At 30.5% G+C, this 71787-nt stretch overlaps 6 protein-coding genes and 1 long non-coding RNA gene across 14 annotated transcripts in view; 4 read left to right on the top strand and 3 right to left on the bottom strand.

Moving 5' to 3' along the window:
- Nucleotides 1-2436: 2436 nt before the first annotated feature.
- Nucleotides 2437-6793, bottom strand: LOC145181622 (ATP-dependent DNA helicase Q1-like). 4 transcript variants are annotated; one of them, XM_090100433.1, is made up of 10 exons: nucleotides 6274-6793; nucleotides 5792-6014; nucleotides 4975-5216; nucleotides 4687-4768; nucleotides 4361-4532; nucleotides 4062-4260; nucleotides 3672-3824; nucleotides 3167-3261; nucleotides 2818-3066; nucleotides 2437-2629 (listed from the first exon to the last, which is right to left on the bottom strand). In XM_090100433.1, the coding sequence occupies exons 5-10, from the start codon at nucleotides 4406-4408 to the stop codon at nucleotides 2501-2503; spliced, it is 873 nt and encodes a 290-aa protein (XP_089956559.1). In that variant the 5' UTR covers nucleotides 4409-4532; nucleotides 4687-4768; nucleotides 4975-5216; nucleotides 5792-6014; nucleotides 6274-6793; the 3' UTR covers nucleotides 2437-2500. The 4 variants fall into 4 exon arrangements, with proteins under 4 accessions (XP_089956559.1, XP_089956560.1, XP_089956556.1 ...); XM_090100434.1 differs by having other exon boundaries at nucleotides 4131-4260; XM_090100430.1 differs by having other exon boundaries at nucleotides 4384-4532; nucleotides 6274-6785.
- An 11578-nt stretch (nucleotides 6794-18371) lies between these two features.
- On the bottom strand, nucleotides 18372-21521 carry LOC149883208 (uncharacterized). Of its 4 annotated transcripts, XR_016444617.1 has the most exons (5): nucleotides 21258-21517; nucleotides 20113-20183; nucleotides 19418-19602; nucleotides 18993-19182; nucleotides 18378-18653 (listed from the first exon to the last, which is right to left on the bottom strand). It is a non-coding gene; the product is annotated as an uncharacterized LOC149883208 (long non-coding RNA). The 4 variants fall into 4 exon arrangements; XR_016444616.1 differs by having other exon boundaries at nucleotides 18372-18653; nucleotides 18993-19602; nucleotides 21258-21521; XR_016444618.1 differs by having other exon boundaries at nucleotides 18372-18653; nucleotides 18993-19602; nucleotides 20113-20169; nucleotides 21258-21521.
- Nucleotides 21522-36000: 14479 nt separating this feature from the next.
- LOC145181531 (NADH dehydrogenase [ubiquinone] 1 beta subcomplex subunit 7-like) lies at nucleotides 36001-36396 on the top strand. Its single transcript, XM_090101152.1, has one exon. The coding sequence runs from the start codon at nucleotides 36001-36003 to the stop codon at nucleotides 36286-36288; it is 288 nt and encodes a 95-aa protein (XP_089957278.1). The 3' UTR covers nucleotides 36289-36396.
- A 45-nt stretch (nucleotides 36397-36441) lies between these two features.
- Nucleotides 36442-38210, top strand: LOC145181530 (acyl-coenzyme A diphosphatase NUDT19-like). Its single transcript, XM_080056635.2, has 5 exons — nucleotides 36442-36611; nucleotides 36759-37108; nucleotides 37187-37438; nucleotides 37528-37630; nucleotides 37733-38210. The coding sequence occupies exons 1-5, from the start codon at nucleotides 36471-36473 to the stop codon at nucleotides 37952-37954; spliced, it is 1068 nt and encodes a 355-aa protein (XP_079912761.2). The 5' UTR covers nucleotides 36442-36470; the 3' UTR covers nucleotides 37955-38210.
- A 9566-nt stretch (nucleotides 38211-47776) lies between these two features.
- Nucleotides 47777-57557, bottom strand: LOC145181815 (uncharacterized). Its single transcript, XM_090100764.1, has 8 exons — nucleotides 57530-57557; nucleotides 57158-57335; nucleotides 56825-57022; nucleotides 55697-55990; nucleotides 55453-55575; nucleotides 54361-55350; nucleotides 49296-49436; nucleotides 47777-49211 (listed from the first exon to the last, which is right to left on the bottom strand). Exons 2-6 carry the CDS (start codon nucleotides 57318-57320, stop codon nucleotides 55172-55174), a joined length of 957 nt encoding a protein of 318 aa, XP_089956890.1. The 5' UTR covers nucleotides 57321-57335; nucleotides 57530-57557; the 3' UTR covers nucleotides 47777-49211; nucleotides 49296-49436; nucleotides 54361-55171.
- A 2176-nt stretch (nucleotides 57558-59733) lies between these two features.
- LOC145181206 (protein CFAP20DC-like) lies at nucleotides 59734-65508 on the top strand. 2 transcript variants are annotated; one of them, XM_090100923.1, is made up of 6 exons: nucleotides 59734-59881; nucleotides 61513-61559; nucleotides 62251-62814; nucleotides 62888-64431; nucleotides 64589-64620; nucleotides 65000-65508. In XM_090100923.1, exons 2-6 carry the CDS (start codon nucleotides 61539-61541, stop codon nucleotides 65098-65100), a joined length of 2262 nt encoding a protein of 753 aa, XP_089957049.1. In that variant the 5' UTR covers nucleotides 59734-59881; nucleotides 61513-61538; the 3' UTR covers nucleotides 65101-65508. The 2 variants fall into 2 exon arrangements, with proteins under 2 accessions (XP_089957049.1, XP_089957050.1); XM_090100924.1 differs by lacking the exon at nucleotides 59734-59881 and adding an exon at nucleotides 60331-60431.
- Nucleotides 65509-70162: 4654 nt separating this feature from the next.
- The window catches only part of LOC149883207 (ral guanine nucleotide dissociation stimulator-like 1), a 17430-nt gene continuing 15805 nt past the window's right edge, over nucleotides 70163-71787 (top strand). Inside the window, exon 1 of the mRNA XM_090100343.1 lies at nucleotides 70163-70446. Coding sequence (XP_089956469.1) covers nucleotides 70276-70446 — 171 coding nt within the window. The 5' untranslated portion in view covers nucleotides 70163-70275. The remainder of the gene's footprint in view (nucleotides 70447-71787) is intronic.

Genomic DNA, 71787 nt, shown 5'->3' with positions numbered 1-71787 from the left:
TTGTTTAAAAAAAACATTCCACCATCGTTAAAAAAACATTCCATCATCTTCCACCATCGATTCCCAGCTTGATAAGGTGATTTGCTGAGTACTTCATTTCAAGTAGCATATTTCTTTCGAATTCTTGCAATAAATTATGTCAGTGTCCTCACAAACTCTTTTTAGAACCTATTGAAGCCCAAGTCCTTTTTCACCAGTTTGTGTACTCTTTCAATCATAAATCTTCTTGGTTCCCGTTCACTTTTTTGTAAACATAAAAAAAAAACACGCTGCTGTGTCAATCTTCATAGTTTTGTGGCATTTTTAATGTTGAAATAAGAAGTACAAAATGAAAGATAGTTGTTTACAACAGATTTGTATTAAAATGCTAGTGGATGATAACTTATGATGGTTTTTGCTTCATTTATATCTTTCATTTATGAAATTGGTGCTAAATGAATAGAAAATTTTATTTAAACTCATCTGTGCATTCACATCCAAATATTAACAATGGAATATCTCTCTCGGACAAAGCTTAAAGGTGTTAATATTTTCGACCAGGGCTGTAGAGTCGGAGTCGGAATCGTGGAGTCGGAGTCGGAGCTCATTTTGGCTGGAGTCGGAGTCGGAGTCGGAGTCGGAAAAATTGTACCGACTCCGACTCCGGTTTAAAAAAAATCTTTCAAAGTTTCATAATTTTCATAAGGATTTTATAGTTGTTACAAAACTACAAGTCACAGAATGCTCTGAAAGCTGTAGGATATCCAGACACAATGGAAATTGTAGTTTGCAACAACTGGAGGACAAGGAGCTTGACATGTTTTTTTTAGGCCTTTAAAACAGTGATAAGCAATAGGGTATTTTGCTGCTTATCACTGAGAATCATATATCACCTCCCTTGCGCTCTCCTCTAGCTTCCGTTAAACTATATAACTTCGTGATCCCCTAACTCCCGACTTAAATTGTCTGGCACTGTGCTACATATTCTTAGTAGAAAGCTAGACGTGCCACCACCAAGCACCAAAGAGTTGCTCCACAAACAGAAAGACTGTAAGTATTCAATTAGCTTTGTTTCTCTGGAGAGAAAGAATGTTAGAAAATTAGTGATAGAAAAAGCTGTTAAACAAAAAGAAGAACTTAATGAATGTCTCAAGGGCGCTTTGTGTTTCTTAACAGAGTGAACTATTTTGCAATAAATGTTTAATTCTTTTTTGAAAAAAATGAAGCAGTTACCAAGACATTGGCAGTAAAAGACGCCAAAACTAATCACACCAGCGAATTTCTCCAGGTCTTAGTAGAAAAGATTCTTAAAGAATATGAACTTAAAGAAGAACAAGTTCTTTCATGTTTGAAATATTGTCCAACTGACAATATTTCAAACATGATTTTGACAAATTCATAATGTTATTAGCGACTGCATAAGAGTTTATTGCATAACCAGAGTTCAGAAAAGTTGTTTATTCAGAAATTGTTTTCTTATAAATATAGTTTAAAGCACTAAGTGGTTGGATTATTTGTATCATAGTGATGAAATAGCCGATGTTAACATTTTACTACAGTTATTTGTTGTTACGAACAAATAACTGTAGTAAAACAAACAACTATTTGTTGTTAGAAATTGGTTACTTATGAAGGAGTCGGAGTCGGTCCATGATAAAATCAAGGAGTCGGAGTCGGAACAGCAGCTTACCGACTCCACAGCCCTGTTTTCGACCGTGCACAAATCTTGATCAATTGATTCAAAATTTGCTGCTGAAAACGCTAAGAACGTTATGAGTACATTTTTATTTTCATTCCACGGAATTTATTGGCGCTTAGACTAGAAAACATGACCGGTTGACGAAAATATAATAAAATAGATTCCAAAACTTCATTCACAAATATGTAGAGAAAGATGCTTGAATAAAAAAGTTTAAACAATAAGTTATCAATGTTTACTTGATAGGACATTTAGTTTACAGAAAAATTTAGCTGAATTACCAAGGGACATAAAAGCTTAACAAAAAATCTTCAAATAATAATTTAATAATAAAAAAAAAAAACATCGTTGCATCATTACCTAGCGAGAAACGTTTCATTAAAAATGTTCCCTTTCTTGTCATTTTACAAAACAACAAAAGATATGAGTATTAATACTGTAATTAGATAATAAACAAGGGATAGTAGCCATCATACATAAATGTATGTGCGTATGTATAAGCACATACATTAAAAGTAAATTTCCCATGTTCAAAATGTTCATCCGCACAATGTTATATATATATATATATATATATATATATATATATATATATATATATATATATATATATATATATATATATATATATATATATATATTGGATGTTACCAGGAAGATTTTGTAAAGAATAATTTACGTATGTGAATAGAAATGGATTATTTTTTCGGTCAAAGGCCTCCCGAAAAATGTAAGAATTCAAGTCACCGCAGTCATACTGGAAAAAAAAATATTTTTTTTTGTTAATGTAAATACAAAAATTTACAACAGAACACAATGTAACTATTGGTCTTCATCTGAATCATTGATTAGTATAAGATCGCTATTAAGTGCATCCTGATTCATGTTAGGTTTCTTTCTTTGAGATTTTGTTGCATTTGTTAAACACTTCCTTTTGCCTTTTGAGTTTTTCTAGAAAATGAAAAAGGGAGCAATATAAAAATATTGAATTTAAAATTATGTAATGCTGCGTAAATTAAATGAATTATGTAAAATTATTAAAAACAAATATGCATTTATAATAGGAGTATTATAGATGCATATTTTGAATAATTATTGTGTAATACATTTTGAAGAAGTTGAATATGATTTTTACTTACATCCGATGGAACATCACATGACACTAATATATCGTGATGAATCAATATCCTATTCTGAATTAGATGACCATAATGAGGACCAGGTACTAAATATGTTATAGTACTGTAAGGTGTGAAATGAAACTCTTCGCGTACTACAAGTTCAAGAAGAAGTTTAGCTAATACAATTTCACATTCCTGACGTGAAAGTATGCAGGTAGACGTTGGTCGTAAAGAAGATTTTCCCTTACCGAGCCAAACTTCTATAAGCTAAATGAAACGTGAAAACGAACTCAGAGCACATTAAATTTAAGAATGAAAGAAAATCAGCTAATGGATTATAGAAATAACAAACATAATGTGAATAAACCTTAAGCGGGGTGAGTCTTTCATCTATAGCAGCTGCTGATTCAAGGATTTTAACTACTGTTAAACCGAATTGCTTCAAGTCACGAACTTCAAACCCTACGGATAACATTTTATTACAGACTATCTTGCAAATCTTTATGTGAAAGGATAAGATTTTTTGACGATCATATTAATACAACTTAGTTAACTATGAACTGTTTTATTGTAATATTCTATTTCTGTGGCTTTTTACACTTATTATTTTATTTAAAAGTTTGTACAAACCATACCATTTTTTTTTTTTTTTAAGGTTTTCTCAAATCACAATCACTTGATGTAAACTTACAAGCACTGCAAAGGATAGCGCGTAATAAGATAGGTTCTAAGGCTTTTATGTAATATTGAAGCATATTATATGTTATATTATTTATAAAATATTGAAGCATAATATATTTAAAATATTTAACATATAATACTTAAAATATGTAAAACTAAAACTAAATAATAATCGTATGTGAGCAAATTACTTGATTTGTCGGATAAGCAATTATCACACATTTTACAAGAATCGATTGAATCCCAATTCTCTTCAAAGTCTTCACCTATAATACTACGACGACATCGCTTTTTTTCAATGCAATATCTTAACATTTGGTGAACCTTTTTTATGTCTGTTTTCTCTAAGAGAAGGAAAATGAAAATAATTATTTATAGAAAAAAATCTTATGAGTTATCATAAACTTTATGATAACTCAGAGATTTCTAATTGCTAATGAGAAACATGTTTTTTTAAGGTGAAAAAAATTAAATCTTTTCTGTGGCCATTTTACATGGGTAAAGGTATTTCACTACAATAAAAAATGTTAAAAAGTTGAATCCAATGAAGTTATAGATTCAGATAAACCATTTTTCCCTACCAGTAAAAACCATAGACATTTGCCGAAAGATATCTTGGAATCTAAAATAAAGGATGCAATGTGCATCACCTCCATCTCTGCCTGCTCTTCCACTCTCTTGGTAGTAATTTTCAATAGATTTACTCAATGAATAATGAATAACAAAACGGACATTTGGTTTATCAATTCCCATTCCAAAAGCAATTGTTGCTACAATCACCTAAAATTGATAAAAATTAGAATTCAATAAATAGTTTTGATAAAATTGGTTGGTAAAAAAAAAAATAAAAAAAAAACATAAACTGTAAATTAAAATTTACATGTAGAGAGCTTTCATTTAAACCTGAATTTTCCCTTTGGTCCACCATTGATGGACTTGAGTTTTGATATCTGAAGAAATGTCTGCATGATAGCAATGTGAACTTATACCATGTTTGCTGAGCAAAGATGCTACTTCTTCTGAGTCTTTTCGTGAAAAACAGTAAACAATCCCTATAAGAAATAAGGAATAGTAGAATAAGAAAGATTTCTAAAAAAGACTAAAAGTTTAAACTTTATGCTAAGTGGCTTTAGATTTCAAAATAAATTCTCTCAAACAGCATTAAAAAAAAACATTCTTGAATAGCAATATATTAATGCAATCTACCAGATTCATCCTTAAATCGAGATTTGATACAGGTTGCAATTTCATTTACAAGATCAGAAGAAGACAGTAAAGTATGGTTAACCTAATAATAGAGTTTTCTTTAAGTTAAGACAAAATAACTAGAATAGGAATTTGCTTTTTAGCTAATGGAACAAAATTAAGTCCTACGCTTAAAAAAAGACTAGAAGATTAAATCCAAAAAATGTTATAAAAGATAGCTCATATAAAATACCTCATCAAAAATACCTCATCAAAAATTTCTCATAAAAAACACCCCATAAAAGATACCTCATAAAAGAGATTTGGTCGATTAAATGATGCTTGAAACAATAAACAATCACTCTCCAGATTTAGAATCTCTTTTATATCATCCAAAACCTTTTTGGAAGCTGTAGCAGTTAGACCAAGTATAGGAAGTAATGGAAATTGTCTTTTCAAGATGCCTAAGTATTTGTAATCTGGACGAAAGTCATGTCCCCAATTGCTTGCACAATGTACTTCATCGATTACTATTCTATCAATCAAACCCACTAAAATCAATAATTAATCAGAGATTATTCTAGATAGAAGAAAAAAAACTACAGCAATCTCTTAAAAGAATTAAAAATTGCAAGACAAAATATGATGGTATAAGGAGAGAAAAGGGGTACTTTTCATTATTTGTAAGATTGGAATGTAGGTGCATAATTTAAAAAACCTTTTAAAAATTTTTTTAAAAAAACGCAATTAAAAGAAAGAGGCACTTAAATAGCTTTGATCTTGTCTTCACAAAAGTACTTTGCTATAATATTGTCCTCACAATTTCTTAATGTTGTCCTAACAAATTGCCAAGATATCATAATCATTTTACTTAAGCTTTGAGTGGTTAGAGTTTGAATATTTTCACAAACTTGAAATTTTTTATGGAAAATACTTATTTGAAGGGTGTATAAAAAAAACTTGGTTAACATTAACTGTCTTGTATAAACTGTTTACAGTATATACAAGCAGTTGTAACCAAGGCTTTGAAAGAAAATGACCATAAAATAAACAACAAAAAGTCATAAAAGATAAAAATACAACCAAGAACACATGTAAACTGCATATTAATAAAATAAAAACAAACTTGAGTATGCTTTTTCCAATTTTGACATAAAGCGTTTACTCTTTGCCAATTTTTCTGGAGTGACATACAAAAGTTTTAACAATGTGCCTTGTGTTACCATTTGATTCTGTATATTAGAAACATGTGTTTTAGGAGATGATGCATCTAACATTGCAGCCTCTATATTTAGCTCTCTTAAAGCAATTAATTGGTCTTCCATTAATGATACCAATGGGGAAATTACCTGGGAAATATTCAATATGGAAAATGAAAAACATATCAGATTAGACATTTCCTGAAAGAACCTATCATTATTTAAAATATCAGTATAAGAATAAATTTTAAAGTGTTAATCATAAGGTAATTTTGTTCTCAAGCACATTTTAAAATAATCTTTAATTTTTTCTTTGATTCGTAAACTATTTTAACTCTTCTAAAAAAAAAGCTATCTTTAACAGTAAAAAAATAGCCGAGTAGTTTACACAACCAGATAAAAACCTTACCAAAGTCAAACCATTTGATACAACTGCAGGTAGTTGGAAACACAAACTCTTTCCACTACCAGTTGGCATAACTAAAATACAATCTTTTTTTGCTAAGGTAGCATTGATAGTTTCACGTTGAAGAGGGCGAAAGTCATGAATGTTAAACTTTTCCTTCAGACATTTAAGTATTTTTTCAGACCATGGAAAAACTTTTGCTAGCCAATCAATGGGCGATTGCCTCTGGTCCTTCTCTGATATTGAAAAGTCTATTTTCTTTTGTAATGTTTCTTTTTTAATTATCAAACTTTCTCGCTCTTTTAACAATTCAGCTATTTTTTGTTTAAGTTTTTCGACTGTCAAATCTATTTTAGAAATTTGCTCTAGAATTATAGTCATACTACTCTCTGCCATTTTTGCAAATTAGTTAACGAACACAGTCAAAGCTTGCACTAATTTTGTTGTTTTCACTAGCTGCAGACTGTCAAGGAATTAGTACTAAATTTTTCCGGAGTTCCGGGTTTTTTTTAAATCTGTATTTACTTCGGGCTGAAGCCGAACGAAATTTTGTTGAGAAATAGTTTTCTAAAAAAAAAAATTTTCTCTAATTTGAGTTATTGTATTATTGATATAAATGATGCACACTTTGACAAAGGTGAATGTGTAGCTTGCTCCTTATACAACAAAAAAAATTACTTTTATTCTACTTATTCTTTTACTTATACATTTTAGCTGAGTCCAATTTTCCCAATGATTTATAATTTTTTTAAATTTGTGAAGCCAAAATGGGGCATTATGGTGTGTAGGGGAGGGGAGGGGAGGGGGGAGAGATTTAAAATGATAAATCACAATTGTTTATATCAAAACAAAAAGAATACAAAACTAATGTTAACATCCAATAGGCGCTAGCAATTTCTGGTATTTTATTGCTTTAAGCTGGAATAAATAGTTTAAAAGAAAATAAATTTTGTTTTTTCGAAAAAAGTAACCTCTAAAGTTAATTACAAACGATCTTACTTTTAAAACTTTTGCAAAATCAAACTTTAATAACTGCCTTATGGACCACATTTTTTATGGGTTTATAAAAGAATACGTCATAAAAAAACTTTCGAAATATTTTAACAAAGCGAAAAATAGCAAACATACTTAATATTCTTTTTTTTTTTTTTTTTTTTTGTATAAGTTATAGTTTACAATTTAACTTTTTAATCGAACAAATCGACTAGTTTAAAGGACCAATTACAAAATCCTTGGTAGATCCATTACATTTTAATTCATCTGTTGATTTTATTCCAGTTAAGACAAACATTGAATGTTTCCTACATTTGTTATTAAAAATCTCTCTACAGATCAAAGATTACTACTGGAATACAGGATTGGAACTTCTAAAGGATCTTTAGGCAAGTGTTTTAAATCTTTTGTTTGTACTACTTTTCATATAATAATAAGAAAAAAAGTAAGTTACATTTAAGCTTTTTTAAATCTGTATTTATTCAATGGCAGCTATAGTCTTAACAGTAATTATATATTTTTAATAGTATATTGGTGTTTTCTAACAGCGAACACAACGTTGCAATTCTACATCTTCTGTTTTACAAAAACTATCTTCTAAAAATTTTTCATGTTCAATTTATACTCGCTCATAATCATAAATATCCCTCAAATACCGACATGAAAAAAATCACCTTAAATATATTGTGAGGGGATTATTTATGTGATAAAGTGTGAGGGCGTTAGTTTATGCTATTTTGTTGTAAGAGATGCATGTGTGTTGAAGGATGTTGTGTAGGTTTATAGAAGATTGAGGAAGTATTGGTTTGTGGGTTGAGAGTCTAGGGACAGAAAGGGTAAGGGTTAATTGTGAAGGGGTTAGGGTTTTGTTGTTCATCCTCAGTAAATTCTATAATGTTCTTCTAATTTGTAATGAAAGTTAGCACTTTTTTATTCATTATGCTAACAAAGTTACAAATAGTATTTTCTTACTCTCCTTGTAATGTCTAATACTGTATATACAGAGGTGATTATAGAAATAGCATATCTGATAATATTTTCTTTTAATTGCATTTCATACTGTGTTTATAGGTATTTAATTTTAACGGCATTTTTTATTATAGCTAACAATCAAATAGCACATGCTAGGGGAGAATCCCATTTATTATCAAAAATTGGAGTTTTTCAATAAAATTCTTAAATGAGAACTGGAATAGTCATTATACAGTGGTTTTCATAAATTTAGACGCACTCATTTTTTTTTACATATATGTAAGAAAATGCTTAAAGTAAAAATAAAATAAAAGTACTACCGCTAAGTTTCATATATAAATTAGTAGAGGAAGTGAAACTCTATTATAGAGTACCTTAATTTTTTTTACAGGATGTTTATTACTCATTCTATACCAATTAACACAAAAAAGTTAATTGATAAGCTTGATTTTATTTTATTCATAAATTTAGACGCACAATCAAAAAAGTCTTATATCTTGTTAGTTGATAGTTAATTAGTAGTTTTTTTTCCCATATTTCTCATTAATAGGCGTAAATTAATTGATTTTGTCAAAAAACCTTATATAGATATAACTTACCTGGAAATAGTTAATCATAATTTGATAAAGAAACAAGAGTTAAGTTAGTTTTGCACTAAAAAGACGCGAAAAATGGGCAAAAGACGTATCACTCAAGCTGAAAGGTGGCAAATAATTGCTCACATCAAAGAAGGAACCAAAAGTAATAGAGAAATTCCTAGGTTAATAGGAAATTCTGAGAAATGCGTTTGGACAACGAAGCAAAACATTCTTCACACTGGTGGTGCCAGCGAGAAAACGAGGCTAGGTAGACCCTTGTCAACCACCAGAAAGCACGATAGTGCCATTTTTAGAGCTGTCAGAGCAAATCCAAGAATTAGTTACAAATAATTGAACACAGAACTCAATACAACGCGAAATACATCTATTTCTAAAAGCACAGTCCGCCGAATACTTATTAAATACAAAATTAGAGTCTACTCTGCTTTGAAGAAACCGCTCTTGCGTCCATATGATAAACAAAGGAGACTAAAATAGTGTCATGAAAGAAGGTATTGGACAATAGAACAATGGAAAAACATGTGGAGTGATGAGAGTAACTTTGAGCTTATCAATTGCAAATCTATCATAACAGTCAAAAGAATGGCTCACAAAAAGTATTACGCCAGATACATTAGACCGACTGTACAAAGTGGAGGAGGATTGATAGGAATCTGGTCATGCTTTAATTACAAAGGTGTTGGTATGTACCAAACATACACCGGGAGAATCAACTCCAGAATATACGTAATAGTACTGGAAAACAACCTAATTCCATCAATTGACCTGCTTATGCTCAATAATAAACCATGGAAACTTCAACAAGATGGCGCTACTACACATACTGCATACTATACAAAGGAGTGGTTCAACGATAATAATATCAAGACAATACCGTAGCCTCCATACTCACCTGATTTGAACCCAATTGAAAACATTTGGGTTTGGATTGACCGTGAATTGGCAAAGGTTCAAATTTCCACACTTGGCCAGCTGAAGAACATCCTTAAGGAGACCTGGTATAGGGTCCCCGAAGCGATGTGCAGAAATCTTGTTGAGTCTATGCCTAGAAGAGTTCTTAGTTGTATAAAAGCAAAAGGCAGATACACAAAATATTGATAGGTTCATAAATTACGCCTCCTAATGTATCGTGCGTCTAAATTTATGAACTTTTTTTTTTGTCTCACTTTTTTAACACCATGTAGTTGTACCTAATTATTACTTAGTATTTGTATTTTTTTTGTAAATTTTTTTAAAATTTTGTATTCTGTATGTATTTATCTTATAAATAGAAAAAAAACTAAACCGAAATCTTTTTTCATTATTGTTTTATCGTTAAAAAACTAAAAATTTAAATTCTTAAATATGAGTGCGTCTAAATTTATGAAAACCACTGTAAATATTACTTGTAATGTGCATTTAATTTTCTTGTAGTAACTGCTGAACAATGGGCGAAAAAAATATTGCTCTGTAGAAAGAGGAAAAATGATTTTAAATATGTTGTCAAATGGACTTAGTATGTTAGACGTCCTATGAAGGTCCTATGAAGGTCCTATGAAGCAAAAAAATAACCAATTGTATACTCTAAAGACGGTGAAGCACGGTAGGGGTAATATTAAGGTTTAGGAAGCTATGTCCTGGCATAGCATTGGTTCGCTGGTCAAAATTGATGGAAACTTGGATTAATAAAAGTAAAAAAGATATGTTATAAAAAGTAATGGAGCTCACGGTATAATATGCTCACGGTAGCCTACCTACCACTTGGATTTTAATGCATAACAACGACCCAAAGCATACAACGATAGTTGTAAAATCTTGGCTTAAATAGCCAGTCCCGTTTGGGTGGCATCACAAGATAAACTAATCTCTATTTTTAATAAGTTTTGAGGAGACATTCAAAAAGTCTGGAATGTCAATACTGCCGAACGATGTCAAAGCACGGTACATAGGAACATGCTCTAAGACCTTGTAACATACACCCAGAAGTTTGTTTTTTGGTTAACATCAGAAAACATTTCCTCATTCAAAAAATGTTAAAGACACCTTTTTAAGAGAGTACCCAGGAATTTTCTTATTCAAAATAGGTAACTAAGAGGCATGGCGCATACTCAAATTTCTTGTATGTTGATACTGGTGTCGAATGAGGATGACTTGTAAAAAATTAGGGCAATAGGAGCTAAACCAACTTCACCCTGACCCCTGTCTGCCACCTTCCTAGAACTACGTCTACTTTAATCATAAAAATTTTTTTTTCGTTCTATTATAAATTAGATCAAATTTCATGGTTAGATTTCAAATTTCATCAAAAAATCTTTTTTCGTTTGAGATTTATAACCATACAAGTCTTAAAATTACCCCCAATTACCCCCTAAAATAACTTTTAATGGTCTTAATTTTTAAACAAAAAATTTTTTTTGATGCAATTTGAAATCTGTAGATGAATTTTGATTTAGTTTAATATAAAACAAGCAAAAAATTGAAAAAGGTTTTTAGGAATTATACCCTTGGCGAGGACTATTTGGGGTCGAATAGGGTTTGCTACAATAACTTATTATCGTAAAAAAATAAATATCTTGTCTTTATGATTAGCTTATGATTGATATTTTACATTTCAAAATTATACTAAACATTTGTTCATAGGAAATCTAATATTTTACTTTTTACATACTACATTCCTGCAAATAGTAAGCTACTTTAAAAGTGCTTGTAGTTGTAAGCAACAACAGTGTTTTTATTGTATATAGTTTGGGCTGTGCTCTCCAACTTTTCTCATTCGCCAAAACCGATTGAAATCCTGATAAATGGATTCGAGAGCTTGTTCGTTTCAATAACCTAAGCTTATAGAATATAAGTAGTACAAAAGAAATGCAAGTTTATTTAATAAATATTCGTGGTATTTTATACAAACTTCACAATTCAACTGTTGAAATTGAGTATTCAATTATCAATATTATAAATTTAATTACTAATATTATTAAATTCAAAAATTATTTATCAAACTGAAGACTCCACCTTTCATGTCGATGAATTCGATAATATGTTGCTCAACTATGTGTACCTGCAAATGAATTGCATTCCCTTAGATTTCTATAGCTTGTAGAGAACTCCTCTAAATCTTTGACATATGTGGAGCTTAATGATTTTCCAAAACAACCATGGACTATTATTTCAAAATCTCTAATTACCTTAATGTATTTGGCAGCGGAAACTCCAAGACTAGGCTCCTGAAAAAACAGCTCAAAGCTGTCTATGTTTTTAAGCAACTTATTGCAAGCATTGCCTTCCAAACAATGCTGCCCTTGGCAGGACACTCTGCAGATGTTTATCTTACACAGATATTGGTTAACAAACTGTAACCCACACTCCTTGTTTTCAAATAATTTTTTTTCAATCTCTCTTGAAGTTTTGTTTACAACACCTAGCAGTCATGGCCGCCGAAAGGGGGGGAGGGGGGGACGGGGAAGATTCCCAGGGCCCCGCGTGTGTACAAACAATTTTTTAAAGTAATTTTTAAAATATTTAAATAGTTTTGACTTTTAAAAGATTTAATTAACTTTTATTTTTCATTTTCAATGACCAGAGCACGCTTCTTTTGGTCCTGGGTATGTAACTGATCATAATGAGGGCCATTTAAGAAAACTTCCCCGGGGCCCGAAATTTCTCTCGGCTGCTATGCTAGCAGTATATGTATACCAGGAATATAAGTTCTAGTATTTTTTTGTTTTTGTTGTTTGTTGATAAAGGGGGATAAACAACATTTCTGTACTTTTTTTGCAAAAACAAGCAATAATAGGAAACTGTAAAAAGCTGAAAAATATAGCTTGAAAAAAAAGCCATTTTGGTTGGAGAGAAAGAGAAAGGAGATAGACAGAAGTCAGAGAAGAAAATAAATTAAATTAAGCGGAAGTTTTACACTTTCTAACAAAAGAAAGAAATAGTGATTCGTTTCAACAAGAGCTTGAAGAACAAAAGAGGAGTAATTAACAAAAAGATTACATACAATGGTGATCACATAAATAGCACCCCTAACGTTTTCTTCATTAGATAAAGGGGGATAAACAACATTTCTGTACTTTTTTTGCTACTTTTAAATTTTCACTATCAGCCATCCATCGGTCGTACAATCTACAAAAAGATTCTTGAGGATAATGATCAGCTTTTTGAAAGTCAGGAGATGACGTCATGCAATACTCACAAGGGTGCTTTGATGTTGCAGTTTATTTTCCAAACATTTGAAGCAAAACTTTTAGATTTTCAGATACTGTGTAATCTAAGTTTGAAATGTTCAACTTATCCAAAATTAATCGCAAACTATGGTATTTTTCCATCAATGAAGGCAAAATGGCTTATATAATAGTTTTGTTTTCACACATTCAACGATAGGGGCCAATATTTTTTCCATTTTTGATTTACGTCCATTTTCACAAATAAAACATTTATACTTTTTCCCTCTAATAACTCTGGTATCCAGGTCTAAATTTTATAGCATATGATTGGCAACTATAATAACCAAAGTAACTAAATTACGTTATTAAAAACTATATTCTGAAAAGATTATTTAGCAGGGTTATCCGCTGAATAATCTTTTCAGAATATAGATTTGATAAGGTTTGAGTTGTCTTCTTTCTTTTTATTTAGATTTAAATAAGTTGTTTCAGCATTATTTATTGGTCTTAAATCCTTACCTTTCCTGAAGCAGCAAATACAAAACTTTTCAACAAAATCAACATGCTCTTTTGCATGTTTAGGCATTTTAAATGAATGCTCCAAATAAAAATTTCCGATATGGACTGATAATATTGGTATGATATATCGGCCATATCAATCAAATGAAAATATAATACCCGCAAACATGCTTTCGGTTCCAATGTCAACGCGTGTGAAGAGTTATTATGCAATTATTAACAATTAGCAGCTGCTAGCTTTTATTAACTGTTAATAATTAAAGGTGGCTTTGTTTTGTTTCTATTTCAACAAAAAATTAAAGAGAAAGTAATAAAAGTTACATATCCGCCTGTAAATTTCTATATTAAACAAACTTTTTAAATTACTGTAAAAAAAAATTGACAAATCTGTCACCAAACATTTCTGAAATTCTAAATATAGGTACATGAGCATAATTTTGTGGTGTTCGAAACGATCCCCCGAATCCCCCCTAGGGTATAGTTCCTAAAAATCTTTTTTCAATTTTTTTTATTTTACATTAAACTAAATCAAAATTCATCGACAGATTTCAAATTACATGAAAAAAATTTTTTTCGTTTAAAAATTAAGATCAAAGTTATTTCAGGGGGTAATTGGGGGAAACTTTAAGATTTGCATGGTTATAAATCTCAAACGAAAAGAGATTTTTTGATAAAACTTGAAATCTGTCCATGAATTTTGATCTAGTTTGTAATAGAACAAAAAAAAATTATGGTTAAAAGAGACGTAGTTCTAGGAAGGTAGCAGATAGGGTTCGGGGCGGGGTTGGTTTAGCTTCAATTATCCTAATTTTTTGCAAGCCATCCTCATTCAATACCAGTATCAACATACTAGAAATTTGAGTATGCCCCATGCCTCTTAGTTACCTATTTTGAACAATAAAATTCCTGGGCACTCCCTTAAAACATGTGATTTCTCCCCAGGCCCCCACTGAAAAAAGTTGTCATCATCAGAAAGTTTTCTGATGATAACCAAAAAAATATTTATGGGTGTATGCTACAAGACTACTATGAATTGCGGATTCTAGGACATTGACAGTTTTCTATATGCATTGACAGTTTTCAAGACACAATATCGATTCTGGCGCATTGACAGTTTTCAAGACACAATATCGATTCCAGGACATTGCCAGTCTTCTCCATAGTTAATGAATTCGAGATGGAGTTGTATTTTTTTAATGGAAATTGTTATTAGATTTCCAGCTCATTGATATACTTTTCCATACTTAAGGCTTAATTTTTTGAGGTGTTAATATCATGCCAGAACCTGTAAATAAGTATTCATAATTTATTCCATAATGTTAAAGAGTTTATCATAGTCCATAAATGTAAAGCATGGTTTTCGTTTGTAGTGTCCGAGAGCTAGCGTGTGAATTCTGTCTTGTAAGATGTGTCTTTTATCATCGTTAGCGCTGAGTGCGACTTTGTTGATTTCTTCGGTGTAAATGTTATGCTGATGTGATCGGATAACGTTCATGGTTGCATGCTTTTCTGTCTTATTCATTAAGCAGTCGTAATAGTCTTGATGAGTGATGTGTTTTTGAACGACTTTCTTTTTAACCCCTTTACATTTTTTGTGTTCATCTTTAGCGATCTTGTAAGAGTAGAGTTTGGGTCGAAGTCCAACAAACTCTTTAATTAGTTTACCAGCAGCCTCATCTTTGAACTTGCCTATAACTTTTTTATTTTTAAACCCAATGTTAAATCCAAAGTTTTGAACAGCAGGATGATCTTTCGCGAATTCGCTTGTGTCAAATTTAGCTTCAACATCGTCAGCAATGTCTTTGAAAAAATCATCCGTTTCGATTTCGTAAAAGAGTGAGTCAGTATCGGTCATGAGTAATTTCGCGCGATCTCCGTATTTAGGTTTGATATAGTCGTAATGATGTTCAAACATGAGAATTTTGCTTATGTCTAGAACACATAATCCTAAGTAAACAGGCTTGTTGTAAAAGAGTTTTGTTCTTTTCATGTGAACTGCAGTAAGGTTTTCATCAAAAATTGTATTTCTATCATAATTAGGCTTTCTTGTTAATTTTAAGACTTCTTTTCTTGTGGTAACCAGTTTAATATCAACATGCTTTCGAATATTCTCCATGGTTTTTCCAAAGACAGAGTTATTCATGAGCTTAAAAAATTCTTTTTCAAACTCGTTTTTAGCTTCTGCTCTTAATGCAGTGTTGAGGTCAATGTATTGTTTCATGAAAGGTTCTTCTTCAAAGGTAATACCTCGATGAATTTTGGTAACGATCAATCCAAGTCGTTCATAGAGTTTTAGGTTTTCATGATAAATGACGTATTTTTTCTTGTTGTTTAAATTAGGAACGAGCTTTTCTACTTTTCCAATGGTTAGTCTTTCAGGAGCTAAAGGATAGTCGTTGTGTAAATCGTGTAGGCTTTCGGGATAGGTTAAATCGACTTCGAGAATACAAGGCATGGATTTCCAATTTAAAAGTTCATCCTCAGTCATCCATCTGAATCCTCTAACAGGAAGAGGTTTGCTCATAGCCCATCCATATAAATTATTAGCGTCTAAATATTGAAGGAATTTCGAAGGTTGTGAAGGATCATAATCACTCATGTATTTGTTGTTAGCAGTTCCATGACGTTTGCTGATCATGCAAATTCCACCACGTATCCCTTTTTCTATCACATTAAGCATATCAATATCAGAAAGAAGCTCTAACTGAATTCCAGTTAGTTTCAACATAGCATCCCAAGCCAAACCAGGAGAGGTGTAATACCAAGCAGGGTCAAGCTTGTAATAGTTGCAACACACGTCTCTGAAATTTTCAAAGATATCGGCAAGTATCAGCACGTCAGATACGTTGTACAGTTTTTGGTAATCTTTAAATGTTTTACATCCAAATACATTCCAAACGTTTTGAGCATGCGCATAGTCTTCACAGCTTATTCCATCATCATTCAGTTTTGAATGGAATGCTTCAATAGGAGGTAATTGCGTTTCGGAGAACTTTTCAATAGAGTCCACCCAGTCATAAAGGTAAATACCTTTTTTTCTTATCAAGTCGAACTTTTCCTTTTCAGGATAATATTGAGCAACGTTTTTGCATTGATCATCGGTTAGATTTTTAGCTAAAGCGTCCAAACTACTAGCCATGAATCTGATGCTGTCGATGAACCTCAATTCTTTCCATACTTCACAAAGTTCACCTTTCTTATTAGTAAATTCTCTCACTTTGATTTGTTTAGAGAAGCTGATGTATTTCTCATCGTTGTTGGGTATACATTTTAATTTCCCTCCTAATTTCTTGATGAACAAATGACTGTCATAGCCGGACAAATTATGTAAAATGATGGGTATGAATTTTGGAAGTTTATAATTCAAGTTGCATTTGTTATGAGCAGCTCCTCGATACTTTCCAGTCAAATGACAGTGGTCTAATACTTTATCACCGTTAAGATCTTTATTGCAAATATGGCATAGAGTTGCAACCTCAAAATTCTTTTCATCCTTATCAGTAACCACTTTCTTTTTTACTATATCAATCTTGTATAAAATCTTTATAAGGTCTGATTCAAGCATGGTTATAAACTTTTGAGCTACATCATCCTCTTCGCTTTCTGCTGTGTACATGACTGGTTCTCCTTTGTAAAGGCTATCGTCAAAGCATTTGATATAATAGCAGAAGGAGCTTGGAACGTGCTTTTGGTATTGTTTGGTGTATGACTCTTTATTATTATATTCAGTGTTGTCCTCGATGGGTTTGATGAAACTTTCAAAGTCAGCATATACAACGTATGGAACCCTCATAGACTTGTTATAGTTTTTAAACTGAACGATCGTTCCTTCTTTAGGAAGTTCGATTCTTACTGAGGTGTTATCATAACAATAAGGTTGATGATGTTGAAGCTTTTCTTCCTGGTCATAGCCTTGCAAGCAATTTCTACAATAATGTTGTTTTCTTTTACCTTTTGATGTTTGTGTAGACAATAATCGACTCAAACTTTTAATCACGCAATAATGGTCAGTGTCTTTGTTTGAAATAAACAACAAATCAACACAGTTATTTCGATCTGTAAATTTAGATATTTGCAAAGGGTAAAGTTTTTCATTTTCATACCCAAAGACGTTCACGCTGATGTCAGGATTATTCTTTTCAAACTTGTTGATTTTATTAAGCTTGACAGGAAACTCCATTCCATCCCAATTCAGCTCTTCTGATTTTAAAATAAGATCATTGTCAATTCTTTCGTTATGCGTATTTTTTAAATTCAACGCTCTACCCAGTAAACATCGAACAGTTGGTAAGTAGTTGGCCCGATCCTAATAACCAACTATTAGCTACAGTTGGGCCAACAGTCGGCTATTTAGTTGGTACCGTGAAAAAAACGTAACGCTTTTACCAACACTTAGCCAACTGTTTTTAAACAATTGTTTGCCATTAACGGCCCAACAGTAATAAAACAGTTGGCTAACAGTTGGTACCATTACCGGCCCAACTATATGATTTTTTTTCGCGATTTCTTAAATTCACTTTTGCGTTTAAATTGAAAGTGCAAAAGTTATAAATCATGTTTTGAATATTGCTTAATAACAAAGTATAACTTTGCTTTTTAATATTTAATTTTCTATCTAATAGTGATTGTTTGTATATCAGACTTTACCAAACAGTACTACTGTCCACACAAAATATTGTATTATTTATAGATAACTTAGTTGAATACAAAAAAAAGAAAAAATTTTTTATCATTACACTTTTATTTCCAGACCATTAAAGAAAAATATTTACAAATAAAGAACTAAAAATATTCTATTATTGTAGTTAATATTATTAAAGGTTTGAAACTAATATTGGCAACTTTAATTAAAAACAATATTGTAAAACGCTAATATTTAAAAACATGGCGATTTATTAGATAATTATTAATAATAATTAAGAAAAATTAGATTTATAAATAAAATCAAGAAAAATAAGCTTTTATAAATTTTCAAAAGAAAATAATAACTAAATATTCTTTTCATTGATTAACTGCAACTGATTTTTTATAACCTTGCTTTTCGCCTGTCTATTTATTCGCCCATCTCCTTGATCATTTGCGCCCTGAAACCATCTTGAAACCATCGGGTAAATATCTTTATCCTTGGAATTAAGATACTGAATTCTTACTGCTGCTAAAAGAATAAAATGAAAATAAATTTAAAAACTCAATTTATTTTTTGTTTAAATATAAATTATTTTTAAGTTATTTTTAAGCTCTTATACGTATACTTTGCAAATCAAGAATTACATTAACTGGTTAGCAGTTTTAAAAATATGTGCATATGATAATAAGTTCAAGTCACCAAGGGAGAATATAATATCTTACAAATTTACAACTAATGACAACACTGGTAATTGTCATAAGTACTAACATATTATATTCTTTCTTAGTGTTGTAAACATATTTTTGTAAATATAAAAATACAGTTGACTTTAATAGACTAAAAATTTACATAACTAGTAATACTTACATAGTAAGCACTTTAACACAAAATGATAACATCGCAACTTAACCTTGCCCATTCCAGTAGCTATCATCTTACTTGAAGATCCGTTTAAATTACATAAAACGCTAAAATTTTTGGAAAACATGGCTCCCAACACACATCATATGTATTTTGGACGTTCAACTTTACCGCCAATAGAACGCAGATATTTGACCTAAAAACAAATAATGCTACATATTACAACTTTTTTATTTAAACTATTTTTTCAAAGGTAAATGAAAATGTAATGCAGTATAATATAACTAAGGTATTATTAAATTACCTTTGATAAATTACAATTATAAGACTTATAAAAAAACTTATCTTTGATCTTATAAAATAATAGTTACTAGTTTAAACGCAACCTGAAGACTGCTAGAAACATTATAATACAAAAAATAATTTCAAACTTTATAGAGAGCCATCTCAGATTTCATCTGTATCATAAGGTTAAACCTCTCCAAATCTTCCTTACTTTCCATTGGAAGGCCAGGGGGAACAACAATATCTTCATTATCCAAAAAACTTTGAACTTCTAAAAACTTATTTTTTTGCTCCAGCTCTGTTAATCTTAACTCCAAAGCTGCTAACTTCTCTATAAACATACACAAATAATTAAATAATATTTGATTGCATTTGAATCTTATTGGAAAACTGGTTTCAAAAACACAATCTAGTTTTTAATTTGAAGACATACATGGATAAAGGTGTTATGGAACTCAAATATTTGGAGTTAAAATTTTAAACATTCATGTTATTTATCCCTGTAGGTGAATTGATTGCTGTAAAAATGGTATTCTAGCACATTTTTGTGCTGTGTTATTAAGGCCATGGAAAAGAGCGTTATTTAAAACCTTTATCTGCATAAAAAAGTAGAAATGTGTATTTTTGTAACATGAAATATGTATTTTTTTAAAGCCTTCATCCATTTATGACTTATATTAAAACACAAATTAATTTTTTTTACAAAAAATATAAATAGTTTTCCTTTGTCAATATGTCAGCATCTTAATCAATGTATGTATGCTTAACACATATACAATGTATAACAAGTAGTAAAACAAAAAAAAAAACAAAAAAACAAATAGTTTATCCAAAACCTTACTTTCCTGATCCCCAAAATTTTGAACAGTTTTCTCATAGTTTTCAGAAGTCGAAGTCCCTTTTAATAAAATGCTATAATTATATGCATTATACGAATATATATATATATATATATATATATATATATATATATATATATATATATATATATATATATAATAATAATAATAATAATAATATAATATAATATAATATAAATGTTATATATGCTTAATATGAAATGTATATGTCATATTGTATATACAATTGCATATACCATTTATTTATATACTGCATATATTATGTCAATATTGTATATGGCATATATTATATGCAATATATACAAAATACATAGGGATGTCTGCCAATATTTTTAGGTGGATTTCTCTGACTTTTCCCTGATACTTTCCTGATCTTCTACCTGTTTTCCTTGATTTAATTTAAAGTTACCCAAATTCAACTTCACAAAAATTGATCTAGATTCGTTTAGAAAAATGCTCTTCAACTGCAAAAATGTAAACAATAATACAACCCACACTAAATGTATCAAGTATTGATACATTTAATATGGGTTGTATAATTGTTTACATTTTTGCAAGTGAAGATTCAAGATTCGCTTGATGCAAGTGAAGTTCATAAAACTATCTGCCAAATAAACTTTTATATTACATGTACTATGTACAACTTATTTACGTTATGTAAGTTTGATGAAGAGCCATTTTCCCTGATTTCTCCCTGATTTTTTTAAAATTCAACCTAATTTCCTGGATTATCCTAGATTTTTTGCAGATATCTGATTTCCCTGACTTTTCCCTGAATTCCCCTGATCTGGCAGACACTCTGTATATATATATATATATATATATATATATATATATATATATATATATATATATATATATATATATATATATATATATATATATATACATACATACAAACATACATACATATACATACAGAAATACACACATAAACATACTACTATACACGCACATATACATTTTAGCTGTATTTAAACTTTTGATAATAGTTAAAATAGAGCTAAAATGTCTTATACAAATGCAACAATGGTGTCATCATAAAAATAAATTAAAAACTCAACCAATGTCAAAAATTGTATCTGAATGTGTCACTAATGGATAAATGTAAAATATTTCTATTTACCAGCGTAACGGTTATATTAAGAGGTGTACGAGAGTTTGAGTTTAAAAGTTTAATTAAAGGGTAGAAAAAGCGTTTGAAAGAAAAAAAAATGATAAAAAGCTTCAAACTAAACTAACTCTATTGAATAGTTTTAATCATTGAATGAATCTATTTGAATAATTTTGATAATTAGTCGCATGGTCTAAGTGAATATATTTATAATATACATTTACAAACTTACGGGAAACTTACGATTCAAAAACACGCCGGTATACAGTCGGTTAATGGTTGCCAAAAAATGCCAACAGTTAGCCAACTGTAGCCAATACTGGCCCGTCAGTTGGACCAACTAAAGCGTGTTTACTGGGCACTCTCTTTTCTCCAAAATTCAAGTCGTAATTGTAATTTGGATACTTTATTCCATTAACAGTCACGTAAAAATTGCTAACATCACAATGATCGAATAGTGATGGATTAACTGTTTGACTGGAATTTCTGTTTGTCTGAAGTCCGAACAAGATAAATCTTGGAATGCTTTTGTCAGTGACTCTTCCAAGCGACCAGGTAAATTCTGTTTGACCGGCTGGAATAAGCTGTCTTTCACATTTGTTTGATTTATAAGCCACTTGAATGGGAATTTTTTGAGCTATTAAATTCATGAATTCAGTCTTTTTCGAAATATCTAATTCAACGCGAGGCATATAAAGTCTTAATTTTTTAAGGTTGATCATTCCTGCACTAACGCTCTCCGCTCTATAAATCGCATCATCACATTCTTTCTTTGTAAAGGTGATGGTATGTCTAAACCCATAAACAACTTTGTCATAGGTTTCGCAAAATCCAAAAATGTGCTTCAACGGAATTTTAAACGAAAAAGCTCCAACGGATGTAGTGTCTGCAAACAAATGGTCTCGTCTAACAATGAATCCTGAATTTTCAACAAGATTTGACGTATCCATATACCACATCTGTTTTAATCCATCAGCAAACTGAAATCCATAAGGATATTTCATCAATCCAAGTATAGTGGTGGCTGGACCTGGATACATCACTCGTTCCACTTGCTCTCCCGACAAGTCATAAGTAACATCATTAAACAAATACAACAAAGCGTTGTTCACCAGTGCAATGTTGTCTTTAGCATCGTAAAAGGTTCCATCGCTCTTTTTCAACACCCCTTCAATAAGAATGTAAGCCTCTGATGGTACTGTTTGAATCGATTGACAGTCTATCTCAAAAGTAATCGTGCCTGAAGAATTTAAATCGAGATTGGTTGGAAGATACTCAAAAAAATCAACTTTTTCAATACCAATATCATACTCTGGGTTCTCAGTAACTCTTAATCGCTCAGTACTTATCATTTTTTATATAATAAAAAAATTATTTAATTCATTTAAATGTCTCTTATCGCAAGCCATCGCAAGTTTATAACAAGCCATCGCAACAGAATGCTATCTTCATACTATTTTCATGCCCTGCCCTATTTTCACCAGGTCTTGAATTCGAATCGCGTTCTTTTTAGACATTTTCTTACTTTGAATAGATGAACCAGTCTTTAATTTCTCAATGGTCTTTTTACCTTTGTCAATAGCCACATCTCTAGCAGTGGAAATGGCTGAAAGGGCTAACTCTCAGTCCCGGCAGATTTTGCAGCTGTAATCGCTTCTTGTCCAATTTTGCTTGTTGCAGCATTTTTAAGCAAATTCACTGTTGCTTTTGTTACACTTGACGCAGCTGCTCTTTTTATGAAATTTTTAATCATGTCTACAATACCACCTCCACCAACAACGTTCTTTTTCACATATCTTCTTTTGTTCACAATGAGCATTTTTTTAAATAAAACAATCTTTTTAAATAATTTTATCAATAGTCCTCATTAACGATTTATATTCCCCTTTATTAATCTCCCCTTGTCTCAACAGCTCATCGCAAATAGCAACAGCCTCGTTTCTTGATCCTGTATTCCCAGCATGCCATGCAGCAATACTCAATTCAAGCTTTTCCACCAACGCATTAGGATCACCTGGAAGAATAATGACACCACGACCTTTTTTACCTTTTTCAATACGCATCATTTTTTCTCAAATAGGAGCAATAAGTTGCTGATACTTTGGTCTTCTTGATGATTTCGGTTTATGCGGTTGCGAATCAGATCTTATAGCATCACTATCCATTAAAATTTTTTCATAATTTTGCAAATCTTCATCGGTATAGCTCTTTGGTATTGTTAATTCAGTCATCAGTTCCCAAAGACCTTTTGTTCCATTATACTTTTCTTCACCGACAATGATATCATTTCCATCTATTTCAACCTCCATTTTTCCAATGTACATTTTATCTCCAACTTTGTTCACTTCGAAAGGTCTTTTCTTTTTTTGATCGACTGACAGGCTTTTAATCATCTTTTGATTGCTTTCAATCAGAGGCTTGTAAAGCTTTCTCAAATCAGCTTGAAAATTCATATCTGAAATGTTGTCATTCACGCTGTTCTGATAAATCCTCTTTCGTCTGTCATTAATTTCTTTCACAATTTCATCCCTTTTATTCAGGTCTTGTATTTTAAAGAAAAACATCTTTTTAAAATACGTGGAAAAAAAACATAAATTGGTTTTACGACTACGTTGATCATTTCTTAAAATACGTGGAAAAAAACATAAATTGGTTTTACGACTACGTTGATCCTTTTTTAAACAAATTGTTAAACGTTTGAATCGCGTCTTCTCGACCTTTTTGGATCAAGTTTTCTTTAGTAACTTCATCTATTCCCTTTTTGGTTTTGGTTCGTATTTCATCCATCAAGGATTTAAACTTTTGAAGCTCATCAAGAATCAATTGAAACTCTGAATCGTTTATTTTTCCGTCTATCAACGCTTTGGAAATGTGTTCGCTGATCGTGTTCAATTTTGACTCGGCCAACACTTTGATCTTTTCATGCTTCTCCGCTTTTAATGCTAGTTTTTTGTTGACTTGTCCTCCTACAATGGACAAAAACCCCATGCTAATAGCCACACCTTCACACGCAATCGCTACTGGACTGGCAATAATGGTTGACAAAAGCCCTATTCCAGTCGCACCTAAAGCAATGCATAAGGCTTGCATCACATTGTCCACATTCGAAATGATTCTAAACACGCGATGGTACTTTTTGCTTAGATGAACTCGCTTTGCTTTTTCACTCTCTATCTCTTTCTGAATCTCGCTTATTTTCTGAAGCCTATAAACATGTCCTTCATCTGCAGGAGCTGATGGAAGAACTGGATAAAGTTTTTCATTCAATATTTCCATTTTTTGTTAATAAAAATTATTTTAAATCAATGTAACTAATCTTACAAAGTTTTTCTCTTTTTTTAACAATCACGTCCTGTTTGCTGTTACTATTCACATCCATAATAACATCATCTACAGACTCTGAAATAATAACTTCGTTTTTTCTATAATTCAATTGATCAGTAATTTTATTCATTAATGTTATCACTGCAATACCTTTCTCCAAATTCAGCCCAATGGATAAAGCTATCATTGTATGTGAGAGAGCAGCAAATTTAATGTCTTTCTGAGAAAAAATCTCATATTGTTCGTTAACGTTGAAATAAGGTGGATGATCTAACGTTTTCGTAGACACAATAATGTTGTTTGGTCTTCTTTCCTCCAACTCTCTAACTCTCTCTTCCAAAATTTTTAATTGCAAATCCAAACTGTGGACTTCTGCTGAGGTAACATTTCTAAAAAACTTGTGAGGAGCATGCATTTTACATATTAAAAATAAATTTTTAGATCATTTTTGCAAACTTAACAATTCATTATTATCTACCCATGAGTTGAACGAGTCTGGATATCCCAACCATTTGACTAACGACTTGCTCTTGGTTTTGCGAATGATTTTTTCAATTCTGAATATGTCTTGATGTGTCTTTTGCATCTCCTGCTCGTAAAAGGTGCCTTGAATTTCTTCACCGTTAGCGTCAGAGATTTTATACGTGGGCGGATTCGTATACTGAACTTTTGACACTGTAAAAACCTCCTCAGTCCATCTCGGCGTATACCCCTTTTCAAAATGAGACTTCTTTTTTACGATCCTCACTTGATCGCCCATGGAAAATTTTGGTTTTGCTGGTAATGTTTGATCCTTTCCATACTGACTCCACCAGACCTTATATTTATTCTTTTCATCGCTAGCTTCCACTGGTGTCATTTTGATGGAAGAATGCTTTGTGTTGTTGTAATTTTTCACCATCTCATCCAATACGTCAATGTATTTATTGGTATTGTTGGCTGAAAAATATTTAAACATTCTCTCTTTCATTGTTCTATTCCATCGCTCGACAACACAACTTTTTTCCTCGTTTTCAGTGGAATACAGTTGCACACCCAACGCTCTCACATGTCTGTTGTAAAACTCTTTTCCTTTGTCTACCCACAATTTAATGCATTTTCTTTCTGTGAAAATCTTTTTTAACGCTTCAGCTACTTCAAGACCTGTTTTGCTTTTTAACGGAACAATCCATCCATACTTTGAAAACACGTCGATCACCATGAGCAAATATTTTACGCCGTTGTTGAATTTTGAAAACGATTGCATGTCCACCAAATCAGCAGCCCATATCTCATCAATGTCGTTCACAATCACTTTTCTTTTTTTAAAATGATGAATCACCGGTTTATGAAGCTCCTCTGCAAGTTGATCCGTCCATTTCAAATCACTCACACCCAATCCGAATTTAGCTTTGGCTTTGATGATGGGTTCGATGATTTTTCGCTCGCTTATTTCTCTCTGAGTAGGATTTTGTATAGAATCCATTTCTTCAAGCATCATTCGATCTGCTAAATTTCTGTTTTGCTTGTCGTTAAAATATTTATAAGCTAAATCGTGGTGATATGCAGCATTGTCTACTCTATCCACCGGTTTGCTCCAATCTTGATACATGTCCGTGGAAGTGAGTCTTTTGTCTAAATTGGTTCCAGGTCCTGCAAAATTCATCCCTGGAACGTGCATTTCTCCTGGAAACTTTGCCCATGGAAGTTTTATTTTTTTTGAAAAATTGTTGATCGATTCCACCCAGTCTCCTCCTTTTGCCGTATGCGAAGATGATCCTTTGAGTGCATTCGCAGAAACAAACTTGCATTTAGTCGTTCCGCAGATGATGCAAGTTCCTTTCAACATAGGTCTGTTGTTTTTTGTGATCTCGTTTTTCAAGTGAATGGTTTCAGTCTCTCTTCTACACTTAACGCAGTACATTTTAACATATATAAAAACTTTTTAAATATAAAAAAATGGAAGTGATGAAATTGTCGTGTAAAATTGGGAAAACCAAAAGAAACAACAGCAAGCTTTTACCGAGAAGCATTCGAGGAATCATCGTTGGAAAGTCTGGATATGGAAAAACAACGCTGCTACTCAATTTACTTTTAAGACCTGGATGGTTAGACTATAATCATTTGCAAGTGTTTGGAAAATCACTATTTCAACCTGAATACAAAATACTCAAAAGATCATTCGAAAATAAACTTCCTAAAAAGGATATTGTGGATTTGTTAACGGATGATGTACAAGACGAAATGGAAAAATTGAATTTAATCCATGAAGATGTTATTAACGATCTTTCAAAAAAATATTCTGACAATTATGATATGGAATGTCAATTTTTCGAAACTGCAGACGATGTTCCAGAACCAGAAGATCTTGATTCATCTAAAAACAATTTAATGATCTTTGATGATTTGCAATTGACCAATCAAAACAAGTGTGAAAAATATTATATCCGAGGAAGACATTCTAACGTTGACTGCTTTTATCTCGCTCAAAACTATTTCGAGATTCCAAGACATACCATCAGAGAAAATGCTAACTTTATTTGTCTCTTTAAACAAGACCAAAAAAGCGTTAATCACATTTATCAAGATCACGTTTCGTGCGATATGAAAATAGAAGAATTTAAAGCCTTTTGCAATCATTGCTGGAATGAACCTCACGGATTTGCTGTCATCGATCTCTCTTCTAAAAAGAACGAGGGAAAGTACAGAAGCGGATTTGACGATTTTTTATTTTTCTAAAACAATTTAAAAAATAATTCTTATTTTAAAAATGACAGGTATAATAATCGATGTAGATGGAAAATCAAGTGTTATCACCACTGATTTTTTGGATAAAATCGTTTTTGACGAAGGAAAAAGTTATGAAATGGCTTTTCTCGGTCTTGAGACTTACAACAGCATTCCAAATGTAAACAGTAAAAACAATTCTTTCAAATACAGCATGAACAATGGAGCTCATTGGGAGAACATTATCATTCCATCAGGAAGCTATGACATTAAAGACATCAATGAGTATTTGCAAAGGTCTATTTTAAACACAATAAAAACAGCTCAACGTGGAAGTTATATTATTGCAAATAAAATTAATTACTCTCCAAACAACCTTCAAATTGGAATCAATCTTAATACTTTAAAATCAACCATTAAACTTGGTTTGAATTATTTGATTGACTTTAACGTGGAGAACAGCATCTCTTCAGTTTTAGGGTTTACTAAAAGAAAATTAAATTCCAATTCCGAATACGAGTCGGATAATATCGTTAGAATTTCAAGCATTAACACCATCAGAATCGTTAACAACGTTATCGGATCATCCTATATTAATGGAACCCAATTAAATTGCATTTACTCCTTTTATCCAAATGTTAGTCCAGGCTATAAAATCATCGAGAGACCAATGCATTTGATTTATCTTCCTGTTAAACTGTTTGAAATTTCAACAATGGTTACTCGTATCATTGATCAGAATGGAGATTTGGTTGATTTTCGTGGAGAGGATATTACAATACGATATCATATTCGAGAAGTGAAATAAATAATTTTTAATACATAAAAAATGAGCAATTATCAAAACATCAAAATTAACATCTCACAGAGTCAATCTGATAAAATTAAAAAAGCCATGCATGATAAAACCGATACTAGCATTAAGCTTTCTCATCAAGACTTGAACGGTAAACATGTTCTCGCTATCACTAATGCGCAATTGAACAAAATTAGAAAAGCGTATGAAGCTGGAAAAGGGGTCACTCTTAAATTGAGCAAAAGACAAATTGCATACAACTCAACCATTGAAGGCGGATTTATCGGAGCTCTTCTACCGTTACTAGGTATGTTAGGCAGCACTCTTGCAACAAGAGTAGTCCCTGCTCTAGCTACTGGATTGTTAGCAGGTGTAGGATCTTCTGCTGGCTCTGCTATGGTTGATAAAATTGCTGGGCGAGGTCTTTTTTACATGAGCAAAAATGGAAAAGGAATGAAGATAAAAACTTTAGGTGGAGAAGGATTGTTTATCACCCCATGGACTAAAAATGTTCACGGTGATGGACTCTTTGTTAAAAATGGAAAAGGCTATCAATCTATTGGATCTGGCTTATTGCTCGGACCTAACTCACCCTTTAATAGTATACCCTTTTTAGGTGCTATTCTATGAAAATCGCTTGTTAAAAAATTCGGATAAGCTTTTTAAGGAATTAAAAAAATGATCGACTTTCAATGGATTGACGTAGAAGGAATTGTTTTACCCAATGAGGCTTTAACTAACTTTCAATTGATAAAGGCTACTAAACAGTTAAAATTGAAAAACTTTAGAGGTGTTTTTGTGAGGGATGAATTGCCAAAAAAGCCAAGAAAAAAAGAATGTGGTATTGTGAATACAGGAGATTCAAGCACTGGTGGGTTTCATTGGGTGTGCTGGTATAAAGACGCTGACAAAAAATACAGCTTTGACTCTTATGCTCAGCCTCCTCTTGTTGAATTGACTAAATACTTGAAAAGCCCGGTTTATTATAACAGTGAAAGAGTGCAATTTGGTAACACGTCTTATTGTGGTCATTTGTGTCTTTACGTCTTAAAAAAATTGAATGAAGGTCTTGACTTTCAAGAAGTTATTAATACCTTGTGGTGAAATTTTTAAAGAATAAATTTTTTAAAAAATAACAAACCATGGAGAATATTCAAAAACACATCACTCATCAAGACTATTACGACTGCTTAATGAATAAGACAGAAAAGCATGCAACCATGAACGTTATCCGATCACATCAGCATAACATTTACACCGAAGAAATCAACAAAGTCGCACTCAGCGCTAACGATGATAAAAGACACATCTTACAAGACAGAATTCACACGCTAGCTCTCGGACACTACAAACGAAAACCATGCTTTACATTTATGGACTATGATAAACTCTTTAACATTATGGAATAAATTATGAATACTTATTTACAGGTTCTGGCATGATATTAACACCTCAAAAAATTAAGCCTTAAGTATGGAAAAGTATATCAATGAGCTGGAAATCTAATAACAATTTCCATTAAAAAAATACAACTCCATCTCGAATTCATTAACTATGGAGAAGACTGGCAATGTCCTGGAATCGATATTGTGTCTTGAAAACTGTCAATGCGCCAGAATCGATATTGTGTCTTGAAAACTGTCAATGCATATAGAAAACTGTCAATGTCCTAGAATCCGCAATTCATAGTAGTTACAAGGTCTAAAAGCATGTTCCTAAGCACCATGAAAGGCTTGTTAACAGTATGCCAATAAGATGTGCTGAAGTAATAGAGACTAAAGGTTACCCAACAAAATGCTAATGCTCGGTTAAATGTTTTGATACATACTTTTAAACTAACATTAAACAACACCTTTTTGATTGAACGTTTTGTTTTTTTTGATGTGCCATTTACATGTTCACAATTTTTCGCTGTTTTGTAAACTATTTATTAATTATTACTATTATTCAGTAAAAAAAAACCGTAAAAAAAAATTTTTTTTCTTACAATTTATAGATTGATGGGAATTAATTAACTAATATTTCTTTTTTTTTTTTTTTTAATTTCCCTAACAAAGAAAGAAATTATTTTAATGAAAATTTAAAAGTAGCAAAAAAAGTACAGAAATGTTGTTTATCCCCCTTTATCTAATGAAGAAAACGTTAGGGGTGCTATTTATGTGATCACCATTGTATGTAATCTTTTTGTTAATTACTCCTCTTTTGTTCTTCAAGCTCTTGTTGAAACGAATCACTATTTCTTTCTTTTGTTAGAAAGTGTAAAACTTCCGCTTAATTTAATTTATTTTCTTCTCTGACTTCTGTCTATCTCCTTTCTCTTTCTCTCCAACCAAAATGGCTTTTTTTTCAAGCTATATTTTTCAGCTTTTTACAGTTTCCTATTATTGCTTGTTTTTGTTCTTATGACTCATTTATTTACACGACAGGATAAATAAGTCTGCGTGTGCTCGTCTTTTTCTAACCGTTGTTTTTTAATAACATTTCTTCCTTACACTTTATCTTCTTATCATTTATTTACATAACAGGATAAATAAGTTTCCGCGTGTGTACTTTTTTTCTAATTTCCGTTATTGAATTCATTTTCCTCACAATATTTACAAAGTATTCTAGTTAAAAGCCATTAACACAAGGAACTACGTAACATCAACTATTTTTCCACCGCTTTACACGATAAATTCCTCGCAAATCAATAACATAGAGAGCCTGATCATCAATTTCAAAATTATTTTATTTCAACATCCTCCATAAAACTAATTATGTAAAAGAAAACAATTGTTTTCTTTTACATAATTAGTTTTATGGAGGATGTTGAAATAAAATAATTTTGAAATTGATGATCAGGCACTTGCTTGATCACAATAGCCTTAAGGCATTGTGATCAAGCAAGTGCTTTAAGGGCTTGATAACTCTTTAAACTCCAACTGACAACAGTATGTCTAACCAAAGCAAAATTAAAAAAATGAGTTTTCTTTAAAAAAATTTACAACGAAAGGAAAAGGAAGTGAATTCACTAAAGATTGTGTTAAAAGAGCGAAGAAAAAAGTGTCTGTGTCTGAAGATGCTGCCAATGTTTTTTATGAAAACTTTAGTGGGTTAACTTAAGATATTACAAAAAAATAGTTTAAAAAACATGTTTTTGTGGCAAAAGAATACAAATATTCTGATGAAATCGGAAAATTTCCACTCCGGATTCCTTTTCCTAACGCATATAATGAAAAGTAAAATCTGTAATTTATTTAAATTTTGAAACCGATTTTTCAAGCTTTGATATCGATATCAGTAAAATTCAAAATTATCTCTATTTATCTCGATAATCTCCATTTACTTTTATTTAAAAAGAAGCTATGGTAGGATATCTCTGGATTCACTATAAATAGGTTTTTACCAAGGATAAAATATTGTGTTTGTGCTCACATATATCCAACAATAATTTAGTGTGACATTCATATTGTATACGAATTCAATGATTAGTAAATAAAATTTATATGATATGTTAACAAAAAAAAAAAAAAATTTCATGTGGTAGAACTTAATACAAATATTTAAAAAAGAACACAATACAACTATAGTAGAACTTACATAGAGCTGACATGAACTGACTGCTAACTACTGGTGCACTAAATGAACTGACTGCTGACTGCTTGTGCACTAAAGAAGATTAAATGAAGTAGAACAAATGAAGAACAAAAGCTTCTTAAGAATTTTTGAACAGTTCTTTGTCTTACTCAATGACTCACATTTCCAAAACATTGATTGCGTCAGATGTTTCCTGGATATCGTCCTCTGGTTCCTCGTTCGGTGTCGATGAAAAGCCTTTAACTGATCAACTCAATTTTGTCCCTTCGTGATTAAGTTTGCTGCACTCAACAAACGCTTAGAGGATACTGAACTGGCAGGAATACTCAGAATGGCAAAAGCAGCCGTAGAAAGAATCGGATTGGACTTCGTTTTGCTGCCCAATACTGCAGTGACTTGGCCATCCAAGCAGCAATTGCCTCAATATCATTTTCATAACATTTTTGTTGCGATTGGCCTAAAAAAGTTATTTTATCATTTTTTTGTATACCACTATTAACTTAGTTACCCACATTCAAAGAATTTTTAGTAAATGTTTGTTGCACTTTAAATTAATAGTAATATTTTGTTTGTAAAAGTTTACTACCAAAATCTTTATGTGTTACTTTCAACTTTGGTTAAATCTAAACGTCACTATCAATTTTAGCCAAATCTAAACGGCATTTGAAAACTTGCGCTAGGGTTAGGACTATTGTAATTGTAATTGTAAAAATTAAATACAATTACACATTACAATACAATAATATTGTATTGTAATATTATAGAAACAATAAAAAATTTTTATTTTGGTATTGTATTGCTGTGATGAAAAACAATTACAATGAGTATTAGATTTCGCATCACCTATCTTGTTATGTATTTCTAAGCTCTAAATGGCCGCAGAATATTGCCTGTCTGATGATAGCCTTACTATTTAAAGTTGTCCAATTTACCATTCTGGCACCCCTTACCCCTCCCATTATGTTTCAGTAAAATAGAATCAATCATTAAATATTAGTTGTACCCTATTTCAAGGGTACAAGGGTATATAGTCGGCAACTGGACTATTAAAACATTTATTAAATTTTGAAAATAAAATAATTTTGTTTATTACAATAACAGTATATTGTTATTGTATTACAAAGTCGAATTACAATACAATATTTATTGTTATTGTAGTGGGTCATTACAATACATTTTTTTTTTCAGATATTGTTATTATTTTATAAAGATTAATTGCAATACAATATTTATTGTTATTGTATTACAGAATTACAATAGTTGTAAATCACAAGTATTGTTATTGTTTCTAAATTTAGTTATTGTTATTCTAATTTAATTCTAATTTATTTCTAATTCTAATTTAATTCTAATTATTTCTAATTCTAATTTAATTCTAGTTCTAACTTAATTTTAATTTAATTCTAATTTATTCTAATATTGTTATTCTAAATTAAGTTATTGTTTCTAAATTAAATTATTGTTACTTTTATTGTTTTCATTACAATTACAATAGTCCTAACCCTAACTTGCGCTACTTTCAAATAAAAGCAATTTTGTGCGTGACGTTTATTTATGAGTTTCATTAAAAGATATTTGGTTACACACATTTTTTTGTCTTATTTGAGAATCCTATTTTAAAGGTCAACTTGTTTCTCCCATAAATATTAAAAGAACCTTTACCAAGGAATGTTTCAATCAAATAACAGCAGAATAAAAGCAAAACAGAAGAATAAAAGCAGAAACTTTATAAAAATCATAGTCTTCATCTTATGTTTGTTTTAAGGGTCCAATTAGTTAGCAAATAAGTAGATATTTGTTTAGAACCAAACAATCCAATTACAGCAGCGATCTCAGCATTGAGTTAAAGAGCAAAATACTTTCCAAAACTACTAAACAAGTGATCGATTAATTCCTGAAAATGGAGAAAATGTGAAACAATGAGATGGGTGTTAGGAACGTTTTCAATTATCAATTTTTCACTTATCGGTAATAACTCTTCAAAAGAATTTGCAGACTTTTTCGAATTCTTTAAATTCCTCCGGCATTGGAATTGACATTTGAAAATTTTTATAAGGAGCAGAGCTAGTTTGAGCTCTAGGGCTAATTTAATAGCAGTACACCTTGATTTCTACTTGGCGGGGACTGATTGAATCAACTTCTTTGAATGGAAATTTGTTTTTTCCCTGGCCTTCTTGAGACACTAGTTGATCACAGTCGATTAATAAATATGTGTTGTCAGGTCACTCAATTTTTGAAAGAGATCCACCAATTCCAGCTGCCAATCACTCTGGTTGTCTTTAAGGTTTATGATGCTTGGTGTGAGACATGAACATTCCTTTTTTTTCTTTCACCACTTGCTCTCTTCAAATAGTTATGAAGAATATGAGGATTGCAATTCAGTTTGCTTTGGAGTATCGATTATTTAACTTCGAACATTATCCCTGACTCCAGCAAAAACACTTTGGCCATTGTCGGTGACGCAAAACAGGTGGTGTTCCTCAACGCAGGAATATCATGTTCCAGTTTTTGCATTTCATCTTGCAATCAAACTGCAATGTTGCTGCCTGTGCTTCGCTTTTCAAATAAAGAGTATCTGTGTATCAATTTCTTGATTTCTGAGTTGTGCTACTAAAAGTTACGAAAGCACTCAATAAAAGCTCAACCAATGCTCAACTCAGAAAAAAAACGTTAGGTTTCTAAAGCCTAAGTCGAGATTTCGGGAAATCAAAACTTTAATTTAAAAAGGAATTTTGATTATATATTTACATTACTGGGTTTAGGCGAGGCAAATTTGACGGAATTTTATTCATTGAGTACATTTTAAAGTTTATTCGAGAAGTTCTAGCGTTTAACTTATCTCCATAAGATTCACAGGTGATATTTGTGTTTTTAAATGTACGATTGTTAATTAAATCAAACTATAAAAGCTCTTTTCTATTGGTATATACCAATTTAGTATATACATGTCAATATATGGTTCGACAACTCAATAGCCTAAAAGATATATAGTCCGACATGGTTGTTCTTTTTTTATAGAAAAATTATTGGTTGCTCTCGTCAGCTTTGTCATTTTTTCTTCTAAAGGACATTTCACCAGTGCAGTACATTACAAAGTTAATGTAGAACTAATAAATATGCACAACGCTTTAAAATCCTCATTAAGCTTTTTTAAAGTAACAAGATAAGAAGCCTCTATTCAAACATGGGTTAAGTTACAATCATTTGTCTCTTGTTTAAGTACTTACCAGTAGCCCAACATCATTGAACAATTCTAACTGCTTATGTATTTACAATTTTCAGTAAAAAAAATCTAAATGGGTATGTAATATGTGAATTTTAATGCCAATCCTGCTGCCTATTTCATGATTGAACAGGATGAGTATTAAAATAAAATTAAGACAAATTTTCTATTAGCTTTTTGTTAAATAATTTAAAATCAAATAACTTTTATAGTTTTCTGGCTGTTTTACTAATTTTTTTTTTTTAAATTTGTCTAAATTTCAGTGGTGAAAGCATTAGGTATGAAAAACTTTATAAATAAAAGCCATAAAAAAAAAAGTAATTTATTTTAAAACCGGTTTAGTAAACAATAAAATTTCTCTTTCTGTATTTATTAATTGAAAAGTAAAGTTTTTTTCTCTGTAAAACTTAACATACTAACATATTACAAAATTTGATTTTGCAACAGTAGGTACATTAAAATCAACTTTTTAATCACTGCTATAGTAACAGTAGGTTTAAAAGCATTTTAAAAGTGTAAAATTTGTTTGTTATGTATGGCAAGCTTTTCCAAAAATGTAATCATAAAAATGCTTTTATGCTAAAACATGCATAATCTTAATAAAATAAAAATCTTGTACATGTTATCTCTTACATATGTAGTTTTATTTTGAAAAATCTTTGGATTATGTTTTAACATTTAAACACGTTTACAATACAGCATGGTTTAAACAGCGCAATTAAACAGGATTAAGTTAAATGCTTTATTGCTGTTAGTTTGATGAATTTAAGTGAAAAATGAAATTAAATCTTTTATTTGAATGTTTGATAAACACACTTTGTAAAATGCACAAATTTCTAAGTTGAAATTAATTAAAATGTAGTTTGCTATTGGCCTTTAACATCTTACTTGCAGTATTTATGAAGCCACTAGAGTTTGTTTTTTTTTTACAAATCTACCAGAATTTTTTTTTTTTTTTTTTTTAATGTTAAGGTTTTCATTAATCTTTAGAATGACTAATCCTTATTTATTTACAATATTCATTTATTATCAGTCATAATATGTGAAATGTGTGTTTGTAATGTGTAATGTAGAAAAAAAAAAAGTGAAATGAGAAAAACTTAAATGTTTTTTTCACTTAGAACTGATAAATGAATCCACCATCATATTTGCCAGATGAACCCCCGCGTGTGATGATTGCAACTCAAAAAGAAATGGCAGATGCCGAAGTTCCTTTGCAGTTTCGTGACTATTGTGCACACCTCTACATACCGCTAAGAAAATGCCGCATTGAAACAAGGATGATGCCATGGGCATGCAAACATGAAAAGCATGAGTGGGATGAATGTGAACTAGCTGATTATTACCGACGTATACGCGATAAACACAGAGAAAATCTGAAGAAACAAGCTGAAAAAAACAAACTCAACCAAGTCTAGCTATATTTATTGTGTGGTTACTTGTTTTTAAGATAATAAGAATCATTTAATGTAAAGAAATTCTTTTCTATTGAGCTGTATGAAAATATATATCAAGTTAGTTTTTGATGTTTGTTCAGATTTTTTTTTTTTTTTTCTGTAATTAAGGATTGTTTTAGATTTAAAAAAAAAGGTGTAAGTAGATGAACAGGATAAATTTTGAAAAACGATGGCGTGATGCTGCTACACTTGTTATTGCAGTGAAATCAGGTGGGCACACCAATCCAGTTGGAAACTCCTTTAAAGTTTTAATGCTTCAAAGACATGAAAAGAGTAAGTTTATGGTGAGGTGAGATTTATTGGGGTTGATGACCATGGTTTTTGTATTGATCAATTAATTGTTGTTTAGCCGGGATTGTTTTTAGCTGTTCTGCAATTTATTTTTCTTGAACAAGTTGTTTTTTGTTCATAAATCTTTAATGTATGTTTAGCCCAGTAGTTACGTTTTTCCTGGAGGTGTCATATCAAGTGCTGATTTTAAGAAAGAGTGGATAGATGTGCTTCCAACAGGTGTACAAAGGTCTTTGGATATAGCTGCTGCTCGTCCTTATATTTACACTAGTACTTTAATAAAAAATGGCCTACAACCTGAGTTAGCTTTTCGAATATGTGCCTTACGTGAAACATTTGAAGAATCTGGAATTTTGTTGATAACGAATGACAAAGGTGATAGTGAAGCTCTTACTGACCCTGACACTATTATTGGTGGAAAATATGGTACATTAGAGGCTTGGCGTGAGAAAGTCAATGATGATGCCAATAACTTCCTGGAATTGTTCAGGTGGGTTGGTTTCTAAGAATAATTGGATTCATTTTAAGTTTTATCATAAAGTATAGTACTTTGAGATTTTTTCATTAGTTGCTCTAAACTGTTCCCCAACATATACAACCTTTTTGAATGGTCAACCTGGTTAACTCCTGCATTTAAAAAGATCTCTCGTAGATTTGACACTATATTTTATATTTGTTTGCTTCCTGATATTCAACCACCAAGTAAAGTTGATAAATGCGAAGTTGTTGACACACTTTGGTGCAGCCCAAACGATTTTCTAGTTAAACACAGAGATGTTTTACCACCTCCACAAGTTTATGAGCTTGCAAGGATGCAAAGGTCAAACACTTTTTTATGAGATTCTTATTTAGTTACACCATCAAAAGTAAAAAGATTTGGTAATGAAAAAATGAAAACCTTTTTTCCAGGTTCAACAGCTGGAATGACTTGCGGGAGTTTGTGAAATATCGAGAACAACTTGGGCTGGAAATGTGGTGTCCTTACCAGATATCATTAAACGATGGATGTATTGTAAGTTAAAGTGTATTAGACTATTAGGTTAAAGTGCAAATTGGGCTTTCTAATTGAAATTATTCAGATGATTGTATGTGCTTTTCTTTGGATACTTTTTAGTTGACATATCCTGGAGACGATTATCATCAATGGGATCCAAATAGAGATCATAGTCATCTTGAATGTACCATTGATGAGCTAAGAAATGTTTCAACAAATATAAACAGACAAGAAGTGTCCAAAACACATGGGCATGCATTTAAAAGTAACTATGTATGGTACGGTCACCTTCCTATTGAAATAGAGTATAAAAAAAGTTACAATTTTCGTTTAATGGCGTGAGCATTAGAGGATAAAGTAAATTAGTTAACTTTAAAATCTCTTGCAACCAAAGTCATGGTGTTTATCTTCTGCCTTTTTGATAAATATTTTTTATCGTGATGTTCTGAAGGATTCCTAACCGAAGAAGTCAATCCATATGAGTGAAACTTGCATCAAAACAGCAAAGATAATCATGGTTATGAATAACCAAAGATAATCCATCTGAAATTTTTATTGTAACTCTAAATTACCGTCAAATAAATATCCAAGTTATGAATATTTTTAGTGAAATATTTAAACTCTAAATTTCTTATAAATATATAATTTCTTTTTATTATCTAACAATTGTTTTTTTTTTTTTTTCGCAATTTTATACTTTTAACAAAATCTGCGTCGATTGACGGTTAATTTTAGTTCCTTCTTTTTCATTACTGTTGAGAAAACCAAGATTGCATTAGACGGGAACATAATCATTATCATAATCATCATCATCTACAATTGAACTTGCTGCAACTCTTATCATTAAAATATCCATCATGTTGCATACTGCATTGAGGCTTTATAAATTAAATTTGCAACAACATGTTTTCATGTTACATAAGAGCATATAGAAACCTTTCAAATACAGTCAGAAAAAGTTTAACATTAAACTAATATATTTCTACATTTAAAAGCTTGTTTATGTACTCTGTTTAAGATATGGATGATAAGTATCGTTTCAAGATTTTAAGTTTCAAGACTGGGCAACTAACTTTTGTGTGTCACGAGCAAGTGTCTCTGTCTTGCCATTTTACTTTTCTTCAACCGCAACGTCGGGCCGCCAACTTAACTTCATACTTATCACTTGAAACTTCATAATATGAAACTTATCACTTGAAACTTCATAATATGAAGTTTCAAGTGATAAGTATGAAGTTAAGTTGGCGGCCCGACGTACTTTAAAAAAATCATTTTCATATCAAATTATGAAAAATATAGATACTGTGTTTTGACGTTGTACAGCTGAAATGCGATCATATTATGCAGAGTTTCAAAGCTACATTTTTATTATTAATTTTTTGTTCATAAGCTGTTCAGTTTTCAAAGGTTGCGTTATAGACCCAACAAAAAAAACCGCTGGCATGACCTTAAAATGATCGTTAGTCTGTTATGTCAAACTCTTAAATCCAATTTCAATTTTATTTCATAGGAGGACAAAATGGTTTGATTCTGATTTGCGACGGAATCCAAAAATTAGATTGGTTACATTAAACCCAGACATCTAATAATTAAATTCTACAAAAAGGAAAATTATATATTTAACTCAAATTTAACTTTTATGCATTGAATATTATAATAATACAAGATGATTATGAAATACCTTTCTAAAAATTGAGGTCCGCTCCCTTAACTTTAACGGGATACTAAATATTGAATGAACAAGTAAAAGAGATTGAAGATAGAACATTGTTGCGGTAGAGGAATCCTAATTTCTGTAATTTAGCTGTTTAAATGATGTAGAAGATTCCAGTGCAATTGTTTGGGCAAAATAGAATTCTCCATTGACTCCACTTTTATTTTCACTCTTCTAAATTCATTAAAGGTTTTGCAAAGATTATTGCTCGATGACGTTTCCTTGTGTTTTTCGTTACTCAGAATTACGAAAAACTGTAAAAGTCAGCAAAATTTTTCATCAACAAAGTTTTTACGCAATTTTCCTATTTTAAACTAAATTATATCATAAAAGTAGAAATGGTGTTAACTTAAGTTTTTATGATCTTTAATCAAATAATTTAATGAATGATTTAAGATTTTGGTTTCTCAGATCGTGCAGTATTTGCACAGCAACGTTATAAAACAATCATAAGATAATATAATGATCTTATGATTGTTTGATTTAAATTATTTTTCGAAAATCAAAAAAATTTTTGAACTCAACTTTCATTTTGCGATGTTTAAAATATGTTACACATTACGGTGGATCGTCCACAAATGGATTTTTTTTCTAATTTTAATTTTTTTGTTCTAAAAGTGAAAAAAAAAAAAAAAATGCATTACCATCTAGAAATGTTGTAGAAGAATAACAAAAATAAATGTTTTGAGGCTCCCCAACGGACTTGAATTTTTAGAGAAGAACGTAGTTGATGATCATTTAAGAGTTCATAAGAATCACTCGAATTACAGTAAAAAACAATCTATGGAGTAAATTAAGATCAGAGTAAAAAAAATAAAAAAGTGAACAGCTCAGCAATTTTGTTTCTTTTGCATTTATTTAATGCTAAAATAAAAAAAAAACTTTAAAAAGGTGTGGCACAGTGTTGTTGGGAATTTTCTACTCCACCCAGAAGCATAAAAATTACTTCATAAAATTTATTTGTACCTGAAGAAACTTTAAAATTCTCACCCTGGTAAAAAAAAAATATATAATACATCGACTTCAAACTCTCGAAAGTGTTATTATATTTTGCTAAATTAAAAAAGGCGACTTTGTGATATGAAAGTCTTAGAACTTTGTAGAAAACTTTATGATGATCAAGAATCTCTTTTCAAAATTGAATTTTTTTAGTTTCAGAAAAAAGTTATGAGAGAAAAATTGAGGAGACGTTTATCGGGGGAAGAGTAAAACATCTCCTTAAGATAAACACGGCTAAATCTATCTCTAAAAAATTTAAAACAAAAATGACTCGTAATTACATTCGTAAAACTCAAACAACTTACATTGGAGAGCAATTGCAACACTCAATAGACCAAATCAAAAAAAGGTAAAATATTACTCAGTAAAGCTTCAGAGGCATACAACAAACTAAAGGTAGCTCTTCACAAGCGTATACACAACAAAGTCCAATCATATGGCAAAAATACAGAAACTGTACTAAGTACAGCGCTTGAAGTTCTTTTTTCAGTACTTAACTTGTTTCAATACTTATCAGGAATATTTCGTCTCCTTCTGGTACCTTCGGCTTCTTCTGGTACCGAAGTCGCTGGATTTCAAAACACTGTTTTGTTTCAACTTGATATTAGAAAAATTGATCCATCAAAAATTACAAATTGCTCAATCATTTCAAGTACTATCTCAGCCTGCTTTATCACATTGAGCCGAGTCTGCTTCTTCATCCTCATACCACCCTACATCATCATCTAACAAAAAGATTCAAAGTCAATTTGAAACTTGTTTTACAGCGCTACCATGTTAACACACAAAAAAACTAAGAGTCAGCATTCCAAGAGTTGAAGGCCAGTGTCTAAGTTCATCAAAGGTGAAATCAATACGATGAGACCAAAAAGTCAAAGCAATTAGAGAAACTTTAGTAAAGCTTCAGATGAAAATCAACCAGTGCAACTTTTAAAGCACGTAGAAAAAGCAAAAATTGGGAAGAAGCATTTCGAACTCAAAACAACTTGTGGTATAAATGTAAAGCTTCTAGTAAAAAGTTTTAGGGTTTGTGAATCGTGTTTACCCAAAAAATACAAAGTTGGTGAAGAAGCTTTTTGTATGAAAAAATACCACGGACCTCCTTCTGACCATGAAACAACTCACGGTCAGCGTGGATCACGATAATGCCAACTTAGCTACCCAAGAACGCCACTTATATAGGGTAATAGCGTACACATCAAGGTACCTTGTGATGCAAATTTTAAAATCATTTTATTTTTTCCGCGGAAAATAACTTCATTTGAATGTTCAAGTTGAGTGAAATTTGGACTTCATTGTGCGCTAATAAAAATACCTGTAGAATGAGAACCACTTTATATAATTTGATAAAATTTGGTGTAAATGTTGCCTACAACCACACCAAACTTTGGATAAAATTTCAGTCAGATTGATTCACGGGTTACGGATTTATGGCAGCTTTAGTTTAAATTTTGTTACATTTTTGCTACTTATACCTCAAAACGTTACCGATTACTGTGATATTCGGTCATTATTTTCAAAATTATGGTTACACGAGTGTTCTACTATGTAATACCAACAATTTTTATTATAATTGTTTAATTGCTACATGTACCGTTTTTATTTTATAGACCAAAGTATTGGTTTGCTATTTAAAGCGTGGTTTGGCTTGGCGTGAAAACCTCGGCATTTCCTAAGGTACAAACTGCTGCGAAAGTGCAAATAAACCCTAAAAAAAGTGTAAAACCTGGTCGAAAGACAACCAGTTGGTAAAGCAAAAAAAAAAAAAAAAAATACGTCTTTGTTAACATATTTTTATTGACTCCTGAAATCTTTTTAAAAAGATTTACTTTCAAAATTAAAAGATAAAATAACTATTAAAACCCTTTTTTTTTTTTTACATTATATTACCATTAAATAGCATCCGATTACAATTTAAAAAATGTTTTTTGATTTTCTCCACAAAAAATTTATTAATAAATGGCTCAAAATACTCTTTTAGTACAAATACTCTACAATACTATTTTAATATCAAAGCTCATAATTTTTAAATTACCAGCATTTAAGGATAAATTTGTTTAAAATGTTCATTATAAACCGTAAGCTATGATTTTCTGCTCCTTAGTTTTAATAACTCAAATCATGCTAGCAGTTCTTTAAAGATGCTTACTGTTTAGATCAGTTATGCAACATAGCAATCTTTCTTTGTACTCTGGAAGATTATTGTTTCGCTTATACCTTGACCAATGTTGATAAAAATCTTGATGAGCGGTTTCTATATTTAGTTCACTATAGGGCCCTAGGGGGATCCTTTATGGCTGATGAAATCCTTGATGTGGTAGAAGACGGTGTAAACTTTAGGTGTGACGCTTGCACCAGTTATCATTAAGTAACACCTTTTGAAAATTTTAATTCTTTTAGCGAAGTCCGGCTGTAGGATGAATCCAAAGCAAGCTTTGACAACTAAACTGCAACTTTTAAATGCTTCAGTTATGTGAAAGACATTGGGAACGAAGTTTGTATCAGCAAGTTGCTGCAGCACATCCGGATTTTTAGGAAGCTTTCTACATTCGTTTCAGTCGAACTGGCCCCAATGATATGGGCACCAACCCCGCTAGATTGCTGAAAAGACTCGAGGCTAGATTTGATTGAGCCCAGTGTTTGGAAATTTCCAGATTTGGCAAGACACTTTGATTTGAAGTCACACCATGTGCAAGGGTGCATACTTGAATGGGTTTGAAGACCACAAATTATATTTGCAACTTTCATATCACAAGCCAAAATTAGTTTAAGCCCATTTGCATTAATTAGGGATCAGATTTGTTCAATATTGGAGTGAGTTTCTGACAAATCTTCAGATACCAAAACAAGAATTTGTCTCTTTACTCCAGTGTCTTTACCAGTCCTTTGAGTGAGAGCTGTTTTTGTGGCGGTAAGCTGGTTTCATCCCTGAACGCAGTATCGACAATGCTTAGACAAAACTTGAGAAAACCTTTGCCACCATCAATTCCGAGCTCAACAAAGTAGCCACCAGAAATTTTGCGAGATTGAATAACATGATTCACAAGACTTGATAAATGATTGCAATGAGCAACAACCCAAACTGTACCAGAATCTCCTTTTCCGTCGGTGATTTTTAAGTCACTGCAGGTGAAGAAATCACTTAAGTGATGACCTGCTCTTAGGAAATTCTTATAAAATTTTGGCTCTACCATCTTGCTGCTTGATGTTTGGTTTATAGTTTTAACCAGTTCTTTTAACCCGTTGTTTGACAGGCCTGTATTTAATTGTACATTTACAAGAGCTGGAGTGGTCAATTCTGGAGCGCTTGATGGTGACAGGGCACTACTTCAACCTGAAACCAAAACATGGATATTTTATGTTTATAATAAAGTTTGTTTAGAAAGTCTGGTAAAGCTTTTAAGTTATTCGTTTTTAAAGAGATTAGAAACTTGTCAAAAATATATTTCGTGAAATCTATCTAGTCTCATTTCTTAATAGTCAAGACTTTCTTTCAATATATGCATGTAAAAATTATTTAAGTATAAATATTTACCGGGGGGTTATTGTAAGTGGAGGCCCGCCGGATGGTTTAGCAAGTGGAATAGTTCCTTCCGGGGATAATTTTTTATTGGAAATAACTCGAGATGCAATTTTTTAGGCTGCTTTGGCGTCATTTGCTGCTATAGATTGAAGGTTTTCCCTGTACTGTATTTGAGAGCATTGGTGTGGCAAACCTTTTCCTAAAAGGCTGAGGCATGTGCTGCAGTGCACACTTGGCTCTTTCTCAATGGTGATTTGCTCTTCAAGAAGATGTTTTTCTTGCAGCTTTGAACGAACAATTCGGCAGATTTGGTGATGACACATCCTACCTCTTCTTTCAATCCTCACTTGTATTGACTTGAAATCAAACAAAAGGGGGAGCAACTTCTTTCCCCTCTTGTTTCCTGCGCAAAGTAGTTCTGTACAATTCGCAGAGTCCTTGTGTTACCCGAGAATCACTGACATTGATCTTGGTCTTATACAGTTGGCATATTCGATCTGCTTGGAAAACAGTAAGCTGTCTTAAACATTTTTTCAGACAAATCAAGCACACAAACTTTCGATTTTCATCATGAATCTTTGCTTGATTTGGCATTGTGTTAATTCACTGAATCTAACTTTACTAAATCAATTTCTGCCTTTTACAAAATTTAACCTAAATTTACATTGGATAACAATCCACTTAACATACTTACAATTATTAACATACTTATAATTATTTAAATTAGTGATACTTGTTAACAATTATTAACGACACTTTTTAACAATTACAACCTTTAACATACTTAAAACTATATAGATCAATGATACTTGTCACACTTAATGACAATTTAAAAGAGATCTTATTTGATGAGACAGTCCTAAAAACGACATTTACCGCTCTTCAAAGGACAATTCTGCCCTTCATAACATTTCTCTCTTCAATAATTATTACCCTTTTGGAAAACTTTTGGTAGAGATTTTCTCTTTTTGTGCCTCTGCAACTATTTTTATAAAAGTTTTACAAATTTTGTTTCAAAACAACCCAAATCTGTAAAGATTGATTTCCCCTCAGCCTGGCCCTCCGAACATTTTAGCGGTCAGTTATCTTAGTGATCTAAATTTTTTAAGTTAATTATCTTCGTCAATATAACAAATATTTGATTTTTTTTCACAGTTTTTCTGTTTTAACAGAAATAAATACTTTTTAATTTCTATGTAGGTATCCTTAGAAAAGCTTTTCGATCATATTTTAGCATTTTTATGCATTTTGGCAGTAGTTTATACCTTAGGAAATGCCGAGGTTTTCACGCCAAGCCAAACCACGCTTTAAATAGCAAACCAATACTTTGGTCTATAAAATAAAAACGGTACATCTAGCAAATAAACAATTATAATAAAAATTGTTGGTATTACATAGTAGAACACTCGTGTAACCATAATTTTGAAAATAGTGACCGAATATCACAGTAATCGGTAACGTTTTGAGGTATAAGTAGCAAAAATGTAACAAAATTTAAACTAAAGCTGCCATAAATCCGTAACCCGTGAATCAATCTGACTGAAATTTTATCCAAAGTTTGGTGTGGTTGTAGGCAACATTTACACCAAATTTTATCAAATTATATAAAGTGGTTCTCATTCTACAGGTATTTTTATTAGCGCACAATGAAGTCCAAATTTCACTCAACTTGAACATTCAAATGAAGTTATTTTCCGCGGAAAAAATAAAATGATTTTAAAATTTGCATCACAAGGTACCTTGATGTGTACGCTATTACCCTATATAAGTGGCGTTCTTGGGTCAGCTAGGTTGGCATTATCGTGATCCACGCTGACCGTGAACTTAATTATGAAACAGTTTTTTTTTGTACATTTATTTCTTAATAAGATTAGTTTTCATTTTATTTTTAATTAGTTTACCTTGATTTATATAATATTTTGATTAACTGTTATCTGAACCTAACTGGTTTACTTTTCAATAATTCTTTTGCTCTTTGCTCTTTTGTTCGGTGGAAGTGTTCTTTTTAATCCATGAAGATGTTGATGACGATTTTTCGTTTTTGTCGTTCGGTCTTGCGTCCGTCAGTTTTGCAAAGGATGTCAAGGCGAAAGAGAAGAATTTAAAGAAAGATCTTGAGGGATAAAAGAAAAAAAAGAAAAAAAAAAAACATAAAAATGTTTAATTAACGTTCATCAAAATCTTTTGAAAGAGCAGTCGCAGTTGAACAGTCTCTATTAGACAAAGTAGTTTTGAAGAATATTTCAAAAACCAATCTCTGCTAAAAACTTTTCAAAAGATATTAATCTTGATCTTAGCCATTAGGGCGAGAAGCGAATTTAAAAGCGTTGGTATTGATTTATTGAGTGCGTTGCTTTAAAAACGTTTTTAATGAGATGTTACCACAGTAACAGTCTTTAAATGACAGCGTGCGCATCGCTGCAAGAAATCTTAATCTTTGCGTCTAATTCTTTTAGTGTAATTATCTATTTAGTGTAATTATTAATAGGGATAAATCAGCAGTGTAAATGCAAAACGGTAATATCTTAAAAAAAAAGTCAAATAATACATAATTATAATTAGTATCTTTGATCACCGTTGGAAGAACAGGAAATCTCAAAAAGTAAATAAAACTGAACTCGGCAAATAGTTTAAAGAAACTGGTTAAAAAGTGTTACCTGTTTCGATTTCTTGGCCATAAAATTTACTCTCTTTTTATTGTTTTTTCTACAAATATTTCAAAAAGAAAAACGTATTCAAAATTTTTCAGGGTTTTTTTTATGTCTGAGCGCCTTCGCCTACATCTGTAAAAACTGCGGACCTATACAACGACCCAAGTCATAGCTTTTCAATTACAACAACAAAGTATGAAATTACAAAGAAATTTTCTTTTTGTCTTTTGATCTCAAGAAACATTTTTAATTAGTTTATAAAGATTTTTTTCCAAAATCTTCGTGTTTTAAAGTGATTTTCAAAGTAGTGGAAACACAAGAAGAAACCTTCAAGCTTGAAAAGAACTTGCGATTGTCACTGGGAATATATTTTTAATTTTTTCAATGCATTCATATGAGCGTGATTTTTATGTTTATATATTGTTTGGTCTCTCTCCCCCCCCCCCCCCCCCTCACAGTTTTCTTAACTACTTTTAATTCTTATAGTTTAAAATTCAAATCTTAATTTTCATGATTTAAATTTGATGGCAAAATCCTAACAAATCTAATGGTACATTTACAGAGTTTTTTCCCTTTCCTATGTTTGAAAGACAGTATGTAAACACATTTCATGTAACGCACTAGAGTTTGTAGGTTTTGCGGCTTTTTCTTACTTGGGGTCTTCTAAATAAGCTTGTTAATTTGCAAATTTTACACGAACAAAAAAAAAATTCTGTTTAAGGCAGTAACAACTCTTTGATTTGGGAAAGCTTATTATTATATCCAGCAAGCTATTTTTCCTTTTAAAATTTTTTCTACTTATGCTATTATTCTATTATTATCTTTCTGTTTGTCAGAATTCTCTTAGATCCTTTTAAACATTTAATGGTCTTAAGAATTTATGTGTACAAAAAATGACAAATATTTTTTTGTTTGTTTCACGATCGCACTTTTGCATCGGAGGAGAAATAATAAATAATTGTACTTTAGCAAAAAACGAAAATGTAAACGATAACAAAAGTAAAAAATGTTGTATCGTTAAATATTTTTTTTTACAGATATTTTCGAAACGGTACTTCAAAAATATGCGAAAAACAGATTTGCGTTTTTTCAAAATGTTTCATCAGGTATTTTATGAAAGTAATTTTTGAATTAAAACGCACATTTTCGTTACGAATCCGTTTTCTTATAATCATTCTCCGCTACTTTTTAATAATAGCTACAATTAGTATCTACACTCGTAGATATTTTCCATTTTTTTGTTTGATTTCTAGCTAATTATAAGGAGACGCATCGACTTAAAAAGATCTACTCGATATTCTCTTGTAAAATGTCTAACTACCAGCAATGGTATTAAAGTCGCAAATTAATGTTTTTACAAAGTTTATCCACCATTTTATAACTTATTAAAACTTATCAGATCGAAAAAGTACGTTAGGCAAAGATTGAAGACTTATAACCTCGCTTTTGTTAACAATATGGCCCGTTTAGATAACGCTAAAGTAAATATTATGCAACGCTCGCGGTGATAAATGTTTTAAATAGTACTTCTTAATAATATCTTCAAGTTCTTGAGTGCAACTTTATATAAGCCATAGATTGCTATAAATGAAACTGATTAGAAAGGAGTTTATTCTTTTGAGTGCGATGTTCAACTCCTCAATTGAATAGTGGTTACGAAACAGCTTCTCGAGAATTGCACAATATTCATCGGTTTCACGAATCTACAAATAACTCCACGTGGATCGATTGACAAGCACTAAAAATATCTCGATTATCTCTATTAGCTCTTCAAATTGTATGTCAATGTTTTCTCGTTAAGTTTATCCCATCAAATTAATTTGCTAGAAATATCACTAAAATTAACAAGAGCATTTTAAGTATTACATTGTAAAGAAAAACATTTGCTTTTTCACAGAAACACAATGTGATTTGAATTTTACTATACGATAGTTATGAAAAACTTAGGAGCCAATATTGGAATCAAGAATAATATTGCAAATCTGTGATTGCTTCATCAAATGAGTTTATTCATTTTATAAGAACAGTAAGATTAAGGAGCTTTAATATTGCACCTATTAATAAACGATGAAAGAAAAAATGTCACAACCATGTTATATTTATATCGACTAACGCAACCGCCACTTTTTTGTAACACAAAAGATTTAAAAAAGTTAGTCTGAGTTGCGAAACACAAAAAGTTAGATAAGCTGTGTTAATATCGGAAACCAGTCTCAGTTTTTTGATATTGCGGCAAAGCTTTGGCATATCACATGCGCCGATCATTAAGATAATCACTCTAGGGATTAGGGGGGCTTAAATATCACGGCTATTAATAAATGTTGCATTAGAAAATTTATCGAGCACAAGCTTATTGACGATTGAATTTTATTTGTCGAGAACAAAAGGTGTCAGAGACATTGCGATATTTATTTTAATTCACCAAGACAACCGCCGCCCTTTAACAAAAGATTGTTTAAAAACCGCGTCTCGTGTACCAATATTTGACACGTGATTAGATTTTGCCGTTGTAAATAATTCAGCATTAATGGCTCATAAAGAAATAAAGAAATTTAGAATATAAAATTTGCGGGGAGGTGCGAGATTTTAGTTTGTGGATATAATATTATTAAATTGCCCATTGCAATGCTTTCTTGGGCAGCTTCACCATTTTTTCGTACACCCAAACTATTGCTGAGTTAAGGTAATGCACTTTGGGACAGAAGAATCTCACTAAGTAAAAAAAGAAAAAAAAAAGAACGCTAGAGTAGGGAACATAAACCAAAACACACAAACACGAACATTTAATAAACATACTTGCATATGCAAAAATTAGGATGGTACATCCGAATAGTGAAATAGCTATGAAACACGGCATCAACAGTCCAACGGCTAAATATCTTTGACAGCCGCATCCGTAAAACTGATCTTTTTCTAAATCTTCCATTATATTTGAACCTAGCAAAAAATTGTTAAATCTTCCCTTGTTTTACTTTTAACTTTTGTTTTAAAAGAATACTTAACATCTTTTAAAATTTATATATTTATAATTCATATATTTATAAAATTAAAAGTTTACTTTAATAAAATTTACTTTAATAAAAACTTTAAATAAAACAACTTTATCCTGACCCACCCAGACCATGTCGCGAAATAATGGAGCAAAAATGGCGCTTACTATAATATATCTTTGTTGAGTTTGAATTGCGAAATAAATAGAGGTTAAATTTTTCACTACAACGTAATAATGAGCAAAGATGGAAAATTGAATATATTTCATATCAATAAACGTATCTACAGTTTAGCTAATATATACATATTAATAAATAAATAAACTAATTAAAACTAAGGACAGATAACATTTTTCTTATCACAAATGCGAAAAGCCGTCTTTAATAACTGTTGTATCTGCACCGTTTTCTATAAGTAACAACGCGCAATCGAAATTTCCGTGTGCAACAGCGTATTCGAGAGGCGTGTGTTGGCAGCTATCTAATGCATTAATTTTTGCACCGCATGCAAGTAAAAGTTCTAAGCAATCAATATAACCGGTAGCTGCAGCCACGTGTAACGGAGTATTCCCTTCGATATTGTAAACGTTAATATCGAGTTGTTCCTCGTAAATAAGCCTTCTTGTTTCAATGAAATCGTGATCTAATATCGCGTCATAAAGTTCAGCCGTCTTCTTTAAAAATTTTACATTCGTTTTCGATTTTGGACAACCGCACGAATTATTAACAACAACGCTTGATTTCAATACTTTCTTTCTCTTTTCGTCCAGCTTCACGCGGATCGTTGAGGGAGACTTTGAAGGTGATATTCCACAAAATTGTTTGTTGGAAGGTAAATTAACTAATTCTTTTTGATCGATAAACATCTTTAACAATTATTTTGAACCACTGAAGACCTGTTACTGCTTTTTCAAAAAAACTCTGCAGTGAGCATAATTCCGAACAGTTTTATAGTAAGATCACCGATGACGCAAAACGAGAATAAACAATCGGGATTCTTGTCACAAATAAATGGTTTAGGTTCACATGTGCTTACGTAAGTGGAATGTAAACATTATCATCCACTGTTTTCTGTAAATAAGTCAAGTAAATTTGCATTTTTTCTCAAGCGTTTTCGAATAGTCATTTACAAAAATAGTCTGGTCGTGATATCTAAATCTCCACCTTCTATATTGTAAATGTTTTAACCTTTCTCCGACATAAACATTTGAGACAGACAGGAATAAAAAAATTTTTTTTTCGTGTATGTCTGAGGCATACATGAAAAAAAAAATTCCATCGATTCTAAATTGATACGATTAATTACTGTATTTATTCATGCAGCTTCTGTAATTCATTTCAAAAAGACAGGACGCTTGCATGAAGGAAACCCTAGGGAATACGATCAGTTTAGCGGTACAATGGCTGACTAGTCAGTAATAAAATTTAAGATTTATTCCAGTCAGTCAGCAAAGATTAGTGGGTTATTCGTTTCCGGAAAAGCGCAACATTCGAAAAAAGGAAATTTAAAACATTAAATTTGCGGAATAAACACTCAATAATTTTCCGACGAAACAACTTGAAAAAAATAATTTATCATATATCTCGGAAACTTCAACACCGGTAGCTGTGACTTTCCTCCAGTATAGCGTATAAGTTAGTATATAGCAAAAGTTTCTAGTCTGGGCTGAGTGTGCACCATTTTAAAATTAACATATGGTTTACTCGAAGCAAGACCATAATCAAATTTGTTTCTAAAAAATCTTATTGAATCTAATTTAAAGTAATCGTTTGTAAAATATCTTAAGCTTGATTTAAATTGATCAACTAATAATAAACATGATTAACGAAATTACTATTTTTATTTCATTTGTTTTAAAAAATCCACTTCAAAAAAGACAAAAAAAAACTTCATAACAACCGCTTTTTCAAAACAAATATCCCCTGGGAAAATTTTTTTCTGACTTATAAGCAATCAGATTATAAAAAAAAGTTGTCTGCAAATGTTTTCCATTTCCGCATAAATTCAAACAGACTGACCTGACTGTTGTCATGATTCTGTTATTATTTTATCTTTATATCAAATGTATCATGTAGAGGTGACGAACGTATTTTTTAGTTTAAGATTGTTGTTTTTAAACGTTTTTATTGGATATGACTTTAAGTTTAAACTATTTCTTTAGATCATTAAGTTATTTTTATTCAATGGCATGTTAACTTTATGAAATTTTCGATTTCAACTGAACTTATATAGACCTTCTAACAGCCATCCAATTATTCCTTTGAAAAATATTTATAAATTGATGTTTCCACATAACATTTACAAAGAGCAGAACGATTTTATCATTATATGCTTTATAACATCTGTACGTTTTGTAAAATACCGCATTATTTGATGAGCAAGCGATACTTGAAATAAGCGTTGAAACAGTCACACACCTATATATGGAATGAAATCGAAATCTTTTTTTAAAAAACTTAATTATTTTTGAGAGTCATGTAAAACACATTAAGATCAGCTTAATATCTAATCATCGTTAATATCTCTTCATCTTGATTAATCATTCCCATTTTAAAAGAAAACATCGACCGCCTTGAAGAACAAAGATTGAGATGAGAGAAGCGTGAATAAATCCTCGGAAAAATAAATAAATTGGCTTGATAATGTTATTAAAAACCATAAAACTTTAAAAGTCAAAAAGCAAACAAATATAAGAGACAGAACGTTAAGAAAAGCAATACGTTCAGTTGTGAACGTTCTCAAGAGAGCAACTATAAGAAAAAACAGAAATTTTTACTTATTTCTGTAAAACCATTCAGCATACTTCCTTACTATATTCATCATATTAAGTATTGCGTGGGAACACTCACAGGATCTCATAGGAAGTACGAAAGTTATTTTGATTTTTTTGAATCACGGACACAATTCATTCATAACTTTCTTACATTAAATTGTTCAGTTCGGCAAATAACAAGAATTATTCTGAAAAAGATTCTCTATTGAAGAATTTACATCGGTACGATGGTGAGTAGCAGTGATGGAGTTGAAGTGATATATGGTAACAAAGCACTTTCAGTCTATGTTATAATTAGGTTTTTTATATGATGACTGGATCTTTTGTTTGTAACTTGCATTAAGCATTTAAGGTCAACATTAAGAAAGACGCACCAAGTTATTCGGTTCTGATAATCATAGTTTGAAATTCCACATTAACTTGTTATAATTTATTGATTCTAAATAAACTAATTATAAACTATTAATCATTCATTATATTAGCGTAATTCTACTATTAATAATATCAGTCTCCAGGTAAAAGAAATGAGATCAAAGTTTTATGCCTAGTTAATCTTACTTAAAAGAAGATACATCTTCCGTGCACATTTTCTATGTTTTACGCCGACGGTACTTATATGTACAGCTTTCTATCATTTTTTTTTTTCATTCTGCCTTTGATGCAGGCGCAAAAAAAAGATATTTGTGCGCCGATATTTAGAAGCAGCATGAAATAATAGCATAGCCATCCGGGATCACACGACAGAGATAAAAACTGATTAAAAAGTTATCCGGTATTGTATAAAGCACTCCATCTCAGATATTTGCCGCATTCTAGCTACGCCACGACATGAACTACCACAGCTATCATTGATTGTATACTTTAGATTAAAAGTTTCATGCAAACACCTATATATATTCTGGAGTAGATTAGAGACAGCACATTTTAATTGCGAGTGTGTGCTGAGAAAAAATGTCGTAAAAACTCCATGACATTTTGACAAATGCCAAGGATACCAAACACAAAGAGGGAACCAAACAATAAGGGACACTAAAACTTGATACATTTAAAAATTCTTATATTTCATATTACTATTCCTTATTCATGTTCCATGTTACCAAAACAAATTAAATTATTTGGCATTTACTTTTTATATTCCTAAACATAACCGTAAAATTATCTATTACAAACAGTCAATTTCTTTTTGTTATACTGCTTTAAAAACCTCCTTCGCAGAGGCTCCACACATATATGTTCGCCCTCTCCAAAACTATATCGTATATACGACCCTGTAAGTAACTTATTTATATGCATATATATGCTTTTAACAAATACGTTAGTATGGCATGTTCATGACGTGAACGGGATATATATTTTCTTGCAAATATAATATACAAAATTAAAATGGATTATTTTTTGTTTCAATTTTCACTTTTATCTTTATGTTATTGTTTCATTTGGTTCAATGGTTTGATTCATAAACCTTTTCTTTTTCTTTCATAAGACTTGTTAGCAAATGTTATTATTTTGTCCGTATTAACAAATTAGTTTTATGTAAAAAGTAATTTAGTTAGGACGCATTCGAAAGATACAATGTGCTCTCACTTTTTTTATTCTTTTTCGAAAAATCAACAGTTTATTCCACATTTAAAAATCTTCACATCATGTGATACACTGAATTGATAATACAAATGAACAGCGCGAGTTCATACATCCAACTTTGCTTTTTCATTAAACAGATTGAGAAAAAAATCCGATTTAAAACTAATATTTCACTAATCTATAGGATATTAATAAAACTTTTTTTTTTTTTAATACGGAAAAAGTTAAATATTAATAGCCTTCAATTTATAAAAAGCTCGCTTAAATCAATGGTGCTTAGCACTTTGTCAGCATAAGTAATATTAAAAAGCTATAGAAATTTCCTGACAAATGCAGTTATAATTTTTTTTTTCTTTTTTTTTTTTTAATCCTTTTTAATGAATGAAATACGGACAGTATTTATTCCCACGATCTACTTGAAAAAACGACACAATCGTGTTGTAGATCGCAATAAAAACTTCAACATCAATGACTAAAATCTTAAAACGTTTAAAAAGTCAAAAAAAGGGAAATTACCTTTCATACGTTTTGTTGCATTCTTTTAATCATGTATATTTTAGTTAATTTAACCTAAAATGTATTCTAAAATTAAGAAAAAAAAAAGTATCACCTTTATTTTGCACAAATACATTCAGATACATTTTATTAAACATCTTTTAACAAGTTATTTAAGCATACAAGTTATGAGACAAATTTTATGATGATTGTCTTAAAGCTGCAGTATTACATTGGATAATTTCAAAAATTCTCTATACAAAAAAATGAATTACTATCTTTAAATAAGTAAAAATGCAGCGCATAATTTAAAAATCATTTTAAAAAAAGGGGGCGGCGCAACCGAGTCGTAGGAAAAAGATAAAACAAGGGCTAAAACTTTGGTTATTAAACACAAAAAAAATCTTAAAATACTAAGTGTTACTACTGTAGCCATAATGCAAAAATAAACGGGGAGCTGAAGCCCCCATATATCCCTCTATAACGTCGCCTCGTAAAAGCACCTTCTGATTTTTTCACATTATTTTTAAATGTTAAGTAATATATAAGAGTAATAGCGTGTTATTGTTAAATATGATAACGGAATTAATCATTCGTAATAATAACTACCGCGTCAAATATTAGAGAAGATATAGCTATAAAAGATTTTCGAAACAAACTTTACATTATAAAAAATTTTCGCAAAACTATAAATATAAATATTAATATGAACATTGGTGAATAGTGATATTTACAAATCTGAAGGAAAAAAAAGAATATAAGAAGTCTACAATACTTTGATTAGGATCTTATTCTGGTTATATTTGTTGTCGTGCGTATGTTTTTTTATAATTCATAAAAATTTTCCCAGAAAAAAAGCTATAGGTATAAGCAGTAGAGCGGCGATTAAACCAACCCACGCACTTTCAATGCGCTTTGTATTTAAGTCTATTTTTTCCATAAACGTCTGTACTTGATGTTCTAGTTGTTTATGTGAATCTTCTACGTTTTTTGCAGTTAAAACTTTTAACTCTGAATAAAAGAAAAGACTTTTAAAATGTTTTAAAGAACAATTGATACAATAATTGTAAGATATCGAATATAAAAAGAGCATGTAAAATGATTTACACGAACCTGAAACACTCGCGTCCTTCCTTTCGCAACAATTGTAATCAAACACCTTATGTAAATCTTCAATCAATTGTTCGTTCTGTTTTATTTCATTTGAAAGCGCAATGATGCGGGCGTGTTGGTTGTCTAAAGTTAAACCAAATATTTTGGAATATCTAATAAAGGCTCTCATAGTGGAGTAGAACTATGATTAAGATTCCCTATTATGAAAAACCTAAATAGAAACTGAAAAAAACTAAATAATAACCAATGGAAACAATTCGTTCATCAAGTTGTTTTATTTTGCACTCTAAGTTTTCAATGACTTCCATTATAATCTGCTGATCTGAAGAATCTTCGGACAAGCAATGCTGCTTTCTTAACAACGGTAGATGATCAATGTTAATGCAATTTTCTTCATAGTCGTTTTCTTTTGTCTCGCTTTTAGTTTCGGTAGTTTCTTTATTTGACTTGTATGACAAAGTGTGGAATGACACTTCATCCTGGTTTTTGCTTTGGCAAAAATCCAAGTTAACTTGAGAATCCTGGCAACACATTTTCTCTAAATTAAAAAGATATGAAAATAAAACGAATTAATGCATGTAATGAAGACATACAGCTTTCATAGACAACATCTGAAAAGAAGCTGTTAAAGACCATTTGCTATTTGAACTTAAATTTTTTTATTTCCATTCTTAAAGTAAAATAATGCATTTGCTTTACATGATCAAAGCAATACTATTGAGAACTTAAGGTATCATTACATGATACCTTAAGTTCTCAACTGCCACATTCATTATTTGTGAATTCAACACTTTAATGAACTATATATAGATTTTGTAAAAAACATTTTTCAAAGGAAAACCCATTATAAAAGGTACTGACATCAAAGATTAGTAGGATTTCTTCCAAAAAGTAAACTAATACACACAAATTAAAAAAAACAATAAATTTAATAACTCAACAGATTTTCTTTTATTTGACATAAAAAAAAAATCCAAAGATAAAAACTTTTAAAAGTTTTTTCTTTAAAATGTTTTAAAATATGTTCTGTTCCTAAGACAGAGTTCAACTTAAAATTGAATATTTTACTATGCATAAAAAACTTTTCTTTTCTGGTTTGAGAAATGTAGTTTGAAAAAGTTTATATGTTAAACTTAAACATTTTTTTTCAGCGTTTGAAAAAAAAGTTAGGGATGGCCGATAAAAAGGGGCACCACATATTATACCTTATTAAATTTTCTGCTAAATGTTCTTGTTCCTAGAATTGCAATACTTGATATATATAGTTAATTTTTATTCTTACATTCAAACAAATTTTTAAAGTAATTGAACTGTTCTTTTTTTTAGAAAAAAAAACTTTTTGCATGTATAAGTCCAATAACTAAAAGAAAACCTGCACTGTAGTTCTTGATTGAATGAGCCAGCTCATTAACATCAGTTTCAATTCTTGTTGTAGAAAAATTCAATAAAATAACAGATGCTCTAAGGTCATGCATTAATGTACTGCAACTATCAGCATTATTTACAAGTGACCCAAACAAACATTCGTTATCATTATTCTCTTCAATACTATTAACATTTTGAAGTGCATCTTAAGTTAAAATACAAAATGAAAAAGAAGCAGAAAAATCTTTGAGTAATTTTTAAAATTCACTTAAATGAAAAATATATATTATTTTAAAAGTGAGCATAAAAAAAGTCTATGCCAAAGATAAAAAAGTAATACATTTTCTTTGATCTTCATCACATAATACTTGACTTTCTTGAAGTACTTCATGATGAATTGTGGTAACTCTTGCTTTGTTTGAAATGTGTATAAACTTTAGGTCATTATTTGAAACAAATTCACTTAAAAAAAGAGAGTTTGAACCTTCATTGAATCCTGACATATCCTCACCATATTTCTATAAAAAATTAAGTTTATATTGAAAAGTAGAAAAACTAGAATTAGAACAAACAACTTCACAGAAAATTTATATTCTCTTGCTCAGTTTTTTATATGTAAATTTAACATATCTCAAATAAATAATTGTTATTGTTAATTGATATTGTCTTAATAATTTTTATAACTGTTAATAACACTTAAGTTATCAATGACCTTCCCAAACTGAACTAGAAACAGAAGCTTGATATTTTTTAAAAAACTAAAAGATATTGAAATTTAAAAATATTTACTATAGTTTATACTATAAATGAATAATTTATAATCGAAAACAATGCAACTATTCATGTGATTCCTTTTTAAAAAAATTGTTTGTTTTGCCTATTGAAAGCTCCTTATAAATTACCAAACAAGTTTATACTCTCAAAGCAAGCTATTAAACAATATTTCTGTGAGAATACCATACTATTAAATTTTGAGAATATGATTCAAAGCATTTTATTTAAGTGCAAATTAAATATTTTCAACACTTAGTAAAAATGTTATTGACAAAAATTATTAACAGATGCACATCCAACCTTACTTTTTTTTAGTTTAAACTATTCTTTTGTATCCTTATTCAGATTTCAGATGACCTAAATTTAACCCTTTAACCAATTTACTATCTCTTAAACTAACACTATATATATATATATATATATATATATATATATATATATATATATATATATATATATATATATATATATATATATATATATATATATATATACAAATTGGAAGACTACAAAGAGAAGTTTCAAATAAAAAAGTTATATACAAACACACACACATATATATGTATGAGTTCAAAATGTTTGACATTTTTATTAGCAAAAAATATCAGCTAGATAAGGAAACGCAGCTTACTACGCGGTGCTCCGTAGTTTTGAGAATAAGTTTAACCACTAATTTTACTTCCCTTCAAATATTTTAGAAATGGATATCAGCAAAATCATTTTTTAATTCGACAATTAGCGTTAACCTAACATTTTAAAAGTAAATACAGATTCTTTGATTTAAAAAAACACTGAAAACATCAGGTTTTAACAGTAACAAATGAAGGGGGCTTGTAGGACTGTGGTAAAAAAAAGGGAAACTCTACAACTGCCACATCTGTAATGCCGCTGCCGGGGGATAGGATTAAGCTAATTTAGGTAGCAATCAGTCTACCATCCTGCCCGGAAGCTTTCATAAAAATAGTACCCTTTTATTCTTCGTGCAGCATTAAAGAAAATCACCAGTTTTAGTTAAAGTAAGACAGTTTTAAACGAAAAACATAAAATTTCAAAACTGTGTGAAACACTAGTTTTCCCATGAGATTGTAATTAAAAGAATTACAAGACAATAGAATTTTCTAAATTCATACTTTCAGATTCAAGCTCCAGTTAATGAAGTCGATTTTGCATAAAATTTCTTTGAATACAATCACCTTTCTGAACAAAAAACTGCTTCTAGTAGTTTATTATAATAACCGCATAAGTATCAATTTTCAGCTACAAAACTTCTGTCTTCATAAAATATTCTCTAATACAACAAGAATATCGTACTTTTTTGAGTTTGTTTACAACTGAAGAAACTCTAAAGTCCATGTCTCTATTACTAAAATTTTCCGCAACCCTCCCCTTCCCCCACCGTTCATATAGCTTGTGTGCTTAATTCTATATTTTGTGTAACAATAAACCAGTTTTGTAATATTTGTTAGTGAACCTGAACACACGATGCAATTGCTGCATTACTTGTTACTAACACCTGAAGTAACAGCAGAGAATAGTTTCTTCAAGTTGAATTTATTTAAAACATTAAACAAATTGAAAAAGGCAGATGTTTGATAATCAGATTTAGCTATCAAAATTGATCGAATTGCAGGAGGGAAAGTAGTTAAACTAAGACAACCTCATTAGTACGTTTGCTAACTTACAATGCCAGAAAAAAAAAATTGTTTTGTAAAATAAATGTCATAGAGAAGTTTGTTAAAACGGTTTAAATAAAATTCTAAATAACGCTCTGACTAAAATTCTACGTAAGTGTAGAGCATCGATTTAAATAAGTTAGAGACATAAATTAAAAATTTCTAAAATTGTGCGCATTATTTACATACATCAGCACCCGTTTTCTTTTTGGAGAGGGGAGAACAATTAAATTTGTATCTGCGTGAGCGTGTGCGTGTTAAATCAAAAATTAATAGTAGTCTAAGTATATACTTTAATTCTCTTTTTGAAATCTTTCTATTTCAAGTATGATTTTTCCCATCATTTCAACAATTGCAGTTTTAGTCTTTACTTACGTTTAAAGGTTTTTTATCTTTCGTTAATTTAGCTGTAAAAAAAATTAAGTCAGGTAATCCATTGCGAAAAACTTAGGCGAGTAGTGTCTTCTTCGTTCCGTTTTTTATTTTGCTAAAATTGCGTATTTTTAACTGAGATTACTCTTAATGAAAAGACTAACGATATAGGTATATTGAATCTACTTGAATTTAACTTAGTACCTTAGTTTAAATACTAAACTTATGGAGGAAAGACAACAGAGGTTAGTAGTTAAAACGTAGGGAACTAAGCACAAACAAATTGATAAGCAGCCCTGGGTGTGTGTGTATATATTTATATATTGAAAATACAGTGAAGGATGACAACTATTTTTGTACTTTTTAAACGTAGTTGTCATTCTTCATTATATTTTCAATATAATTGCTCTAGCTAATAAGCTCTTGAGCACTCTTTTGAGAAGAAGATTTTATAAATTATACACACACATACTTTACAGTGTAATAGCTTACTGACTTTTGTTTATATAAAAGATAAAAGAAACATTTAATGCCAAGGTACCTGTATATTGGGGTAAGGGGGAAAATCCCCCTTTATTTTAAAGAACTAGAACAAAATTTTCATTCAAAACGTTTTCAATTGCAAGCTATTATTTTTTCACTGTTTACATGCCAAAAAAAATCTTCATCTTTTAATTTAGTACATCACACTAGTGCCAGTCAGAAAGACCACGCATTTAACAGGAGTGTAATTTACTATTGAAAAGTGTAATTGATTTCTGGGAATGTCTTCTTCAGCCATGGCATCACATTTTAGTAAGCTGATTTACACATCAAAAGTAACTTTTTCTCTTTGATTGGTGGACATTTCTATCCATTAGAAGTGATGATTCCTAGCATCATAACAAACTGAGAGTGGTTGGTGTGACACACAGGTGGTGCCCTGTCTCCCTTCTGCACTATGAATCTGTCACTTCTCCTCTTGATCACACAGTCAGCACTAAAAGGTTTTTCATTTGAGAAAGTTTTGGCTGTTAATGAAGCATGGGTTTTCAGCTGATTCAAAAATTTCTTTGATTGCTCCAATCTCAAAGTTTTTAGATTTTCTGTGAAAAGTTGGCATGTAGGTTGGGGCACACTGACTTTTCCAAGTGTTTTTAGAGTTCTTCTGACTATCCTCTCATCAACATGGAACAGTTTTGCTGTCTTTCTGATGGACTTAGTAGGACACTTTTCAACACTTTTTAAGCTTTTCAGTAAACTTTTTATCAAAATTTTTGTTCACTGGAGAGGGGATTTTGGATCTCTCAGCACAGTCACTTTTTTTCACTTTAAAAAATGTAGTTTTAGGCATTGCAGAAACATGAATCACTTGCAAGCAAACCCATATGAATTAAATTTAAAACTTAAGTTCTTTTGGCTTTGATAGTAAAACTTTTAATTGAAGTATTTTTTTATTTACAACTTGATTCAAGTCTAAGATGTTGATTAAACTTGCAAAAAAAGATTTGGGAAGTTTTTTATTTACATCACAAAAGCTGAAAAATAGTATGCAAATCGCTGCTGCACCCTCTATGATTTATAAGTTGATAACTGGATATGTTTTTTTTTTTTGAGATTTTTCAAACTAGAAAAAAATATCAAATTTCTCATTTTATTTGGAGATGTTTCTATCAATCAAATATTTAATGAAATATTTAATGATAGTCAAAAGGCTGATCTCATGTTTTTTTTATTTTCAATAAAAAAAAATGTACAAACTTAATATCCAACTATTACTGCTACATTCATCCACTTTACTTATAACTTAGCTTCTTCATTGTTAATCCAGTGCAGTAAGAGATAGTTCAAAAGCTATCATTTAAAATAATATAGTTTTATACTTCTATCACTTTAGAGACTTCACAATGTTTGGAATAAAATATGTTTAAAAATGATTACCAGGTAAAATATTTCTATTTACCAGCTTTGAAATATTTTTAAATTATTTTTTTTTGTTTTTTCCTGCTATTATTGTGCTTTATAACATGAGTTTCCTCAAGTGCTTATGAAAAAGAGATGCATTAATGTTAATTTGTTTACTTTTCCATAGTAATTTTTAACAAAGTAATTTATTAAAGGTTTTTATTTAATCAGTAAAGTTTCAAAAAACAAGGTTTGATTCAAAAACCAGTGAGCTTAATATCTTACTTACAAGTGGCAGATAATATGCATAAAGTTTAGCTCTTGCATGAGCAATAGTACTCATCAGTATTCATCTACAAAACTATAAAGAAACAGGCAGTATCCAGGGTTAGATAGGTTCAGAAAGACCTGGAAAACTCACAGAACATGAGAAAAAATCTTATTTTGATATTTATGAAAATGTCAGAAAATTTTCTGCTCATGTCTTTTTCTCTCTTTTCTTATTTTGTAACAGTTTGTTTAACATCATATTGTTTTATTTATGAAAAATTTATTTTTCTATTAGATAAAAAGAAATGCTTTGTATTAACTCCTAATTTTATAGTTCTTTAAATAAAATTTAAAAAAATCTTATTGTTCTTTATTTTTTTGAAAGCACCATTTGTTTTACCAATAAAGTTTTTTATGTCAGTCTAAATCTAACCAACTAAAAATAGATTTTGATTTTTAGGGTGGTTCTTTTGTTGAATTGTTTACTGTTGTTGGTAAAGATCCACTTTCAAAAGTTAAAGTTTCATCATCAGGTGTGATTAAAGAATTTAGTAATGAAATTCGCTCATATGTTATCAATATTGAAGGTGAGCCAGCCACAACACATATATCTTTCCCTAAAAGTTCAAAACAGAGCCTTCATGCAACTCAACAGTATCTGGTATTTCAGCTCTACATTCACTGCAAAAAATCTTTATCTTTAGAAGTTACAATACTCAACCAATTAAGTTGTAAAAAGAGAATTTTGTTTTCTAGCAATAATCGTGATGTTATTGCCACACCTCTTTATGCAAAGATGCCTTTTTCTTTTGCTAAAACAAGTTCTTGGTTTAATTTGTGTTTTGATCTTGAAGAGTTAGTTATGAGTTTATTTGAAGGCTCACGATATGCTGCTGTTGATAGTGTTGTTTTATCAGCAAATTGCAAACTAAAGAGATTGTTTACATTAAAAGAAAGGCCAGATTGCAATGATGATATGCCAAAAAATTTAACTTTGCCAGATGATATTGATATTGTGACACAGGTAATTAAGTTTAATAAGTTTTGTCAGAAGACAGACGTCAGTAACGTATTAATTATTATGATTATTTGTTTAGGTAATTGATTCTCACAGCTTTAGTGACTTAAGTATTAATAAAAGATCCGGCAGTGGTGGAAGTTCAGGAAGACGAATAAGTTCTCTTACAAATCTTTCAAACACTCATCTTGCATTTGGCTCTCGCATTCGTAATCAAGATGATTCCTTTTCAAGTGAAGTTTTCACTGATCGCCAGCATAAAGTACCACATGTGCGTAACCAAAATATAGGAAGTCTAACTGAGCGTCCATTAAAAGCATTTCAGCTAGATCTTAATGCCTCTGATAAAGAGTCAACAAAAAAGGAAAGTACTGAGCTAGAGAATAATGAAGTGCTGGAATCAGGGAGCACTATTTCTTCTTCAAAATTGTTAATCCAACCTCGGCCTCCAAAACAGATTATTGGGAAGGTTCGTAGACCTCGGGTTAAGAGTGCTGATTTATCTTCCACAGCTACAAAACCTAAAAATGGTTTGCCACTGTTGTCAAAAAGTGCAGATAGTAGATCACGTGTTAAGCCTAAAAAAGACTGTACTAATGAGACTACTGATAATATTTCAGAAAATAATTTATTAAATGCAGTACAAAAGTTCAAGACACCTATTGCATTAGCAAGTGAATTAGAAACTACTGAAAGAGTTTCTTATCAGAGTAAACAGTTTCGTAGCAAATCTTTAACAGTGCTTCCAGACATCAACAAAGTTATTGTTCAAAAGAAAGAAAATTCTTTTCCAACTCTTCTATTAGCTGATGATATCTTTGAGAGTGACTATCTTCAGAAACATGTTAAAAGTAACTATAATGATGCTGAATACCAGAGTAGTTGTAGTAACAGCACAAGCAGTGATTTGTTTTTATATTCATCTCACCCACGTTCTATTTCAGCACAAAGAAGTCATAGAAATAGTGAAACTTGTTTAGATAATATAGCAGAGAATACTATTTTAAAATCTCCAAGCAATCCTTCATTGTCTTTAGAAGTAAATGCTGCATTAGTGCTTTCAGAAGATGAGATCTATACTAGTTCATCTAGTAATCATGATGCAAGTAATTTTGATTTAAATAAAGAAAACTTAAAACTTCACAATAGTAGATATGAAGTCAATGAAAAGCTAAATAAAACATTTAATATTGTTGAATCAACTTCTGTCAAAATGAATGAAAAGCTTTTATTGCCTAATCAAAGTAGAGATTTTCTTAACTTAAAATCACAGAATGAATTTGCACTGCCAGTATATGATCCTGTTAGTGAGTCGTACGAATCTGACACAATGTCATGGTTAAATTCTTCTGTTGATAAACCTTTGCATTTTCCTATTAACACAGAATGGTCTCCAAAGCAAATGCTACGCAAAAAACTAGAAGACCATCTTGGTTCAATGCTTCGCACAAGTAAAGAAGGGGATTCTGAGGGTGGTCTTTCTGACGATAGTGATGATACAACTTTTGCAGAGCGACCTAAAATTCGTAACTATCGGTACCAAGATGAAATTAAAAGCCTTGATTTAGCTCTGGATTTATCCGCTGTTGTGCCTGCTACTCCTCAAGTTGGTGAGCAGTCAAGGTTAGCCTTTAAAATTGTATGTATGTATGTATGTATGTATGTATGTATGTATGTATGTATGTATGTATGTATGTATGTATGTATGTATGTATGTATGTATGTATGTATGTATGTGTGTGTGTACATATGTTTTGTTAATAAATGTGCTTAAATTTAGGCGTGATAAGCCTGATGTTAACAATAACTCAAGTAAGTGATATATTTTTTTAAAGTAATGAACTATGTTATGTCAAGTGAAAAAATTCATGGCTTTTACCAATATACCCATGACAACAGTTTCATTGGAAGCCGGGTATTAAATACAAGGGAATTTTTTAATAAATTGATTTTACATAAATGTAGCTATAACTACTGCAATACTTTAGCTGCAATTAAGTTGTATTAAAGGAATGTAAACAACTATAAGATACCATTTTTAAAAAGAATACCCAAGAATAATTAATTTAGCTCAATGTGTTCTGATATCAGCCTGTAGATACCTTTTCCAACCCTTCTTGCTATGTCCGGGGAATGGTTTATCAAGTTAACCCACACCATTGTAATAATTGTTTCCCTATTTTCGTTTCAGTCGCGGGGCAAAAAGACGAAGAATACTTGGATCTTTTGTTCGATCCGGTACTCAACTGCTACTATGATCCTAAAACAGAGAAATACTATGAGTTATCATGACGTTAGTGTTATTATTATTATTTTTTTTCCGACTATAGTTGACGACCGTTCTTCGTAAGTAACGAGATGTTTTTCAGATTTTTTGCCAATCATTTTTTCGCATAGTTTAAAGTTTTTACGACTAATCACATAGCATATACGCTTAATCAGAAAGCGTTTAAGATAAAAAAAAAAGCGAAGTAAAGGAAGAGTATTTTTTGTACAATCACTTTTCAATCATACAATCAATTGAGAGGCTGCTATATATATGTATATAAAAGTGTTTTATAACACTTTATCATTTTTAAAGATTTTATGGTTGTAAATATATGAGTTGTTTATAATTAAATATATTTATAAATGAATAAGCTGATAATATACCCAATTTTGCGATTTTTATTTATAGAATGAAAAAAGGTTTTACAGAAAGATAAATTTTTTAACTTATCCTCATCGTTCAGCGTGCCATAATGTTGCGTCTGCTCATTGCTCATTCCTAATCTCTTATGAATTAAATGCGATTTATTCAAAAAACTCAACATTCCGTGAGAACGTTTGTGAAATAGTTCACAAGTTACAATCTGAGTTTGGATACCTAGCACAGCCTTTCATCTATATAAAGTAAAGTTCACACCCTGAAAAATTGATAAAAATCCTTGAAAAAACAAAATTCTCCCGAGCCTGTGTTTTTTGGGCATAAAACAAGAAGCTGTACTTGTTTAAAAATTTCCAAAACTAAAATCAGGATGTTGAGATTTTTTTTCTGAAAATCGATTTTTATTTCATCATAATTTTATCAAAAATATTCTTATCTTTGAGATATTATATAAATATTCTTATCTTTGAGACTTTTTAGTTCGAGGTCAGAACAGCCATAATATTCACATGCTTTTAAAAATAAATATTCAACTCTACTAGTTCAACTCTAAACTAAGCCTTTGCCGAGGAAAACCAACAAATTTTAATATATAATTTTCGTATTTACCTGAAAATTTCGTACTTAACTGAAAAAACGATATAAAATATTGAAAGATAAACGTGCAATAATTTCATCTAAGCAAGAATTTTATAAAAGATATAAAATATTGAAAGATAAACGTGCAATAATTTCATCTAAGCAAAAATTTTTACAATTGGCTATTTTTTTTTTTTTTTATGAAACAAAGCTGAAAGTTTACAATCACAGACTAAAATGGAATCTTTAATTTTCAAAAAAAAAAATAGTTAAAAACAATACGCTTCATTTTTTGGGTGTCTTTTAGTGATGTTTGCCGTTGTATTCAACGAATGAATTGAATTATTGTTTATAGTTAAAATAACAGATTTTTGCCGCTCGAAACTGTTGTTTCAATTCACACTAAAGTTATGGCGAATTGTTTCTGAGGTTCACTGAACAAACCCCAAATACTTTCGCTCAGACTAAATGAACTCTCTATTATGATGGAAAACAATATGCATTTTTGGTGTGATCGAGATAAGTAACATTTCAGAACTGCTCCGAAAGTGTGAAGTTCAGCAAAGTTCTCACTGAGATGAGCTTTAAAACAAGCACGAATAACTTTTCAAATGCTTCAATCCACAATTCCACTTCAAACCAATTGTGTAAATGAGCAAAATTTTCCAACTTGTCAATTTTTTTGAGTAATTTGTAGCATGTTTGATAATTCAAACTCGCTCCTTCTTAATATACTACTGGGTCAAAGGTTTTTAAGTGAAATTGAGATGATCCACAACACCAAGAAGCAAATGAACTCTGGAGGAGGTATGATGTGCGAAACAAGTGTTCTTTCATCTGTAGCAAGAAGAGGCTGAATAAAAGAATTTAAGAAACGTTTTACTGGAGCACTGTCAGATTAATTTAAGGCTTCTGGATGAAGGCGGAAAGACGAAAAGTTTTTGAGATCCCTTAACTGAAAAAGTTTGATCTCACAATAACAGCAAGCATGCTTTAAAACTTATGATTGAATTCTATCATTCATGAGTTTCAGGGTGTAAGGTCGCTTAGAAACAGCTTTCAAAATTACTTAGAACAGATCGCTTTTATTTCTTTTACAAAGGTTGCTAGAATTATAATGCTGTTAAGCGTTATTTGTATCAGTGATGGAAGTAATAGAAATTTTTTTAAAATTTCTGTTGCTTTTCAAGCATGTGTTGCAATCTAGTTTTAAATAACATTACCCTGTACATTTTTAAACATGATGAGTTTGATAAGTGTTCCAGGTATGCTCAGTTAATTCTTTACAATTGCAGCAAAAACACGTGTTCTGAAGTAGGCAAAAATATAGTCCAAAAAAAATTCAATTTACACCAATTTCTTCAACTATTGTGTAACAGGAAATACTAATTTAAAATAATCAATGTGGTCATGTATATGTATATATGTATAAACAAAACGTTTAATTTAGAATATAATCGAGAGAAATGTATATTACGCCTCGGCTGAACTCTTAATTGTTCAGCAAGTCAGAAAAAGTGAAAAATCATATCGAGAGATTTTAATAGAAACAGAGCACTCTGTTAGAATGCTCAGAATGTTATTAAGCCACAAAAAAGCGTTGAAACTAGAATTCGAAAAAGGAAAACACGATTTATCGCGAAGAGAAAATTATTTATTCGTGATGCTAAAATGGATCCGTTTATCTCCAGCTTCTATGTACTTTCATGTACTTCCATATACTGAGGATAACATGCCTTAGCTTTAGGCATACAAACAGGATAAAGACTTTAAGCAAGCGGCTTCTAAAGCTATGAGATGGTTCCAATGTGATGATAGAAGACAGTTGGGTTGGCTAGCACAATCTTTGATTTAAATCCAATACATGCACTGTTTAATTTTAAAACTATATATTTTAAAATCTTTTAATTAAGAATAGATGGGACTCAAATGTTCTTCTGACCTAATCCCAACCCAAAGCAAACTCCTTGATCCAGTGGCGTCGCTTGCTGGTTGGCTGGGGAGGGGAAATAGGAGAACAGCGTTTGAGCTTTTTAGAAGCTAGATTTTTTAAAACGAAGACAAATTTGAAGCTAAAAAAACGTGAAACTTCATGTTAAGTTTAAGCGAAGTAAATTTACAACTTCGAAGTACGAATATTTACAAAATTTAAATTACCGAAGTTTCACGAAGTTTTATGAATGTGTAATGGTTTTTTTAAATACCTAAACTATTCCATTCATTTTTAATTTGACCCAGGGTTAAGCTGTTTAAAATAAACCCAATTTATTACTTTGTCAATATTTACTGTAGTGTCAATTATCTTATAGTTCAATTAAATAACTTTAAGATTTTCCGTTTGTGCATCCTCATGTGTTAAGCTACAACCCATTCAACAAAAAATTGTTAAGATTTTTTGGTTTAGAGTTTTTTTGGTAACTTTGCTCAATAATTGTAAAAAGAAACAAAAATTCAATTTTCTTTGAGTAAAGGTGGAGGGAATAGGAGAGATATTAATGGTTCTATATTCTTTTCATCTAGGTTGCATCACTGTTTCACTTTTTTTTTTATTTAGTTCTAAAAGGCATTTTTTAAAATTCTAAAAACAACACAAAAACCAGCTTTTTACCAAGTTCAGTATCCAAAAAATACCATAAAGAAAATGGAAAGCCAGCTGAACAAATTAATTAGAAAAGCTTTTAATGTTGCCACGAAAATTCGTTTTATTGAAAGTATGAAATTATTGAAACATTGCTATCAGAAGTTTTCATTACTTTTATTTCATAAACTTTATATGCCTTAAATTCGTTTGAATGAAGTTGTTCTGTTTTATATTAAAAAATTTTTTTTGCAGTTTATTTTTCTGATTTGATTATCAGAACACGAACGTAATAGAAATAAATTAAAGGTTCCACGTTCTGTCTCTTACAGTTGGTATTGTCTTTACTTATTCAATGCCAAGATAGTTATTTGAATGATTCAAACACCAATCCTCCATTCCACGCTTAAGAATATTGTTTTTTTTTGTTAATAGTTTCAATCATTAAAGGTTTGATGATTATAAATTGGCGCACAGTTATATTGAAAACTGATTAGAAATTATATAATGATAATAAAAACGATTAATGATATTGGCTTGGCGGTAACAAAAAAAGGTTCGCGCGATAAAAAATGGAATTTCGAAAAAAGTCACCAACTGTCAATAAACAATTATACATAGTTACTTTTTATTACCGGTGCAAGGTTTTTATAATTGAAGTTTAAATGAACTCATTTTGTTTTTGTCAGTGAAAATGAACTCAAGCATCAATATACTTACATATTTTGGAATTTTAAAATAACTTTTTTGAAATTTTTAAAAAATCTTTATTTAAAAAGAAGGTTTCTCTGAAAATACGAATTAACATTCGGTTAGCTCATTGAAATTAAAGTTTTTACCCAGGGAAACTAAATTACTTTTAGAACACTATTGCTGATATGACCATATTGTAGTTTTTTAAACTCAAGATGATGTGGCGAAAAAAAGGCGCTGACTTTTGATGAAAAAATTGGTTACTTTGTTATACTACTTCATAAGAACTCAGTGACATGGATAGGGGCGGGTACAGTTTCATGTAAAAAAATTCACAAGACTTGCTTATATTTAATCATTGTTGTTGTCTATCAGTTCTCATTTTCAAGATATAACTGTCGTTTAGCTTAAATTTTCTTTATAAAAGTTCACTAAAACACATATTACAAAAATCAGGTTTCTTTAAAAAGTATATCAAGTTTCTCTAAATATTATTTCACCAATGAAAATGTGTTAAGTAATTCTTGTCAATACAAGGAGGATATGTAATTATGTACAATAATATAACTTACTTAACATATTATACAATGTAACACATCATAGTAATTATATTATCACATATTCATCATTTATATTACTTAAGAAATTTAGTTGAAGGCTTAAACATAAAATAACACAAAGTATTTTAAAATTTGTCAATTATTTCTGACGTAAATGTTCATTTGGACCTGACCGTCGCGTAGTTATACATTAACACTGATTTATTCGCTTTAGTTTATAATTTTGTTTATACGAACCATGTTGTAGTGTAAACCCAAAAATTATTATTTATGTTAACAGCGTTCGGGAAATTTAGACTTCAGGTGTAAATTGCCTACTGTCAGCACCGTAAGTAAAGTGCAAGTAAACAAATTAGCGGTAGTATAATTTCCGAAAGTTGTCAAGTTGCAGTGTTGTGTCATAGACAAATATGACTGCAATGTCAATATTGCCTGAAGAAGAATCTGAGTTAGAAACCCAAGAACCTTTGAAAAGACAGCCTTGGTGGAAAAAAAGTCCCACATTTGAAAGAGCATTAAATTCAGAATCCAAAAATAGGCATGAAGAAAATACCAACAACTCTTTAAAGGATCCGCAAAAGGTAGCTCAATGGATATTTAAAAAAGCTTATACTTGTAAAAATTAATGAAAATATTACAATTTGTATTTATCATGTAAATGGTGTGTGTTTTAGTGTGAAATGCTATAGTGCTTTACAATTTTCCAGTTGGGATGACTTATACACAAATTGCATCATATTGGTCAACATGATGAGGGAAATCACAGCTTTTGCTCATTTAAGATTGCCTACCACTTTTTAAAATCTAATCTATATTAAAATGTTGCTTTTGGTAAACCTAGTTAAAATATTGGTTTGCTTAACTTGCTGATGGTTATAAAATATTGTTAAATACCAACTAAAACTGAATTATTATGCAGGGAGCCAACTAAAGCTCAAAATATATTATACAATATATTTTGAGTTTTAGTTGGCTCCCTGCTCTGTAGAAGCTGAGCTAGTTTTAATGCTATCTTTTACATACAAATACTATGAATTACAGATTTTGTTTAAAATCTCAAAAACATGTGTAGATAATTGAGAAAGAACAAGGCCAACATATGCTTCAAAAGTAATCTATAAGTAGTGTTATCTTTAGTTTAATAATATTATATATGTATATATAAGATTATATAGGTCTAAATAGAAGTATAGTAAAGTAGACCTGAATATTTTTACAAATTGTAAGTAAGTAAGATTATAGATGGGTTTCTTAGTGAATTATTTTTTAACATAATTATCAATTTATTACCATTATAATCTAGATATACAATGTCATATAAGTATAAGTATACTAACAGTTTTTAAAAATAAATAGCGTTAAAATAGGTAAATTATTTTCTTTTAAGTTCGTATACTAAAAATTATAAAACATTTTACTATTGTTAAGTTTTTTAATTATGTTTGTGATATGGTGATTGTTTGTGTTTAATATAGTTTGTTTTGGTGTGGGTTTGACAATATGATGTAGTTTGAATGATGTAAGTTCAGATAATATTATGATATGATAAAGTAAAATCCCAGGTTAAATAAAATTTTATATTTTAAAAATTTATTAATAACTTTTTATTTTTATAAATTGATATGAAATTTTGCTAAACAGTAAGATGACATAACTAATAATCAAAAATTTTCATCTGGAAACTTAGTTTTTTCTGAAGAAAAAAAAACCTTTGTTGTATAAATGAAAACATTTAAATAATAATTGTTTAAAATATTTTTATAATTTTTTTTTCTTTATGTTGAAGTCAATTTTCTCAAGAAATATTCTATTCTAATTAAATCAATCTAAGATTAGGTCAAAAGTCTTATTAAATCAAGTAGTTTAAAAGTTGTTTTTATGCTGTTGACGCTTTTTTGTTATAATTTGTATACTAATTAATA

The sequence above is a fragment of the Hydra viridissima genome, unplaced genomic scaffold (assembly GCF_058129835.1).
Source record: "Hydra viridissima isolate aposymbiotic clone 2 unplaced genomic scaffold, HvirCarnegie_v1 scaffold_10, whole genome shotgun sequence".
In the NCBI taxonomy this organism is placed as follows: domain Eukaryota; kingdom Metazoa; phylum Cnidaria; class Hydrozoa; order Anthoathecata; family Hydridae; genus Hydra; species Hydra viridissima.
This window is presented reverse-complemented; position numbering and strand designations above follow the sequence as displayed.

Coding starts and splice junctions, on each gene's coding strand:
- LOC145181622 (XM_090100430.1), bottom strand. CDS start 6,666: ATGGCAGAGAGTAGTATGACTATAATTCTAGAGCAAATTTCTAAAATA. Junction 4,533..4,686: donor TCGATTTAAGGATGAATCTG/GTAGATTGCATT, acceptor TATTTCTTATAG/GGATTGTTTACTGTTTTTCA. Junction 3,067..3,166: donor AAAGACTCACCCCGCTTAAG/GTTTATTCACAT, acceptor CGTTTCATTTAG/CTTATAGAAGTTTGGCTCGG.
- LOC145181531 (XM_090101152.1), top strand. CDS start 36,001: ATGAATCCACCATCATATTTGCCAGATGAACCCCCGCGTGTGATGATT.
- LOC145181530 (XM_080056635.2), top strand. CDS start 36,471: ATGAACAGGATAAATTTTGAAAAACGATGGCGTGATGCTGCTACACTT. Junction 37,439..37,527: donor GAGCTTGCAAGGATGCAAAG/GTCAAACACTTT, acceptor CCTTTTTTCCAG/GTTCAACAGCTGGAATGACT. Junction 37,631..37,732: donor CATTAAACGATGGATGTATT/GTAAGTTAAAGT, acceptor GATACTTTTTAG/TTGACATATCCTGGAGACGA.
- LOC145181815 (XM_090100764.1), bottom strand. CDS start 57,320: ATGTCAGGATTCAATGAAGGTTCAAACTCTCTTTTTTTAAGTGAATTT. Junction 55,991..56,824: donor AATCAAGAACTACAGTGCAG/GTTTTCTTTTAG, acceptor TTTTTAATTTAG/AGAAAATGTGTTGCCAGGAT. Junction 55,351..55,452: donor GAAGGACGCGAGTGTTTCAG/GTTCGTGTAAAT, acceptor TCTTTTATTCAG/AGTTAAAAGTTTTAACTGCA.
- LOC145181206 (XM_090100923.1), top strand. CDS start 61,539: ATGTTTAAAAATGATTACCAG. Junction 64,432..64,588: donor CAAGTTGGTGAGCAGTCAAG/GTTAGCCTTTAA, acceptor GCTTAAATTTAG/GCGTGATAAGCCTGATGTTA. Junction 64,621..64,999: donor TGATGTTAACAATAACTCAA/GTAAGTGATATA, acceptor TTTTCGTTTCAG/TCGCGGGGCAAAAAGACGAA.